This window comes from Prinia subflava, chromosome 3 (assembly GCF_021018805.1).
Source record: "Prinia subflava isolate CZ2003 ecotype Zambia chromosome 3, Cam_Psub_1.2, whole genome shotgun sequence".
NCBI lineage: Eukaryota > Metazoa > Chordata > Aves > Passeriformes > Cisticolidae > Prinia > Prinia subflava.
This window is the reverse complement of record NC_086249.1, coordinates 20,874,334-20,946,422: the sequence shown is the minus strand read 5'-3', so window position 1 is coordinate 20,946,422 and position 72,089 is coordinate 20,874,334. Positions and strand designations below refer to the sequence as shown.

General features: G+C 42.3%; 1 protein-coding gene across 1 annotated transcript; it reads left to right on the top strand.

Moving 5' to 3' along the window:
• The first annotated feature begins 20,519 nt into the window (after nucleotides 1–20,519).
• GUCY2F (guanylate cyclase 2F, retinal) lies at nucleotides 20,520–64,361 on the top strand. Its single transcript, XM_063394338.1, has 18 exons — nucleotides 20,520–21,588; nucleotides 22,505–22,806; nucleotides 24,288–24,642; nucleotides 27,851–27,935; nucleotides 32,291–32,387; nucleotides 32,889–33,023; nucleotides 34,292–34,372; nucleotides 35,367–35,543; nucleotides 36,439–36,595; nucleotides 37,932–38,081; nucleotides 39,943–40,091; nucleotides 41,556–41,719; nucleotides 42,022–42,214; nucleotides 42,297–42,471; nucleotides 47,522–47,620; nucleotides 48,878–48,972; nucleotides 50,018–50,103; nucleotides 59,924–64,361. The coding sequence occupies exons 1-18, from the start codon at nucleotides 20,856–20,858 to the stop codon at nucleotides 60,060–60,062; spliced, it is 3,372 nt and encodes a 1,123-aa protein (XP_063250408.1). The 5' UTR covers nucleotides 20,520–20,855; the 3' UTR covers nucleotides 60,063–64,361.
• The last annotated feature ends 7,728 nt before the right edge of the window (nucleotides 64,362–72,089 follow it).

Sequence of the window (72,089 nt, the reverse complement as noted above, 5' to 3'; positions counted from 1 at the left end):
TCCTCTGCTTTGACATGTGGGAGATGGCCTGAGGCTAGTTACACTGTGACAATAGTCATAGCTATAGAAAAAAGAATCACAGCTTCAACTTCTGTGCCTAGTCCCTTGGCTTCCCTCCTGCATTCCCTCATTGTAGCCCAGGGCTAGTACAGGCTACATGGCAGAGGACAGAGGCACCACACATTTTCCTTGAAGGATCTCTTAGGAGACTGCCTGGGAGATGAGGTAAGTTTTATCCAAGCTTTTCCAAACTCTCAGAAACAAATTCTAAAAGTATTTTTGCCATCACATTGAACAAGGTTTCTTGGGTGGAAAGGATTTTCTTTGAGTTGTTTTGCCCTGTGCTACTCAGTAAAATTACATTAATCACTTTTGAACGGCTCCACCTTTTCCAACATGAGGTCGTATTTCCCGGATGAGATTTGTCATTGCTGAATTATCCTGGAGGAGAGAGCTGTTGAAGGCCTCCAGAAGGATCTACTGGGGAGGGCAATATCAACACACCAAATAATGGATGTCTTGTGTGGGCATGCAAATCTGGCCCCAGAGCTATGCCAGGGTTAATGACAGAAGATTCAGGCTGCAGTTGCGGATGCAACTGCTAGAATGGCCCAGTTCAGATGTCTCATAGCTCTTTTTGACCTCACAGCTTCTTGGAGGGATTTGACAAAAAATCTCTTGGACATTCCTAAGAAATGAGGGATGCTGTGGACACAAATAAAGAATTATCTGGGCAGCTGAACTGGGCTGTGAGGTCACAGTACAACAGAAGCCATGACAAGGGGGTGATCTGTGCAGGATGGATGCTCAGAGATTGCTGTTAGAAGGCATGCTCCCTATGGACACCCTTCTGCCATGTGACCTCCATTTCTTCTGTCCATGACCTGACACATGGAGCCAGGAGAGCAGCAACACAACACTCTTGAGAAAGAGAGAGGCAATAGGAATATCAAGCTTTAGAGTCTCACACATGCCCTGCAAGTGCCCTTTTACAAGTAAAACTCATCACTGAAGGCTGGAGTTGGTCTCTATGTCATGTACTGGGACTGGCAGACAAGAAATTACTTCTGCCTTGGAGGCAGACATCAACTAGCTCTATAAAAGTCAAACCAAATTCCCAAAGTGTGTCACTTCACAGGAGCAATAACCTACCCACTTACTGCTGGCCAGGGCAGCTCCAGGGTAACCAGAGAAGGACAGAGTTGGGCTGCAAGGGACCTTAGAGATCACTTTGTTCCAAACCCTCCTGCCATGGACTGCGACATCTTCCACTACACCAGATTGCTCCAAACTCCATCCAGCCTGACCCTGAACATTTCCAGGGATGGGGCTAGGCAGTCTGTGCCAGTGCCACACCACTCTCATCATAAAGAATTTCTTCCTAATATCTGATTTAAACCTGCACTCTGTCAGTTTTAAGCCATTCTCATTCGTCCTGTCACTCTGTGCCCTTGTCCAAAGTCCGTCTCCAACTCTCCTGTATCCCCCTTCAGGTACTGGAAGGCCACAATAAGATCTCCCTGGAATCTTCCCCTCTCCAGGCTGAACTCCTCTCAGCCTGTCTCCATAGCAGAGGTGCTCCAGCTCTGTGATCAGCCTCATGGCCTCCTCTGGACTCATTCCATCACGTCCACAACTTTCTTCTGTTGGGGGTCCCAGAGCTATACTGCAGGTGGGTTTTCACCAGAGCAGACAAGGAGAATCCTCTCCCTTGACCTGCTATGTCTGTGCTGCTCCTGATGCAGCCCAGGATACAGTTGGTTTTCTAGGCTGAGAGCACACAATTTCAGCTTATATCCTCCTTCCATGCAATATTTATCTGTTGCTTTTTGCCCAAAGGCTACTTTATCAGCTCTCTGTACTACATTTCTTTTAGGATTGCAGGGGCTTGTTACAACCACCACAATACTAATAAAATACCACTGAGTTAAAGGTCCTCCAGATCCACTTTAACGACTTACACACACGAGAAAAAAAATCCCCAAGCAAAATAGGGAATTGTGCCTGCAAACTGCTAATATTGCCTGAAGTGAGTTGACTTGGATGTAACAGTTTCCTAGTGGAGAAAAGAGCTCATAGTGTTTCTTTCCTTCAGCCATATTCATTACAGTGATGGCTCACTCCAACATATGGTGTTACCAAAACCTGCCTTCCTATGGATGTGTGTCTTATGGTTCATCCTCTAAGGCCTTTAAGTGTTCAGGCCTTTCTACAGAATTTGCCTCTGGACAACCAGTAAAGGTTTTCTCCATTGACAATCAGCAGAAAATCTTTAGCTCTAGAATATGTAACTTTCTATCAGAAGTGACTGAGAAAGATTTTGAAGCATATTCAAAGATACTTGGGGAAAAAAGAAGAGGACTGCAAGGTTAGGCAGGCAAAGACACTTACAGAGAGGCAGTCACAAAGGTAGCATGACTGCACTGTGCTCCTTTCCCTATGAAACTAGTCCAAACAACATTTCCATTGCTTTTTATTATGTCCTGCTGTGCACCGCCGTCTTCCATCTGCAAACATCAAAGAGCCACTGCTGTAGTAACCACACATGACATCTGATGCTGAACAGGAGGAGATGAAATCCTCAGTAACAGGGGACCTATTTCTATCTACGCTTCCCAGGCAATAACACTGGAAAAGTGTTTTATAAAATGTGTAACATAATGAGAAGCTGAGAAAACATTTTCCAAAAATTTGTTTCCAGTCCTCTCTAACAATTGCCATCACACCCTGAAATTTTATTCTCATTTCCACACAGAACAAATTAAGCTTTAAATAAGGCCTGTATTATGGCCTGACAATGTTTGCATTGAGACCTCTATCTTCATGGGGTAGGAAAAACAGGCCCATGGCCAAAAATCCAAGACTGGGCAGATGGTGCCGTTTCGTAGCGTTGTCCCTAGACTGCCCCACATCAGTTCCAGGAATCACTGTGCAACCTGCCAGATCACAAGCTGCTGAGCATCATTGTAGAGGGAAATTGCTACAGGGGTGTCAAGGTAGCACAGATGATGTGATGAGCAATCCTTCCTTGGAAAGAAGGTATGTCACACAGGGATGTATTTTGGTCTTGTTGCAGATGAGCTTGCGTGTTACAATCACTTGTGCTATGAACCATCTAGTGCCCCAGGTACTTCTACATCTTTCTTAGCCAAAACCAGGAAATAAGTGTCTCCTTTACTACTGAATTGCAGGAACATTTAATGTAAGTGCCACATTAACAGGATGAACCAGCAGGGAGCCCTTAAAAAGCACAACTGATATATGTGCTGCTTCATCTCAGATCTTGCCTCTAACCGTGGTGAAGGGATGGATTTCATACCCTTTTTATGATGCTCATGGTGTGCTAAAATGGGAAAATTTGATCAAACATATTTCTGTGTATTAGCAGCCTTCTTGAGAAAATTGTTCAAGTCTTTCTCTCCTAAGAGCACATTCTTTCCCTTCGCACTTATTATTACAACTGGACTCACTATCTATGTCCTGACTCAGCCCTCTCCTTTAGCCCGGGAGATGCTCAATGAAACATCAGAAAGTCAGTCCTGTGGCTGGATGAAAGACACTGAACCTGGGCACAAGATTTCCACTGTGTACCTTGGAAGAGGTGGTTGTGCAGCTGCAAACACATCTGTGTAGGCTCTCAAGCTGTAACAGGGCGAAACATTGAAGCAGCAGGTTCATTCTGCTGAAGAGAATATAATTTGTTTCCTGATGGAAACATATGGCCATCATTAATAATAATCATTGGATATGCCAGTTTCTAATTGGGCACAAGACACCTTGGTGTGCAAAATAGGATAAAACTACTTTGGCAGATGATCTAAGGAGACAAAAGTGAGAATTGTGTGGGTTTATTTGGGGATGTGAGAGTGAACTAGAGCCTAGTTTGACTAGTCATCTGCCAATCACACCAAGATGTAATGTTTTATTGCAGCTGAAGAAAGGCTTGCTCACTATTTCTTTCCTACATTTGAACAATACTCTTTTCAAAAGTATGAACTACATTGCAGAGTCAGACTCATAAAGGAAGCCAGTAATTAACAAAATTATTGCTACATCTATTAACCACAGAGTCATCCTTCCAGGTCTTGGCAGCTGCCCATCGGGGTCATCTCTTCCCAGACTGTTTCATTTTGGCAGAATTTTCAGACATTCACTGCTGTGACACAGAATGACACACATTGTCTGGAACGACAGCTCTTAGGACATTGCATTCATCATTCATAAGCTTTTGTCACAACTAAACACTTTTAATTTCTTCATATCATAGTAGTGATTTGGATGATAATTTGGAAACCTGGAATAAAACGCAGGAAAGTTTTTTCTACGTCAAATCGTCCTTTCTCTGACATGTCAAGAACCTGTAGAATAAAGTGTAATGGATAAAGAAAAAGTTAACCTTTCCTAACAGATCTTCTCAGCTTTTAGTAGTGCTTTAAAGACCTCCTGAGCTGGAGTTTGAATATGGGCTACACTTTGTGTGCAGCTACCACAGACATGTGGGGTTTTTTATGCCATCTAGAAGCAGATTTCTGAGCACCAAGTGAAAAAGAAATATGCAGTTCCTGCCTGTTTTAAACCGGACACCATGAGCTTTTTCAGAACTCCTTTCATTGCCAGTGAATAATCTTCCCCTTCTCTGCACCACTTGTGGTGGTACAGATGATGATCTTAAGAGCAGCCTAGGTTAATAAATTCCCCTGCAGATTACCTAACTGGGATTTTGATAACCTTCTTCCCCCCCAAATGACTATTGTTATTTACATCTAGATTTTTGTTTCAGCTTCATCTGACTTGGTGAAAGCTGCTACTGTGCTTTGTTTCCAAGGAAATATTTGGATCAAACATAGCAACGAGAAGCTGCTGTTATTATTGTTTAGCAAATAGCCCAGACCTTTGTTTTCTATCCAAGCATCCCTCAGTCTTTGAAGAGTTTGGAAATCTAATCCCACACTGAATCTTTGCAAACAATGCCTCTCTTTAAAATGGGCCAAGCCGCAAAGCCAAATCCAATCCTGCCGAACCTTCACGTTGCTCAATGCTTGACGTGAGCTCCAATCGCTGCCATCTGTTTCCAGCTCTGTTATCCATTACTGCTGTTATGCTCTGCCTCCTGCTCCCTGTATGCACAGGAAAATGCATCAGACCAAAACTGATGAGGCTTTCTAATATTGCCAATGGTGTTATTGCAGAACTGTATTCATTTTGTACCTTGAGGCTTATTAGAAGCATCTGGAAAGTTATGCTTTGAGGGTGTCAACAAATCCCCTATGGGATTTCACCTTCCTCCTCTTACACAAGCCTGTTTTAAATTTCTTTTGGGCAAACAGCTCCAAAACACTTCTGTTTCATGTCTAGTAAAAATATCACACTAGGTAAACATACCCCATTTATATTCAAAATTTTGCTTGCTAGCTTGTTTTTTTTTGTTTTCAGTTTGTTTTTTTTCTCCCTCCAGAATTGCACAATAAAATTTTAATGATCCTCTGCATATATTATAGACTTATATGGAGATCTATGCTGCTTAGAAGTTAAGCATTAGTGTTTGCTTCATAACAAATTGCTGCAGAGGTTTAGAAAGTCTGCATAACAACTCTCAGCATGGGGCAATGATAGCCAGGAATAGGCACTTATCCTTTGCTCTTTAGAGATATGACCCACTTTTACCAATGTTAAATGGAAAGATATCCTCTCATACAGGAAAAAAGGTAAATTGAAAAACATAATCAGGGCCTGATTCCTACATACACACACATCATTGTTTCTTTCTGCCTTATTGCTTTATGAGTTTCCAGTTTTTGTGGGATTGGGGCTTTTCTGCTGAATTTGAATTTTCTATAATCTTCTGGGATGATGTGCCATCTTCTTGCTGGTTTTCCATCAGTCTCTTTGGACTATGTTGTTTCATGTGTTCTAATAAGCAATATTCACCTCTGGGGCCAAATAATACTGCTCAGGCTGTGTCCAAGACAGCAGTGCCAGGACAGTTATCTCTGTCCCTCTTCCAGCTCTATTTCCTATATCCAGAGTGTGCCATTTTCAAGCTCCCAAGGGAACCTCAATGTCAGTAGTAAGCCTGAGCCACAATCTTTGCCTCCAAAATGACCCAAACCCTCATGCATCACATTCACTTAGCATGGAAGTCTAAGCCAACATTGTGGAGCTCTAGGCTGCTGCTGTTCAGTTTCCTTCATCATGTAGTCAGTTCTTTGTCCTCATTTCCCCCTGAACTAAACCAAGTGATAATTGAGTATAAATAGGCAGGGTTTGACACTGACAATGCAAGCTGAAATCTTGATAGCAATAAACTTTATCCTCCTTCATTACTACACCTCATCTTTGCTTACTCACTGCTGGGTGTCAAGGATTTGTTTCCCTGGAACAATGTATCTTCTTCCCTGGAACAAAGCTTCCTTGTGATGAAATGGATGCTGTAAATAGAGATGTCCACCCAGCTGAAGGGTTCAGCTCCAGGGGTGAGGGTTGGACAAGTTTTGTGCAAAACAGATCCTTTAACACTGTCCTTTCCCCTACTGCAAAAGCTAACTCACAGCAGAGCACAACCCTTTCTGTATTCCTTGCTGGGAGGGAGCTCCTTCAGCATCAGCAAAGATGTCCACTCAGGGGAATTAGTTGCCTTTTTTTCCCATTATCTGTTTTTCTGCCCGACAATGAAATAACAGGGGTTAGCACTAAGCAAACTGTGGGGGAGACATGTATGTTTTACAAGATCTCAGAAATCTAGAATGTTGATAAAGATACATAAAAGCCTTGTGGGAGACCATGCCCTCTGGCCAGGGAATGGAGACAACATTTTGTGGTCTGTTCCTGGAATAGCACAGAACTGGAACATCAGTGGAAAAAGACCTGTATAAACTGTGAGCTGGACACACAAATGCATTTCCATGATTATTTTGACTTGACTACCTCCACCCATAATTCAATGGCTCCTGTTTCCATAGCAATGGAGTATCTCATAATTTTCACATCTTTTTCTTCTCAACAACCATGTGACTTGAGGAGATATTGTCTACACATTACAGACATGACCAGAGGTGTTTTAATCCCCCTCTTTTATCCCTCAGTTTAAGGGATGCATTCATCCCAGTGTCTCCCTGCTCAGGAGGGGGGAATTGCAGATGGAAGATGCTTTATGAGTTGAAGGGATTTTAAGCAGAGTTCTGAGAGACAGAAAATCTTGGCTAGAAGATGTTTGAACATTTCTGGCAGATTTCAAAGTTGAATGCTGAAAGCAATCCTCCCTGCTACACCCCTGATTGCTGAGATACAGCAGTACATACATGCCTGCGTACACTTGGACCTGGAGCCACCATCTCAAGAAAATTTACTTGTAGTGACATCCCTCCATTAGCTCAAGGTAGTATGTGGTAGGATTTCCTTTTAAATCTCTCTTTATGGGCAGCTAAGCTATGTCAGACCCTCAGCTTAGGGCAGTATCTAAACACCAATTACCATCCACATACTGGGCCCTCAGCTTTTAAAGCACTGTATGAAAAAGAAATTAGAAAATTAAAATAACTCCCTCAGTGTTGAACTCCATGCCGTCAAAAACTCAGCAATTAACAGTTCTCCCTGTTTTTTTTCTACAGTGGTTTTGGTAAAATCTGAAGATGATTCTTCTGAAACACAGACAGGCTGCTTCCAGCTGTAATTTGCAGAAAAAACCTGTTATTTGTACCTCTGGTTTGATGAATTTAGTGTTTATCTTGGTATATGAGCACTGTAGCTGGTTACTCCCTGGCAGAACAGCAGGCTGAGCATCCCAATGCACAGGGACCCAGAGGCTTTGCCATGTCCCATCTGCTCTCATCCACAGCTGAGTCATCCCTCTCTGGTTTTCCCATTTGAGGCTGTGCTTTGTAGAATCATAGAATGTTTTGGGTTGGAAGCGACCTAAAAGACCATTTAGTTCCAACCCCTCTGCCCAATGGCAATGACACCTTCCACTAAACCAGGTTGCTCAGACCCCACCCAACCTGGCCCTGAAACCTTCTAGGGATGGGGCACCTGCAGCTTCTCTGGGCATGGTGCTGAGGATAGGTGTGACATAGCCTTTGAGAGACCACTGTTTTTTTAGATGTCAATGGCAGGTCAGGTAGAACACCTTGGGGAGGTCAGAAGGCATTAGGGAAAAAGAGAGGGCTGATTTGTGAGACCATTCAGGTGTAGAAGAGAAGATGGTCTAGGGCAGCAAAGGCCCAGCAGAGCTTGTAATTCCTGCCTAAAGCCTGTCTGACACCATGTGGATATGTGAGACCCAGAAGACATCATATGTCACTATGTCACCTGGGAGTGGAGCTGACTGGGGCTACCCAGCTTCTCCAATGTTTTAGCAGGAACTAAGCTACTTTCCAGCTCCCTGATTGCTCAAATAACACTCACCTACATTGGAGTTCTGTTACCCTGCGAGCATGGAAACACACCCTGGCATCATCTGGAGGGTTTGAATCCCACCAGTGATGCTGGAGGGGACACATCTGCCAACAGGCAGACAGGACCAAGAGCTGGTAGGGGATTTCTTACAGCTAAAAGGCTGTGCTGGGAGAAAAAGAAACTTCAATGGATATTGGGAAAGGAGGGACAAACTCAGTGTCCAAGGCATTTTTGGAGGACCTGGCTTCTCAACCAGTGGCCATGGGTGTCTATCCAAAGAGACCAAGCCCAAGCCAGCCCCAAGACCCACTGCTGGGTGCTGGACCACTCATCTTCCCCAGTTTTGTAGCAGGGGTTTACTTTGCCATCCACAATGTCCTGGCTGCACTGCTCTGAAGAAGATGGACCTTCTTGCCCTCTCCCAGTGCAGCAGGGTCGTGGATCAACCACAGGCTCCACTGCTCCACTCCACGGACACAGAGCTGTGTGCAAGAGACACAGGACACCAGGCAGACTAAACCATCCTCCCCCAGCCAGCAGGTCCCAGCGTCACTCTGATCATGGCTGGGGGCATTTCCGTTCCCGGGAGGGATGAGCTAGGTGTTTTCCAGGCATTATACCTCATTAAGTATTGTTACAGCATTGCTTTGCAGCTGCAGGGTGCTGTGGTGGGGGACTGCAGCTCTGACCTGCTGATTAGCGCCAGGACTGTTGCACACATGGCTCGATGAGACCCAACGATCATCTGAGCAGGGGAAAAACCTCAGTATAACATAAGATCATAAGCTTGGCATTTAGGGAGTCCTCTGAATTGTTTGTCACACTCAGATGTTCACCAAGATGGAAACTTAATTAAAATGAGGTGCTGAGAGAGGTTTGACACTCTTCTCTCCAGAACAGCTCACTGCTTAATTGGAGAAACAAAGAGTGTTCAGTGACTTAGTGGAACATCCAAGGCTTTTTTGGACATGAATATGAGAAGGAAGGCCGAGGAAGTGAAATAAATTTTACCAGCACTTATTTCAGCTTGGTCTATGGATCAAAATCCTGCTAGTGACAGTTTAGTCTGGATGATGGACTGGCAAATCACACTTGCATATGGAAAAATGTGTGACTGGGATAACAGAAAGCCCCTCCCTTGTCATGCTGTCTTGTTTTGCTTGCAAGTGCTTGTACCCTGCAGAAATCTTTTTCCTGGAAAAAAAATCCCTCTCTGACAGACCTGATGCTGATGCATCATGTCTGATTCCCAGGGAGCTGGTTTTGGTGGTATTTGAGCATGAACAGGGGATTAGAGGGGAGCCCAGGGATCAAACTACCCCAGCTGAATTGCTTTCCAGTCTAACCACTTGGAAAATGTGCGGTCTGCCAGCGAAGGAGCGCTCTCTTGTGGGTTATGCAGAGTGTGAGCAGAGCGTGTGTCAGCTATGCTGGCTCGGAGGTGATTAATAAAGAAAATAAAGACTGGGGAAGAAAGGCATGACATAAACCAGCACAGCAGCTAAGTGTAACCAGATGTCAGGTTGTTTTGATCTTCTCCTTGCAAAACCAAGGAAGAAGGAACACAAATAAGCCCCCCTCCAAGTCAGAGCCACTTTAGGCACCCGCTGTGCCGCTGGAGGCCAACTGAGATGAAAGGTAAGGTCCAACATGTCTCATACCTATGGCTGGGGGCTGGGAATTGCAGAAGCATGGACAGCTGGCCACAAAGCACAGACATACTGGGTTTGCTCTAACTTCTCCTGTATTGGGGCTTTGGCAAAACAGCCAACAGCTGAGGATGGCAGCTGGACCAGGCAATTAAAGCTGGATATTCTTCTGCCTATAGTAACGAGAATGTGGTGAACACGAGGAAGAAGAAACACAGATGATAAATAAGAAGAGGAGCCTGTTAATTGATACAAGATGGTTTGTTCAAGGCTGATAGCCATGCTTGTCTTTGCTGAGTGGGTGAAATAATTTGCTTCTGGACTTAGAAAAAGCTTATGAAAAAGCACAATAGCCCGAAACAAGTTGTTTCACCTCCTGTTCTCCACCTCTTAGGACCTGCCTAGGTGTACTGAGAAGAACTCTGTTCACATTGTACACACATAACCATCTCTGCTGCATCTCATGGTACCAGGAGAGTTTAGAAACTAGAATAGAATCACAGAATTGTTAAGCTTAGAAAAGCCCTCAAAGAGCATCAAGTCCAATTGTTAACCTGGCACTGCTAAGCACACCGCGTACTCTAGTGCCACAACTACATGCATTTGAACACTTCCAGGGATCTGACCTCACCACTTCCCTGGGCAGCCTGTTCCAGCACTTGACAACTCTTCCAGGGAAGAATTTTTTCCTAATATCCAGTCTAAACCTTCCTTTGTACAAATTGAAGCCATTTCCTCTTGCCTTTGTAGCTCGTTACTTGGGAAATAGCTACCAGGAAACCCCAGAGAGACAACTAGAGCCTTTCCCAGCCCAGATCCAATACATGCAGCTGAGCTAATGTGTAAAATGCTTATTCTTACAGTTAAGCATATCTTTACATACTTCGCTGTAGTATGCTTACATACTTCACTGTACTGAGATTCCTCCTGGCCCAGGAGAATTTCCCCTTGGCCTTTCCACTCAGAGGGTAATGCTTGGAGGTTGGAATAGGACCAGAACCAGAATCTGATACTGCTGTAGATTAATATCTTCACTCCTCACCAGCTGAAAGCTGATGGAATATTTACATCGATATTTACTTTATATGTTACATAGATACCATATATACAGATGGAATACTGCTGGCGTATTTACACTCCTTCTTGACACCCCTCTTCCCAGTCAACCAGATAGAAAATCATTTGGCAGATCCTCATCTAAACAAGTCTAGTGCTCAGGAAAAGCAGCATAAATTACTCAAGATGGGTAAAGCATGGCTTGCACATATGCCTACAGTCTTAGGGAAGAAGCAGAAGTGACGGGTCTTTGCTGCACCTGCTGCATTATGCATTTGCTATTTCAGTCACCCAGAGTGATGTTGATCCAGGTGCAGGCTCTGTCATGTTTTCTGCTCTTTAAAACACAGGAAAAGGTAATCCAGATTCCAGGGGCTTATTGCATAAGACCACATGGTTTGCTTTTGAGACAGCTGTAGAAGGTAAAGTGATAGAAGAAAGGAGGCAAGGACGGTTTCCCTATTTCAGTGTGATGCTGGCAGTGCTAGTAGGAAAAGACAAGCTCCTCCCCACTGCCTTGGTCCTACTAAATCCATCTGAGAAGGAGGCAGTCCTAGGACCTGGGGAGGTGGTTTCTCACAAGGCTGCTCTGTTTTGCCAACCTTTGAGCACTACAGTCCTCACAAAGACACTCTCGTGGTTTGAAAGGACAAATGAGATCTGCCCTGGAAAGGTTTGGAGTCTGGGCTTATATGCTTGTGAAACCTCTTGATCAGTAATGGACAAAAAGGCCAATGAAGCTGGAACCATGGAAAGTTGGAAACAGCCCATGATACCCATGGACAGTTTAGGACAGGGCTTTTCTGACCCTCCTCTGATAAATCTCCCTGCAGTTCTCTCTACAAATATCTGTAGACATTTGTGCCACTGGATCTGCCCATGACAAGCCTGGTGGTTCCTAAGGCAGCAGTTTTGCTGCTTTCCCAGACCTGGACTCTGCCCTTTTTCTCCCATGGCTCTGAGCATTCCAGATTTCCATTCTGGCTTGCAGAGCTCTCAGCGATGACTGCCTGTGTTCGTGTCTGCTCCTCATGCTCAGCAGCACTGGAGGTATCAGAGCAACACACAGTCAGCCTGAGAGGCTTATCATTAGCAGCTTGGGAGATGTGAGTCGTCAGGGAATTTTAATCAGCAGAGACACTTTCGCGTCCAAAGAGACAAAGATATTATCAATTCCCTTAAATGGGCACCAGAAGAGATGAGCTGCAGCTCTTGGGACTCTTTCTTTCTTCGTCCTGCCTAAAATAAATTGTTTCATGAAATGCAGTGATGCCGTGCTGATCCCCAACTGTTAATGCCCTGGTTTTCAGCCACAGATGTACGCAGAAAGTCAAATTTCTCTGAAGGCTTTTCTTTTCCATGAGGAACATGCTGTTTATTTCTCTCAGTGCTCTGGAAGGCACCCTTCATGATGGCCACCTGGAAAAGCTCCTACCAGGGCACAGCAGGCTGCTGGTACTTAAAAATGCCTGTCTGTCTTCTGGGTCAGTGCTTATTTCTGCCTACAGTTTTGATCTGTTCTCCTCTCCTTCTCTCCGAGGGCATTCCTCACTTGCCCTGCTGTAGCATTCCATGCTGTGCAGCAGCAGCTAATGGGGACTTAGCGAGGTGTTAGCCCGGGTGTGCGTGTTTCAGACGAAGGGATTAATACCTAGGGGCTTGTTTGGGACTCCTGCAGACAGCAGGTTTGAAACATGGCAAGTTTTATCCTTTTTCTTGCTTCTGTCAACATCTTCATTAAATTATAATTCCACTAAAAGAAAAATCACACTGTTAGCATGCAGGAAGACACAAACAATTGATAAATTTCTTTCCTCCTTCTGTGGTTAGTTGAATTGCAGGCATGGCTCTTTGGGTGGCAGTTAGGAATGATTACTTTTATAATCCCAGAAGGCAAAGAAAAAGTGAACCTGGGATGTGTTTTGCTCTGTTATCTCTGGTCTTGCTGAAGAGCTAAAGCATGTGTTTAACAGATGTGTTACTTTAGATGGGCTAACTGAGTTTGAGCAGCACTACAGAATAACCATCTGCAACCATCCACGTGGTTTGAACATCCCCTGGAAATAGTCATGTCAAGGGTTGCCTTTATAAATGACAATTAATAGGCACTAAAAAGTAGATGTACTCTGAAACCAGGTACACTGACCCTCATTAAGCTTTGTCCAGGCTCTGGAAATGATGAAAGTATTTCCTTTAAAGAGGGAGGGTTGTCAGAAAGGCTTTAACTACAGTTTTTTAAAATGCCAGTAATCCTTCAGATTAGCTTTTCTGTCAGTCTGAAATAAGGCCAGTTAAATTCCAGCAAATTGAGCAGGCACTGGTGCAAACCTGTGGACACAGGGGGGATTAGGGGGAAGGCTGGGGCAGAGCACTGGCTTTTCATGAGAGAGGGCTTTGGAAGGAGTGAACAGAACCAGGGTGCGGAAAGGTGGTGACTCTCCTCCCACAATGCAGATCTGTCGTCAGACACCACAAGAGCAGCCCAGAGGAGATATACATACATACATACATATATATATATGTATGTATGTATACACACACACATAAGAAGGATGTAGAGCTGTTGGAGCGAGTCCAGAGGAGGCCATGGAGCTGCTTAGAGGGCTGGAGCACCTCTGCTATGGAGACAGGCTGAGAGAGCTGGGGTTGTTCAACCTGGAGAAGGGATGGCTTTGGGGATCCCTTAGAGCCCCTCCCAGTATATAAGGGGCCTACAAGAGAGCTGGAGAGGGACTTCTGACAGGAACATGGAGTGATAAAACAAGGGGGAATGGCTTCAAACTGATGGAATGCAGGATGAGATTAGATATTGGTAAGACAGTTTTCCCTTGTGAGGGTGGGGAGATACTAGCATGAGTTACCCAGAGAAGCTGTGAAAGTTTTCAAGACCAGGTTGGATGGGGCTTTGAGCAACCTCATCTAGTTGAATGTGTCTCTGTCCATGGCAGGGGAGCTGGAACTAGATGGTCTTAAAGGTCCCTTCCAACTCAAACTACCCTGTGATTCTGGAGGCTGCTGCCTGCTGAGACCTTCCATTTACCCAGGGAAATTTATACCTAGCTCATGCTCCATAGTAATTAATCAGTTAATTCATTGATTTATGGATTTTCTGTAGCTCCTAATTATGGTGAGATATCTGGGTATCATGATAACAGAGAACAAATTTTCTGATAGGCAAGGTGAGAGCTGGAGGAAGGTACAATACCAATACTGGGTGGTCTGTGCTGTGGTTTTGTATTCAAGTTAAAGTCTATCCAGCAGACATTTGAAAGGTCAGATGTTTATATAAGATTGTAAAACTGGGTATTTTCTTCAAGCTGCCAAAAATGTCAGAGGCTGAGAAAGACCTATTGGGATAGAAGATTTCTGGTATAATTTCCTTTATGGGGTTTGTAAAGCCCTCATGCAAAAGAAATGCAACTCAGTGTTGTTTCCTGGCTCTATTTTAGGGACAAATGCCAGTTATCAGATCTGTCAGGATCTGATGGATGTTCCAGTGAGGTAATGTGGTTATGGGAAAGTTTGGAGCGTAGCATAGGGTAAGACATCATGCAAAACATCAGCAATCCACGAGTCCATTGACGCATTTGGAAGTGTTGTTACCATTCACTCTGTGCAGGCTTGGCCAAAACCCATCATTCTTTGTCTACCAGAAGATTTATGGTGATATTTTGTTTTGTATTGTTTTGGTTTTTTTGTTTGTTTTGGGGATTTTTTTTTTGCCATGCTTCATTTAAGCCATTTACTATTTAAATATCTAAGGAATGACAAGCTTCCTGAACTCTACAGGTGCTGGGTGGGTTTGCTGTTCCCCTGACATTTTCTGTTGAGGCCACCAATGAAACTGCAGTTGTCACTGAGTGTGCTGGTGTTGACTGGGGTAGAGCTAACTTCCCAGCAGCTCTTATGGGGCTGTGTTTTGGATTTGTGCTGAATGCAGAGTTGATAATATGGAGATGTTTTTGTTACAGCTGAGCAGGGCTTGCTTTTTGTACTGCCATGTGTATGGGGAAGCTGGGGGTACCTGGGAGGGTTGGAGGAGACACAGGCTGCCCAGATAACCCCAACTGACCAAAGGGATACTCGAGATGGTGTGACATCTCAGTGTATCAAGGGGGGGAAGAAAGAGGAAGGAAGAGACATTCTGAGGATGTTTGCCCAAGTCACCATTATCTGTGATGGGACCCTGCTGTCCTGGACATGGCTGAGCACCTGCCTGCCCATGGGAAGACATCTCCTTCAGCAGATGGTTTTAACTTGCTCATTTAAAGTCCAGATTGGAGTTTTAGCCTCACGTAAAAAACCAAAAATTATGAACAGTAGCCACTTCTTAGGCTGAATCATAGCTGTATTCTAAGAGGTTTGAAAATATCCTCTGGAAGAGGAGTATTCCTCTCTGTACTGCTGTATAATGAGCTTCTGGAAACAAGGCTGTCAAATTAAACACTCAGGTTTTGATGCCGAAATAAATAAATGTATAAATATCTCGTCCAATGTTATGAGACTCTTTCCTGCCAGCTCTAATATTGACTCTGTAAACCTGCAATATCATATATTCCACTAATGCCAGTGCAAGAGACATCAGATTTCACAGGATAAAAAATCTGTTTCCAAGAAAATCAAATCAATCTAGCCATTTTGGAAAAGAAGTGGATTCACTTGAACTTGGCTCTGCAGGGCTCAGCAATGACCTGTTGGTGTTCTGAAGCAAACCAGATAATCTGGAGAAAAAGGGTTTCCAAATACTTGACTGCATCTTGCAAACATGGTAATATGCCACAGCAGGACAATCCTTCCCAAAAATTCCAGTCCCACCAAAACCATGGCATATCAGATACTTCCATGCTGCAGAGTCAAGAAAGTGAGCTAAGGCTGGGTTGACATCACACAAACTCAATGTCATGGAGAGGACAAAGTGGAGAGGAACTTCTAAAGAATGAAAGGATGAAGGTTTACTAATGTCAGACCATGAGGCTGGACTGAAAATAAATTTTGTCCATCAGACTTTATATAACTTCTGTGGTTGTCACAATTCTGATATATAAAGTTAAATGGTGGTGCTGTCTTCCCAAATACCTACAAACTGTCATCCTACTTAAAGGTGATATTGAAGAGAAAATTAGTGTTACACAGTCAACATGTCTGCATTATAGAAATTTTTTTTTTTAAAAGATAAATTGCTATTTTGACATAATACAGTAGATGAGGACTCTCCTTTGTTAGTGTTTTCCAGTAGAGCCTCTGGGGTATTTTTCCCCAGTGCTGTTCAGTAACTCTACCATATTACCTGGAAGAGAGAAAAATCGCTATTCATATAACTTGCAAATTGGTCTGGACCTCTGATTAAATGGAAATATTTGAAAAGCACTTACCAAACCAGATGGGTTTGTAAACACCTGGGAAGAAAAATTTAAACCAGACTTCCAAGGTACATGTTTGCACTAAGAAAAGCAGAGAAGGGCTTAAAAACCATGTTTCTGCAACTGTGTTCATCCAAGCTATAGAATTAAAGTGGAGAAAAATCAAATAGGTGATAAAGGATGCCATGACTCCTATATTCAGCATTAAGGAGTGAGGCTTACTAATTGATACTGTTTTTAATTTAGCCAAAAGAAAGAAAATGAAAAATAAATGTTAAAAGAACATTGCAAGGATGGAGTCCTAAAAGCATGCTCTATGGCAAAGGTCTTAACGAGCTGTTTATTTATTTTGCCCAGAGAATGACTAGGATGTGAGCTAATTATGGTGTGCAAATGTCTACAGGGAGGTAATATTTATTGTGCTTCCTGTTTTGGTTTTTTTTTTCTCAGGCGAAGGCAGAGTGAGAGCCAGTTGCAGGAAGCTGAAGCCAGACACCCTAGATATTAAGTGGGTGTTTTTAATGTTGAGGGTAATTAGCTCTTGGAATAATAGACATAAGAACTCGGCAGATCCTCTAAAGTTGTAGCTTTTAATTAGGGCTCAGAGGATGTGAAGAAAGCCTAATGTGAATGTTGCTGTACCGCTCTCTCTCAATTTTCTCTATAATCAGTTGAGATATGAGACTTTTCTTCAGGGAGAGCAGAGCATGAATCAAACCTTTTCCCTGTCTCTCTCTGCTGACAGTAGAGATTTTCCAGAGAAATCAGCTTTATTCAGTGGCACCCTCTGGTATAATTCATTACAAAACACATTTTGTATCCAGAATGCTGGAAGAGCTCAGAGCAGCGGCAGCTCCTGGGAGGCTGCTTGGCCAGGCTGACGGGGGAGGTCAGACTGAGAGATTAGAGCACCCTCTCCTGCCCTAAAAATTAAAAGCAAAGCGCTACAGCCGTGGCTTAACTGTCCCATGGGAAATGTTGTGTCACTTACACTTCAGTGAGTACCCAAGAGTGCTGGGAATTAATCTGATGGTATGCAAATAACTCAACATCGCAAAGAAATCTTTGCTTTCCAGTGTGGTTGTGGCAGTAATGATAAACTGTAGATGTGAGGGAAAAAAAGCAAGGTTTGGAGATATATAGGCAGGGTTTTAAACGTCAGTGTTTATTTCAGCCAGATGGGTTGCATAAATAGTTGGGGTTTTTTTTGCCTCAGCTGCTTGATTTACCTTGTTTGTTTATTAGTGAAACCAACCAGGCAGTGCCAGGACCTGAGCTTGTTTTGCAGAAGTAGGAGTGTTATCCTTAGTCTTGGATACCTTGAGCATGGGAGAGATGTGTTAGAACCATTTGGAATAACCAGCTTTTCCCGTGGAGGATGGATTAATACCACAATTATTACCTAATGGAAGGAGGGTTGTTACATCCACAAACAAAAGGAGAAGAAAATCGAGACAGTGATAAAGTCCTCAACTCACTTTGCTATGGAAAGGTATGAATTGTTAAGGACACAGTAATTATGCTAATAGACTGTCAAGATTATTTTTTCATCTTTCATTGCTGAGATTTGAATGCTATAAACAAACATCCTCTAGAAAGGAATCACTGGAGTTTTGCAGCTTATCCTGGACACTTTGAGTCTGCTGACCTGAAGTGGAATTAAACTGTGCAGCCCCATTGCTGATACAGAAAGAAACGAGACAGCACTGAGCATATGCATATGGATAGAGATATAGGTATATTTGTATGTGGATAAATCAAATTTATAAGTTCAAATTAAAAAAAAATAAATAAGACTCCCAACTGAAAAAACTTTAATGTTATTTTTTTGAGTAAAACCTGGTGTTAAAACCTAATGCACTGGAAGCATACAAAGCTTGTTCTGAGTTCAGGCTTGACATTAGAGTGTGTCTTAGGCACTTTCCAAATATGAAGCTATTTTGTAATCCCTGATAACTATCTTGAGCTATAACAGCCTTCAGTGAAGCACATGCCCAGGAACCTCCCTGGATCTGGACTGTGCAAGGAAATGAATGAGTGGGAGCAAATGAATGAAAATGAAAAACGAATGAAATTAACAAAGAGAGCTGCTCTCCCCACTGCATCTGAATGACTCTGTGGCTTCCCTCAATCATTAGTCATGAGGAGCTGCTCCTGAACTCAGGCCAGTGAGACGTGTAGCATTTATATGATGTAGTTGAAGTTAATAGTGCTAAAAGGTTGAATTACAAATTACTCCCTCTACACCACAAATGCAGGGCCTCTGACCGCAGCTAAATTATTGCAAGGGTCTTCCTAGCTAGGACAGGCATGGAGACATTTGAGGCTTTTCCAGGGTGATAATTGTGCTGCCAGGTCCAGGGGGAAGGTGCCTGGGAATGGTTTGTTGGAGAGCTCAGGTCTAGGGAGCTGTATGCAGAACCCAGAGAAATAAGCAAGAATCATGAAATAATGGAATAGTTTGTATTGGAAGAAACCTTTAAAGGTCATCTACCAAGAAGGTCATCAACCCCCAAGAAGTCTTTGAAGCAGGCGTAAAAAGCTCTGTGTATGTTATGATGGGTACAAAACAACAACAAAACAAAACAACAACAAAACAAACAAAAACAAACAAACAAAAACAAATAACAAAAAAAAAAAAAAAAAAACAAAAAAAAAAAAAACAAAAAAAAAAAAAAAAAAACAACCACCCAACAAAACACCCAAACAGGGAAAAGGGGAGCATGGCACACCAGCAGAATGATGAAGCCAAAACTCAAAAATTTTGCATACCCCAAACCTAAATAGCTAAAGTAGAGGAGCCATCTCTGCTGTGGTCCAGAGAGATTTAAGAAGCTGTCCTGCAGCATTTGATCCCAGGAGCTAAATCCCACTAATCCAAGGGCAGAGCTTTAAGATGCTATCCCTACAACTACTGTATTAGATTGGAGCACAGTGTGTACTGAGACACTTCAGTGTGGGGCAGACTTGGACCTTGGCAAGATCTTCAAGGAACTAAGGGCTTGGGAGGTTACAGCCCAAGCTGTGAAGCCCTCAGGAGTGGAATGGCCCTCAGCAAAAGGGACACAGGAAGCTTTTGACAAGGCACAGAGGATCCCAGAGCACCCACCCAGCTGGAATGGCCTGTGCACACAAGAATTTGAAGGAAACGGGCACCAAAGCAGGGGAAACTGATGGTGCATTGCTTATCCTTGTGGTGGTACCCACATCCAAGGACAGCCACTGACCCTGGAGAGAGGCTGCTCTGCTGTGGGTGGCACCTTCTGGACATCTCTCTCCATCAGGCAGAAGAGCTGCAGGTGCATTTACAGCACATGCTGCACTGCAGTGCTCTGTGCTGCATGTCCCGGTGCCTGAGTATCCAGGATAAAAATACTTTTCCAGTAATGAACAGGTAAGCTGGAGTAAGGGGCCTGCTATTTTTAGAGCACAGACTTGCTGGGATCAGCAAAGTTTTCTAAGCCATGGGGTGACACTGCAGATGGAGGGGAGCCTGCTATGGCTTTGCTATTTCTGTGCTTGGCTGTGAAGGGGGAGATTGTTATTAAAAAAAACCTCCCAAACAACACTACGGCTTCTAGTATTTAACCAAGAATATTTGAAGTCAAGAGTGTACACAAAGCTTTTGACCTGACAGATATTTAGCAGTTCTTTATCTAAATTCAAATCATAATCCTCCTTTTCCCTCATTTTCTGATTATGTTTATCCACCTTTCAATCTGCCAGATTTAAGAGACTGAGTTGTCCTTGAAAATTTTTTCCAGAAAATTTTAAAATTGTATGCACATACAATTTTAAATTGTATGCACATATCCCCAACTATACTAATATATGTGTCTATTGATGTGTGTGTGTGTGCTTTTGTCTTTGTATGGGCTCTGATTCATATTCACAACCCAGTGAGTGTTTTTGAGGGAAGCTGATGGCCTAGTGCATTTCACCTTTTAATTTTCTTATATGGGTGTTTGTGTGACTTTGAAACTATTTTTCTTAGGAACCAGAAGCACAGTGTATCCATAGGTTGTGCTTACTGCTGCAAACAAAGCAGACTCATTCTTCACTGCCTTGTTTCAGAGTATGTGGCAAAGAATATTAAAATGTTTATGTATGTGTGTATTTAAAGGTTATGGCATGTCTGCCACTGGGTGGACACTTTTCTGTGTGGTGGGGTGGCTTCTGTGGTGCATGTCCACGTGTCTGTGTGTGGGTTTGGCTCCTCAAAGGCTTGTGCCTTGAGAGCTGTTGTGAAGCTTGGGCTGACTCAGCTGTACCTACAATCACCTACACGAACCAATACATACGGCAAAAGGCAAACACAATCTACTTTCCTTCCAGCATCTGGTAATGCTCTGCCTGGCTTCCTGAAGAACTCGGTGCATTTCTACCCACCTGCAAAACAATGTCATTTCTCCTGTGCTGTCCTAACAGCTGGGTGCTGTCGGGGCACATCAGAGTGCATCACTTTAACACTGGAAATTCATTCAAGACATTTTTCCGGGCTCTCTGGTGGCTAGTCTTTGGAATAATCCTATTTTGTTCCCCAGTACATTGCTCTGTCTTTAAAATTGGACTGCTTGGACCCTGGAACTGTGACCCCTTCTTTTCCAAAGCCTTTCCCCATGTAGCTGCCAGGTTAGCTGTGGGACGAATAAGCAGAGACCCTTCACTAGATCTTGGCCACCGGCTGGATTATGTGATCCTGCAAGAAGAATGTGACACACCAAGAGCTCTTCTTAGATTTGTTGACTTTGGAAAGCTTTCCTCAGCTTTTATAGGCCCTCTAAACCCTGGTTTCTGTGAGGTGGCTGCACATTTAGGGGAAAACTGGAATAAAGCTATCTTCTCATGGATGTGCATCAATTATAGGCTGGATTCCACCACCCACCATAATGCATTTGCAAGAACTCTGCCCTCTCCAATCCAAATTTTGCTTACAATAATGAAATATTTTAAGTGGGCTCATATTGGCATCATTGCATCCAGTGAGGATATTTGGATGTACACAGCCAAGGAGTCAGCAACTGCCCTCAGGAACCACGGGCTACCTGTAGTCCTTGTTACATCTGTGCATAAGGGGGAAAAAGGCATTGAAGACACCTGGAACAAGATCAAAGAAGTTAATAACATTAAAAGTAAGTGCTTTGGGTCTCATTCCTTTTTTTTTTTAATTTTTTTTTTCCACAGGATGGGACTGCATTCTTACCCAATGGACATACTTTAGAGAATGAAAACTTAAAGTGATTTAAATAAAGCAGAATTTTCTCTCTGATCTTAATGCAGACAGGGCTTCACATAAAAAAGTGCTGGGCATTTTGTATTTGATGAAGATAGACCAAAATCATCTACTACAACCTGAAAGATTTGGTCCAGCTTGCCTGAAAAAAATAGTATTTCATGATGGTTCTCTGTGCTTGGCTCATGTAAAGAAAAGTTTATAGGAAGGTTTTATACTGATGGTGATTTTTATTGTGGAATATCAAAAACCAGTATCAATATCAAAAACCTTGCTTTGATGCTGTGTCCTATATTTCAGATCTCCCCACCAGACATTGAGCCCATGGCATTTTGCAGGAAAAGGCACAGACTTTGGGACAGTCAAGCATGAACCAGATGTTTAAACACAACAGCATCCAACCTAAAATCTGTATATTTGGTGGCAGGGTGAGCGTCTGGAGGTTGGGCACTGCTTACAGCTGTGTGCTGTCTGTCAACTCAGGGCACATAGAGGGAAAACTCAAGTCTTGGTCAGTGACAACAATGACCACAACTGCTCATTATCTTGACCTGTGCCTCACCTCTGTCAAAACTGCTCTCCATACCTTTTTACAGCTCCAGAAATGGTTAATACTCACAACCTGTTTTATTAGGTGTTACAGACTTCTAGAGGTTGAAAAAAACCGTGTGTGACTCTCAGCTTCCCCAACACACAACATCAGAATCTGACCTGATAGAGTAGTTCAGACAGATCTTTTATTGGGAGGGAAGAGCTATTTTGTTTTGAAAACCCCAAACAGATTACTAACACTCTCCACTGTCCTTGTTTTCCAGTTATACTCCTGTGCATGCACTCTGTTCTCATCGGAGGGCAGGAACAAGCTGACTTACTCACAAAAGCTCTGGAAATGGGACTAGCAGATGGAAGATATGTCTTTGTTCCATATGACACTTTGCTGTACAGTCTTCCCTACCAAAACAACTCATTCAGTGTCTTTGATAATGACAGCAAGCTCCGCGAAGCTTATGATGCTGTGCTGACCATCACACTGGAGTCTAGAGAAAGGACCTTCTATGATGCATTCAGGGAAGCTAAAGAAAGTGGTGAAATAATCAGGGATTTGGAAGCCACACAGGTAAATATTCCTTCTCTTGGGCTTTTCTGGGATCTGTCAATAGGAAACATGAACAATAGTCACAGAAATAGTACAGGGAATAGTCAATCCAGCCTGCCCACTTTCATTTTGAGAAAAATACAGAGAAATTTGAATGTGGTCTGCACCCATCTAGAAAGATGACTTTTCCCAGATGTCTCACAATATAACTCACTCAGTTCAACTGTAGGAACATGATGGGAGTTCAAGAGAAAGGGACTGTGTCTGAGGCTCTCAGATTTGGTTTGCTATGGACTAGCTGCAGTAGACTTGAATTGAAGAGGTCTCTCTTAAGGTGGATGAAATCCATGGGGTTTGTAGGGAATCAAAAAAAGAGGTCCATATGACTGAGAATTTGAGGGAATGAGACAGACTAAAGAAATACTGGATGCTTCTAGAGGGAAATGTTTAAGACCATTGCTGTTGCATTCTTCTCAGCACTATAGTCAAAGTTATTCTTTGTCAGCACAATTATCTAAAAGTCAATGGCAGCCTATTAAAAACAAAATCAGTTTTTACCTTGAGGACATTTACAAGAATTGGAGAATCTTATACTGGTGAAGAGCTAAAGGATTCAGCTGAGCTATTCCTCAAATCTCTCTATGACATTTCAAAAAATTACAAGTACTTTTTGGGCATAATTTAACAGATCTGCACAGATCTACTTTAGAAGGAGAGGAATTATGTCTTGAAAGCCCTAATTTCTTTCCCTTCACTTTAATGAGAGCTCAAGTTAACCATATTGCATATCAGGTTCTTCATTGCAGATATCTACGTCTGATCAATTAATCCCACAAATGTACGATTCTGTGGCTCCCAAAAGCACACCTCATGTTTCTCACAAGTGTATGGCTATAATCTCTCTGCACCTACCATCTGTGAATGATCACGTAATTGCAGAAGTCACCATTTGTGTTAAAGGTTCCTAAATTAGGTCTGGCATGGAAAGGAGCAATTCAAACACAAAAGGCTCTGTTACTGCACAGAACAAGTTTGCCATGGCTTTGCTGTGGGATTTTTGCATCTTCAGGATAAACATTCAGACAGAGAAGACCAATTCTTTGGGCATGACACTTTTCCTGTCTTGGTATGGAGACTCTGACTTTGATCTCCTATTTGTAGAAGACATCTTAGTGTAACGTTTTGAGGCAGGATAAATTTCAGGTGAACGTCAGACTCAGAATCTCGGTTTTCCCCCCCATAATGCAATTTTGTGTGGTTTTAAAAATATATTGAAATTGCATTTTTGGGAATGCACCATAAGAAAAGACAGATATTCAAATCCATGCATATGTTGGGTCTACCTTCAACCTAAGATTCTTCAAACCTATTACTCTGTGAGCCCTAATATTCTGGTGTCTCAGTATTTAGGTTCACAACATAGCCAGGGGGAAATATTGTTGCCACCAATCTCAAACTGAAGGTTACGAGCAGTTTATCCTCAATTTCTCCTGTATTTTTAGGTTTCTCCACTCTTTGGAACAATCTATGATGCCATTTACTTCATGGCAATGGCAATGGACAGTGCATGGAGGAAAGGAGTCAGAGCCTCAGGAGCCAACATAGCTGAGCACACAAAAAACTTCAGCTTCTCTGGATTTAGTCACCAGGTAGAGACAGACAGCTGGGGGAAGGGGCTGAACAACTATGTGATACTGGACACAGACGGTCATGGGAACCAGCTTTTCCCAACCCACCTGCTGGACATGTCTTCAGGCTCTGTGTTGCCCCTAGGCCAGGCCATTCACTTTCCCAATGAAGTTCCACCCAAACCAGACTCCAGCTGTTGGTTTGATCCAGATGTTCTCTGCACTGAAGGTAAGAAAAAAAAAACAAACAAAAAAACACAACCAAAAATAGGGTGAAATGGCACTGAGTTCATGCTTCTCATTTCTTTCCTCTTTTCTTTCACTCCAAGTGAGGAGTGAGAAACTCCCATTAAATTAGAACTCAACAGCCAGAAAAGTCTAAATTCAAGAATCTAATATAAAAATGCCCAGCCATCATGCTGTTTGTAATGGGAATCCTGTGCAGAGGTAGCACCATCAATCCACAATACTCTCTTATTGCTTATTAGGTCACAGAAAAAGAGAATCATAAGAGTTGGAAAAGACGTCTAGGATCATCGAACCCTTAACCTCCCACTGCCACGCCCACCACTAAATATCACATCTAGGCAATTTCTTCAGCAATTCCAGAGCCCTTAATTCCACTGCTCTCCTGGTCCAATAAGGTTGTTACCACTGTCATGTTCTTGAAAGGGTTTTCTGGGTCCAACACTCAACACCTGCCAATATTAATAGTCACCATTTTATAACAGAGGCTCCATCCAGCACTGTGTCCTTCTGGGGGACAGGACACTAAGAGGATTTGCCTTGCAGGCAGGCTAAGAGACTGCACAAGAGCAGATGCTCTCAGCATCCTGCCTGTTAACCCCTGCTTCTTTATCAAGGTAGTAATGAGGAGTGAAGGAACATCAGAGCTCACCTCATCGACAAAAAATGAAAATAATTTGAGTTATTATAGATAACAGAGGTAGCAATCAAAGGCCTAGGAGCAGGAATATCTGTGCTGCTTCCTAGGTCTGTCAGACTGGGCACTGGGTTTACCTATTGTTTTTAATTTGAGGCAACTGTGGTGCAGTTTTAAAGTTCACAGGGAAGCCAAAATTTCAGGTTAGGGTACTTAATGTCCTCTTGGCATATTTACTTATAATATTAAGCATTTACACCTATTGCTCCAGGATGTGACTTAAACAGATGAAACTAACCACATCTACGGAATGTTTCATTCAGCAGCTGAGAAAACCTTTCTTGGCTTAGCCATAACTGAGCTGACACATAAATCAGTATCACTCTATAAAAACTGGAGATGTACTGATCTTATAGCAACTGGCAAGCAGTAGAAGAGATAAGTATAATACTATCATATATCTAATTTTGCACTGCCCCTAGGAACAATGTAGCAATTTAGTATCTCATTGCAGTCTATGGAAAAATCCCACTGATTTTTAGAGAGATGAGATTTTATGTTCATACCTTTACAAAAGCATAAAGCTCCAAGAATCTGTCAATTAAACAGTAATTTATTATGATTGCTAGAATTTCAGAGACTGAACTTTATGGCTAGAATTAAATACAAGCCTCTCTCTAGCTTTTGTATGAAGTTAGGCTTGGAGGGGTGTTGGGTGTGAAGCTGTCAGGTTGCTGTGCTTCCTAGCTCCAGGTTCACCAGGAGCAGGCTGAGCTGGTGTTCCCAGGACACACAAACACACACACACACTGCAGACACAGCCAGTCATGGTCAGAGTAACACACACATGAGAGTTATGTCTTTACAGGCACCACAACCAGTACTGCTGGGACATGGACATCAGAAATGGCCTGGTGCTGCTCTTATGTACCTCATAATTAGGCTCCAAGCTTGTTACCAGACCTCACAACCTCAACTCCTGCAGACTCCCAAATGCATCCTCTGGTAGATGTTCCAAACCTAAATTCCTCTCAAACCCTTCAGCCTCTGCAGGAGCTGACTCCAGACTTGTGGTCTCCCATGGGCTGCAGGCTCCAGGACTTACCTTCACTGTTAGTTAGGTTGATGTTAAGTCTGTAAATATTATACAACTCAGAGAGCACAGCTGCCCAGGAAAAAAATATAGGTGGGGTTAAGAAGGTGGGAATGACTGTACTGATCAAGTCCAGGGTTTGCCTGGAAAAAATGCACAGCATGGTTATGTGAGACTAGCATTGCCATCCTCTCACATACTTGAGCATTCCTGACCCATTCTATCTCTCCCTTTACCCATGTTTACCCTTTCCCCTAGAGATCCTGAAAGAAGTTTCATGTAGTCCCATAGGTCCCTTAAAGCATCCCCTAATGACTTTAACTCAATCCCCTAAATTCCCTAAAGCATGCTGTAAGTTTGCTCCTTCCCATAAGCTCATAATTAGCTTACTTTCACTTCTAGTTAGTTGTGAAGTATAGTATGGGTTGGGGGGGACCTTTCAAGGCCATCTATTCCAATCCCATTAAACCAGAACCCGATTTTGAACACTGCCAGGGGTGGGGCAGCCATAGCTTCCATGGGCAACCTCTTCCTGTGTATGTGTGAGGACAGTCTGGGCCTGGGGCCATAGACTGAAGCAGTGAAACTTCACCTATATTACTCTGTCTTTTCCTGAAACAAATACCAATTTTCAAAAATGCCTTCAGCTTTCACTGGAAAGCTCTAGGTCTCAGTGCTTGCAGATAGGTGCCAGTGTGACATAGAATCATGAACCTTCTGTCAACCCAAATTTCTCCATGTTTCTTTGTGTTTATAGATCTCTGGCTAAAAACAGAATAAAATAAAAAATTAAAAGACAGAAGGGACAAACACAGCAAAGAGTTCCCACTGGAATTTGGCTTATGCAATCATGTCAGCTTCCCTTAGCTCTCTAGTAAACACACTCATTCAGCAAAGTATCTGTCTCCAGTACTTTCTGCTGATGGATGTGTTGAGGAGAACATCAACCTTCAGCTGCTCCTCCTCTTCTTCTCTTTTCAGCATTAGAAATCTGCAGCAAACAATGAAAAAGCCCAGATGGGCCAGTGACTCACCCTAGCTGTCAGTTTGATACTACATGATAAAGATTTTTTCAGCCTTTAAATACCTCAAGAGAAAAGGGCCAAATGTTAAAAAGTTACGAACTTCGCAGGAGCTTCCTCTAAAACTTAATACTTTTCCATGAGTCTATTTCTTTACTTGAAGAGAAAACATTTTTCCACCAATCCAGGGCTCTAAGTCTGGTTTACATAAAAAAAAAAAGTGCATGGAAATAAATAATTAGCATAACTGAAGTCTTATGTATGCCAAGTTAGTATTTGTGTATTCATAAATGAATATTGTATTAAAATTGTCTTCTGGCATTCTCCTGGCTGAATATTTGACTTTTTAATCCAATGGCCTGATATTGATATTTTTAATGTAATTGCCTAAATCAAAACGATTTTCTAATTCACTAATTCTTTTCCCATCTTTGCCCAGGGATTGAGCCTGCAGTGATTTTGTTGGGAGTAATGCTGTTATTTGTCCTGGTGTTGTGTGCTGTTGGCCTGGCTTCTCTCATCAGGTGAGAATTGCAACACGTATTGGAGTTGGTGCCACTTTTGCCTTCTGTGTGAGGCTTGTGCTGAAGCCAGCAGTTCAGACTGTGCGCATGCAGAAGGTCTGATTTTGCTCTTGGCTCTCCAGCCACATATCTCTTCACATTTGTGGTGTGTTGGCCCTGGCAGCATGCCAGACATCTACCAAAGCCACTCCATCTCTCCATTCCTCAGCTGGACAGGGGAGGGAAAATGCAAGAAACGGCTCATGGGTCAGGATGGGGTCAGGAAGAGATCATTCACCAATTATCACAACAGCCAAAATGGACTTGATGTAGGGAAATTAAATTTATTACCAATCCAATCAGAGTAAGATAATCAGAAATAAAATCTTAAAAACACTTTCTCCCATCTCTCCCTTCTTGCCAGGCTTATCTCTCTCCCAAATTCCATACTACCACCCCACCAGTGGCAACAGGGCCAGGGAAAGGGGACTGCAGTCAGTTCATCCCACATTGCCTCTGCTGCTTGTTCCTCCTGAAGTGAAGGACTCCTCACACTCTTCCCTTGCTCCTGTAGTCTGTTGCTGGATGTTTCTGAAGCATTAGGAAGATGGTTATTACTTGGGAAGTGCAAAGGATGACATATAAACGAAAGACAGGAATGTGTTAAGAGAACATGATTGTTGTTGAAACCAATTATTTTTCTTACTCCAGATAATTCTTGCCTGGATTTCTGTGCTAAATATAATCATGCTTCCTATGAAACATGTAAGGCTGACCCTCTGTATTTTCTCCATGTAATAAAGAGAAAGAAAATACCTCTGGAGAGAATTTAGAACAAATATTTAGGATACATCTTTATTATTAAGTTGATTCACTCCCTGTTTTAAACTGGGGTTCAGCTCCCTGGTCATTCCCCTTATATATGTATTGGTCTGGGCATGAGATCTTCAGAGCAAAGGCAGTATTCTTCTGGGGAAGGAATAATTTCCCATAATTACATGTCACATCTGTTTCCCAACTCTATATCCAAGGCAGAAATGTGCCAGAATGGATTGGTTGGTCCAGGACCTATGGATTGCTCTTGGCAAGGTCACTATAGCACCTGGAGTAGCTGGTCCCTAATTATTGATGTCCACATGACCAAACTTAGAGTGAAAACAGACTGAAATTAGAAGGCATTTTTACTGAGCAGCAATGAGTTCAGCAGGGCAGAGTTCCTAGATTGTTTCCTCCAGCTTTGCCTCTCAAATAATTCCCTGATATGTTTTGTCTCCACTTGTGAATCATTCCTCCAAACCCAGATATGAGGCCACCCAGCAAGCAGCACCCCAAACATCTCCCCCACTTTCAGCACACAGCTGCTTCTGATAGAACTGCAGACACTGATGAGGTTGCCTCCATCCACCCACACTTTGAAATCCTGCTCTGTTCCCTGGCCACCAGCCTCTACAATTAAGTAAATAAAAGACAATCTTTCTGCCTACTCTATTTGTATGCTCTTCCTCAAGCACCAGGCTGTGCTTGGGAAGGCTTGGTCATGAGAAAAGATGTATGGCCATCTGCAAGGGAAGAAAAAATCCAGCATGACTCAGACAAAGATTTATATTAAGAAGGGGCATGTCTGGAACTAAATTTAAATCACAGCATGGTCTGAGTTGAAATGTGGAAGCTCTGGTCTTAGCTCTGTCAGAGATCTGCTGCATGACCTTAAATGAGTCACTCCACTCTCTCTGCTTAGCTTTTGGCAGAGGGATGCTTTCCTCCCTGCTTAGAGACAGGATGTGACTTATTAAACAAGTTTTTTCAGATGGACTTGTGAAAGGTACATAAGTGATGAATTTTTTCATGAAGATGAGTTGGGTGGCTTGGGACGGTGTGTTTAGAGAAAGATTATAAAATGTCATCCCAAGTAAACCCTGTGGTTATGTGGCCAAAGATCCCTCTCAGCTTCAAGAAACTGTCTGTGATCTTCTAAAATGTTCAGAATGATACACGGAGAGGAAAAGTGAATTGTGGTGATTTGGGGTTGTTTTATGTGGTGATGTCCTTCTACAGTAGCACTAGCAAAAGTCCTCCTATTGTCCACCTCATCAGGGAAACACAAGAGTGCAGATCAGACATCTGCTGTAGTGTTAACAAAGCTCCTTAAGTGAAAGAAGTGACACTGAGGGCACTGGGGGAGCTTTCTCTTCCATTTTCTGCTCCTCATTGAGGAGTTTTTGACTGTTCAATAGGTACTGCTGCTTTGTGCTCAGCGTTAGACCATGATGTCCATTGAAACAATGGGATCAAAATGATGAGGACATGATGTCCATTGAAACAATGGGATCAAAATATGTCAGGTGTGCCATATTGCTCATCCCATGTAGCTTTTTCCTCTGTACAAACCTGTGACCACAAGGACACATCTTGTCTGTGCTTCATAATGCACCGTGCTACAATATAGACACTCATACAGCATATTTGGACAGTAAATTGTGTCCAGGCAGCTCTTATAAAATAAATACAGTTCAGCTTCAGTCCCTGAGGGAGGCTGGCATGCCTAAATGTGGTTTGTTCATGACCAGACCAGCTGGACTAATAAAAACTTGTTTTTGTCTCTTAATGGAGAATGATTTGGGGTATGACAAACAAAAGCAAGCAAAACAAAATATGCCTTACATACACATCCAATTAATATTTGTAAGCAGATTAAATCCAATTGTCTATTTGTGATAACACCCTTTGAGAAGGATAGTATGTTGATGGATTTCAACATGGATAGCTTTTCTTGCCATCCATGTTGAAATGTGTTGTTCATGACTTGAGATTTGAGTCCAAGCCAAGGCATTATGGTTTGTCCACTGCTTTCACCAATGCCCATCCCCATTTCCACACCATTTTAGACCTTAAAGATCATCTAGTTCCAACAACCTTGCCATGGGTGAGGACACATTCAACTACACCAGGCTGCTCAGAGTCCCATTTAACCTGGCCTTGAACACTTCCATGGGTGGGGTTGCCACAACTTCTCTGGGTAATCTGTGCCAGTGCTTCAGCACCTTCACAGAAAATAGTTGCTTTCTAATACCTAGTCTAAACCTGCACTCTTACAACTGGAAGCCATTCCCCTTGTCCTGTCACTCCATGCCCCTGTCAAAAGTCACTCTCCAGCTCTTTCGTAGCCCCTCTCCTTAGGCACTGGAAGGTGCTCTAGGGAATCCCAAAAGTCTCTTCTCCTGGCTGAGCAGCTCCAGCTCTCTCAGCCTGTCTCCATAGCAGAAGTGCTCCAGCCCCCTGATCATCTTCATGGCCTTCTCTAGACCTGCTCCAACAGGTCCACGACCTTCCTAAGTCAGGGACCCCAAAGCAGGATGCAGCACTGCAGGCAGGATCTAATACTGCAGGGAAGCCGGGTGTGGGGAATTCAGAGGAGGTGTAAACTGGCTGCCTACCTGTAGTGGGTTGACCCTGGCTGGCTGCCAGGTGCCTGCCCAGTTGCTCTATCACTGCCTTTCCCACTGGGACAGTGGGGAGAATAAGATGCAGAATGGCCAGCAGGGTGAGGTAAGGCAGTTTTTTTACAGCAAAAAGAGGGAAACAAGCTGAGATCTGCGCATACGAGAACTAAAGAGGAAAAAGCTCAGTCTTTACTTCCCATCAGCAGCAATGTTCAGACAGTTCTTGGGAAGCAGGGCTTCAACACACGTAATGGTTCCTCTGGAAGGCAAACACTGAAAACTCATGAATGGCCCCCCTTCCTCCTCTCTCCCCAGCTTACATGTCTGAGCTGATGTATATGCTATAGTGTTGCCATGAATTTTCCTGGTTTGCTGAGCGTTCATATTAAAGGAGAAATGTGCAGTTTCTCACGCTCGTGAATGTAAACACAGGACCATGTTTTGTAAACACTGGCACTGTTAGGAACTCCTTCTCCAAGAGAAGGGGAGGTTGAATGACAGCCTCCTTGACCAATGTTGGTGGGGAGGTGGGAATTCCATCCTCCAATCCACAGGCCTCATAGGAAATGTATAAAAGTAGGTTTTTGTAAATAAACCAAGTCTTCCTGCCCTGCATGCTCTGAACCCAGATCTGTCCCCAAGTCTCATTTCTGGTTAGGCCTCGCGGTGATACTATGGAAGATCCCTTCGGCTAATTTGGGTCAGCTGGCCTGGTTGTGTCCTCTCCCAGGATCTTGCCCATTCCCATCCCCTTTGGTGAGGGGAAGGAATGTCAGAGGGCCAGTGCTGCTCAGCAGTAGCCATAATGCTGGTCTGCTACCAACACCCGTTCAGTTACCAATGCAAAACACAGGACTGTAAGGGCTGTGAACTTTACCTCAGTCAGACCTAACACACCACCTAAAACTGACAACCATGACTCTCCAACTCTTACAGGCAGAGTATCTTGAACAACCAGCTTTTCAGGGGTCCAAACAAGATAATACTAACCTTGGATGACCTCGTCTTCATCAACCCAGAACTACATAGAAAGGTGAGTCCCTCTACTCATGAAAGGAATCTGGTGGAACACTCTAGAACAGATTTGCTGTGTGGTATTTTCATATTCATGAAGTTCTGGAAGGGTCATTTCACTTCTTCGTGTAATTTTCTCCTGCATATTAGAAAATTTCCCATATGCTGAGTGCTTCTGAGTCTCAGACTAGATGTCAGAGCTTTTATGATGTAAAAATCATAGCCTTGATTGTGTTTCTTCCAGCTGCCAGGCCTTTCTCCTTGTTCTTGAGGTTGGATGGTGCACTATAGGGCATGTCCAAAAAGACAAACCATCTTACCCTCTAAAACAAAGTGTCTGCATTCAAATATATTGGGAACCATTCCTGGTTCATTCTGGCTCATACCCAGAGCTGGTGATCTGCTGGGGGATGATTCCATGATTTCCTTACCTGGAAATCTGTGCTGCAAGGCAGAGCTGCAGTGGAGGTTTGCACCCAAAGGTGGTACCTGCCTAGCACCCGCTTTCCTTGCCTTCCAGAGGCTGACCTTGGACAGTCTGACTGATGCAAACAGCATAGCAGTCAAGAGCAGAAGCCTGAAATCCATAACCCGCTCCGCTTCCCTGAAAAGCACCGTTGCCACCCATGAAACCTCCAATGTGGCTTTGTATGAGGTAGGTAGGGACCTTATGCAGCCTTCTCTCACTGCTTCCATTCACTGAACTGCTCCAGGGGGAAAAGTATTTTGCTGCAGTACTGTAGGTCCCAGGATGGAGATAGTTTGAACAGACCCTAAGTATGAAAATAAGTTACTCCCAAGTATGGACTTAGCAGTGTTTAAGGTGACTCTGTGCCAACCCTCACCCTGACACTTGGATTCATGTGGGATGGGAATATTCAGCATACATACGTAACACTGCCAGTCTGGTCCTGTCAGAAAAGGTGGTGGCACCATGAAGAGCCTTTCTTACAAGTCAGTCTTGATTTGGTGACATCTCTAATTAGGAACTTTCTTATGAGACAGGATCCAAATACACAGAGGGAAGCTCAAATTCCTCTTTGTGGCAATAGGCCTGTATGGAGCTTAAGCAGAGGCAGTGGCCAAGAAAACTCATCCCATCCACCAGCTCTTTCCTGAAAATGCAGCTTTTTGAAAAAATGGCAAGATAACTTTTTCTGAAGAGGAGCAAAATAAATTTGATCAATTATTAACGGTAGAGAAAGCTCTGGCCAGAGTTATTTTCCTTTTTAATCAATTTATTGCTGTTTATCAGATACTAAGACACCTTCCAGGCATGAAGTTGGGATCCAGGTGGAGATCCTGCCTCACCCCTTTTTATGAGGATATTCTGTGGATATATATATGCTGTGGATATTCTTATCTGGGTTCAGCATATAAATAATCTGATGTCAAGAACATTAAAAATCCCCAGTCACTTTCAAAGTCAAGGATCTGAAATCCAGATCTGGATCCCAACATTAACTGTTCCCCAGAGATTTGCTCTGTCAGTCACCCACCTGTATTGAGGTCAGGGCACTGGAGCTTCTCTCTTAAGAGGAAAGGTTGAGGCAGTTGGGCCTGTTCAGCCTCAAGCAGAGACAACTGAGGGAGCACCTCACTGATGTCTACAAATATCTGAAGAGAGGGTGTCAAAAGGACAGAGCCAGGCTTTTCTCAGTGGACAAAAGGCAGAAACTGATGCACAGGAAGTTACACCTGAACATGAGGAAGAACCTTGTTGTGCAGGTGACCAAGCACTCAAACAGATTGTCCAGGGATGATATGAAGTCTCCCTCACTGGAGATATTCAAGAATTGCCTGGACCCAATCCTGTGCAATGTGCTTTAGGATGACCTTTCTTAAGCAGGGAGGTAGGACTAGATGGCCCATCGCTGTTTTCTTCTGACCTTAACTGTTCTCTGATTCTGTGATTGTGGACAGGGAGACAGGGTGTGGCTGAAAAAATTTGAGACGGGAGCAGTTCACAATCTGCGGCAAAGCTCCACCAGCATCTTAAGGAAGGTAGGAACAGGGGATGGTGACGAGTGGAGGGAAGGGTTCTCAGGGGAGGTTTTTGGCTTTAGGGTGTGTTTGTTGTCCTTGTCTCGTGTTTATCTGTTAAATCATGCACTGTGGTTGTCAATGAGTCTTGTCTGGTGAAACGTGGTAGAGTGGACCATGCACGACTGCATCTGTCAAATTTACCATAGATCCATATCTCAGTCAGCAGCTTGTAAAACGCCACCCTAGACCTGCCACTTCCAAGCTGGTGCAGTGTTAAATGTACAACAAATCCTTCAAGTGATCTTGCCTGCAAAGGCAGAGTGGTCTGGGAAACTCATCCCTGCACAGTGTGAGGCACTGGTAGATATTTTCACGTATTATATATTGACAGTGTGACATAGACACTGTTGTGCATTTCTCTGGGATTTGCTTTGTGTTTCCACCTAAAATGCCTCTCAGATGCTTAAGTTTGGTGTTCACTTTTATTGTTACAAATGACAAGAAAACATACTTGTTTTCCAAGTTCAAGGCCATTAGTTGTTGACAGCTATTGCTAACATAGCAGTGGCATTTTTATGCATGTAAAAGCAACAGATTTACCAGGGCATGTCTCCAAAAACACCAGTGATGGATGACTTTGGACTCGCTAGGTATGGTATTGCTTTCCAGTTCAGAGCAATATCCACATGCTGAACTCAATCTACCCCAGCAAAGCCATTCTGGCCTAGAGAAAGATTCAATCCAGTTTGTCTAAACAAAATACAAACTTCTGTTTAGTTTGGTTTTGCTATCTTGCTTTCTTTGTCTTAATGGATAGACAAAGGAAAATAAACCTTGAAAAGAGTGTTGAGAAGTCAAAACTAGGCACCAAAGAAGTTGTTTGCATTCCCATCCTTCTGTGGAGGGCTGTTTGGGAGTACAAGTGTGAAAAGGGCATCTAGTGATGCCCAAGAAGCTACTGAGCAGATGTCTGGCTGACCTGGTCTCACTGTGGTTCACTGTCTTGTTTCAGATGCAAGATCTGCGTCATGAAAATGTGAATCTGTTCCTGGGTTTTTTCTCTGACTGTGGCATCTTTGCCATAGTGACAGAGTACTGCTCTCGAGGCAGCCTGGAGGACTTGCTGAGAAATGAGGATATGAAGCTGGACTGGATGTTCAAGTCCTCTCTTGTGATGGATCTAATTAAAGTAAATCCATTGGTCCTGCTAAGGCATGATCTGAATGGGACTTTTATGATGATGAAGCTATTTCAATCAGAATGTTGGGGTTTTTGTAATAACACAGGGAAAACAAATCTGGATGTAATTGTATGAGTCTTTAAAGGAGACCTCTTATTCTTATTTTGTTGTCATCTGAGAGAAGCACCCTTTGGGGCAATAGAGCTACAACCACACAGCAGGACAAGAGGCTAAAACTACGCATCAGGCTGCAACTGATCACCTAGAACAACAAAATTTTGTGACAAATTCATTCTTTGCAAAGGCCCTTTCTTGTCATAAACCAGAAATGCATCCACCATAGAACCAAACAGTATCCATCCCCTGCCACAGGATGGCTGCAATATGGTCCCTTTGGCACCATTCACACTTCCAGTCATGTCCCATGTTCTCATGTCTTAATGGTGAAATACTAATCTGGGATAAGTGGATTCCAGAATCATTCTTGCAGTCTGTGATTCACTTTCTGAACCTCCTTGAGGGAGATGGATAGGGGCATCCAGCTCTTCATGACTTCCTTTGACCTAACTAATTTGGTAACAGTTGTGTCCACTTTCTTTTCCTTGCCTAAAAGCAGAACTTCTTGGTGCAGTGAGATGTAGGGCTACAGAGGGAGGCATCTGACTCTTCCTAAAGTTGTCAGACCTTTCCAGTATTACTTTAGGGTCCAGACAAACCTATTCTGTGTTCCTAATTAATTTCTAAACTTCTCCCATAGTTTATTGTTTTGATCATTACTGCATTTGACATAGAGTCAATGCTGCTTTTGATGCCATCTGAGGTGACAAATAGGCTTGACATCTCTGAGTGCTGATGGATAAGATAATTCTTAAGGTTCAGCATGGATTTTGTTCTGTGTTCATAGGGAATCAGATATCTGCATCACCGAGATTTTGCCCATGGACGTCTCAAGTCTCGTAACTGTGTTGTGGATGGCCGGTTTGTCCTGAAGATCACTGACTATGGTTATAACGAGATCTTAGAGGCACAGAAATGCCCCTATATTCAGCCATCCCCAGAAGGTAGGTGTGATGAGGGATTTTTTTTTTTTTATATATTTATCCATTGATTTAACAGATGTTTGTCCTAATACAATTTCAGGCCAGTGACCACACAAGGATTTTCCATGCTCAATCTCACTACATCTAGTTTCTTCCATATCATGCATTGTTATAAGAAAGGTTTTTTCAGGCTTCTTGAAAACAAAGCAAGTAGCAGAGTGACATGGTAAAGAAAACATATTTTATTGTAAGCAGTGACAGAACTTCAGCATGTTGCTCTTGGAGAAGGACTGAATTGTCCCTGAAATCTTATCAGTACTGAATTTCTGTGACCAGTGGAATGGCTTCACATCCTTAGATCCAACCCTACAGAGTTTGATGTTAGCCCAAATGCAAAAACACTTTTTTTAACAAGCCATGTAAACCACAATATTATGTAGGTCTCTTTGAAATAGGTTCTCTACATGCCAATCACCAAAGGCTGCTATGTGAGATTCTCACCACTTAAGAATAGCCCTCATGGGACCAGGTTTGGAGACTTTGACAGGATTCCTTTCACTTGGCCATTGCTTTGGGGTTCCTCTGGTGTCCCAATTCATTCTAGAAACCTGTTTTCAAGTAGTATGTAGGGTTTTGATCCCTCCATCATGGGATTTGATGTCTACACCTTTCCAGTGTCTCAGATAGGGCAGTTGTCAGACAGAAGACTTTCTTCTCTTCCCTTACAGAAGATAAATACATTTGCAGTGGCAGAAATGTTCTGTATCCCCTTAACTCAGAATGCACAGTTACCAGGGTAACAATATCTCAGTTTGAAGATTCATTTCTTGATGAGGCTGGATATGTTTTCAACCGTGTCATTTGTCACTTGAACTATTGGATTATAAAGTCTACATGTCAGATTGTCACAAACTGCTTTTACAGGAACTATTTTCTTCTAAAAAGAACTACAGAAAATATGTTGTTAATTGTTGCTTTGTAAAAGAGCAACAACTGTAACAAGAAATTCAAGATTAGGTGCCAACATTTTGTCTCAAGAACATTAAATTTAAAAAAAGGTGTTAAAACTTCTGGCAGTGGAGAGATGGCTTCCTGTGTTGAAGTTCATGGCTGGTGTTATGCAATACAAATTGTTGGTATGGCTTTTTTTTGTAATAGAGTAAAACTTGGAAAAATCTTTTTATTTTTTGTCAGCACATTTAGTATTTCTAACACACCACAAGAAGTAAGACTTGATTCAGTAAATAAAGTATTTTCCAATCTTTCCTTAAATTACTGAAATAAGGTATTCATTTAAGCACTTACTTTGTAATAGTCTCTTCATGTGTAAGAAATGTGATGCTCTGTAATTTTTTAGAATTGCTCTGGACAGCTCCTGAGTTACTGAGGGACCCAGATATGTGCAGAAAAGGCACGGTCAAAGGGGATGTTTACAGCTTTGCAATCATCCTACAAGAAGTGGTTGCTCGCGGTCCACCTTACTGCACATCAGAACTCTCAGCTGAAGGTAGGCAATTACTGCATTATATTTTTAAGGCTTTGTGCAGAGGTCTCATAAAAGGTCTAGCCAAGTCCCCTTATTAATAAGGCAATAATGTATTAGTCTCACAGCCTTCCTCAGTGGCAGAAGTTTGTTTTCAATAAAGCATTCATAATAAACATCAAAATGTGTAGTTCTCATCACAACCTTGGTACATGTCTCATCACTGCTTTCACTGGGATCAGGGTTCTGGGTGCTCCCCAGGATGCTTCAGGTCTCTGCAGCACCTCCAGATCCCTGTCCAAACTCCGACTTTTCATCACAGTATGGGGTGAAATCTGATGGTAGAATTTCCCACAGTTTAGAAACTCCTTTGCTTTCCACTCATCATCCCTTTTTTGTGCATTGTGGCAGCTGAAGTTTTTGACCTGGACCCCTTGCCAGCATCCTATTTTTTTCCATCTACCCATCTATTTTTTCCTTAATCCTTCCTTTCCTTTTCACAGAGGCTTTCTCTCCAACAGAGGTCAAAGTGATGCATCATTTTGCTTATGTATATTTGAAACAGCAAACAGGTGAACTCCTTGTGAGCTGCTTTTGGTGAAACCATGTTGTGCATCCATCGGTAGAACAAACTCACTGAGGTCAGGGTCATGTCACAAGCACTTCAACAGGGAGGCACTGACAACAATCTAAAACCAGCTGATTACCGTGACAGCCCATTCTCAACACATTTTAAGCTCGACAATCATCAGGAGGGGTATGACAATTCAGTATCTGCCAGTTCAGCTGGAAAAATGGGGCCATGACCATTTTGTGCCTGAAACTGCTGTCTCAATGCAATGACAATGATGATTATGATGTATCCCACTCTGTAAATCAGAGCTGGACCTATGATGTAGACTATGATGCAATTAGCAGGTTTCCCCAACCTCGTCCCCCTGCAGAACCTCCAGCAAATGCTGAACACAGTTCAGTCCTGTTTTTGAACCTGATAAAGTGATGAATTTTTACTCATTGTGGCTCAATCCTAAGGAGCTTTCACTTGCGTGAACTTTAAAACAATCTGGGGAAGGCATTTCCCCTTGGCTGCCCTAGAAATATTGGGGCCAGATGTTTTCATTAGTTCATTTGGCAGAGTCGGGGGGGATGAGCCAAAAATCTTCAAAATAAGCTTTCAATGCTGAAAAGCTTTGGGTACTCACAGCAATAGCAGGACTCCTGGCAGAGAAAGCTGACTGCTCTGCACTGAGCAAAATAAGATTTCAAATACAATAACTTTGGTGGGTGTCAAAGGACTGACTTCTCAGGGCTTGAAAATCCAAGGCCAGCTCCTTACAAGCTTCATTTCTAGAAAGAGAGCTCTAGACAGGGAGTCATTTCCCAGACATTGTTTTGAACTCAACATCTCTTCCTTAACATACTTTCCACAGTCGCCACTCCCAGCAACCTCCCACGTTCTGGTTCTCAGTGAACGCTGAAGCATCAGAGGCTGGTATCCTTCCTGTCTGGGCTCAGCCATAACCCTCTGCTGTCTTAGAAGACTGCAAGTCCTAGTGGAGAGAGTCAAAGGCAATTTCATTAAGTACAAGCCTGCAGGCTCACACATCCATCTGTCTCACATCCTTCCCCCATCTAGCCACTTTATTACTCATAACCTGGTTCTCCAGGGACAAGAAGACAGATGAATCTTCTTTAAATCCTTCAAGGGACTCCTGACAGAGAAAAGCAGAAACCTCCAGCTTAATTTGGCACAGATACTGGATGCTGAGGACTAAGAGTGACAGCTGAAGAAGCAAGCCAGGGACACATGAAAAGGTCCATGTTCTTTGCCCCTATCAAGGCCCTCCATTTTATGATGTGCTTCCCATTCCTCTCTTTGCCACAGAAATTATAAAGAAAGTAAAGAAGCCCCCTCCCCTGTGCCGCCCAAACATAGCTCCTGAGGCAGCCCCCTTTGCATGCATCCAGGTAATGAAGCACTGCTGGGCTGAAGCCCCTGAACGACGCCCAACCTTTGAGGAGGTATTTCATAAGGTCAGTAAATAAAGAAGCTGGTGTGTTTGTTCTTGGCAGCGAATAGTTTTGTTGTTTGAGGTTGGTTTTTTTGTTTGTTTGTTTGGTTGGTTTTTTTGTTTTTTGGGGTTGTTTTGTTTTGTTTTTTGGTTGGTTTTTTTTGGGGGGGGGTTGTTTGTTTGTTTGTTTGTTTTTTCTTTAACTTAGTTATTAAAGAATGAAGAAGTTGCAGAGCCCTAGACTTGTTCTGACTTAGGGGTGATGGAGTAGCCTGGACATGGGTTTGATGTCTTCACATTTGCACAAATGGCCTCATGGAGATGAAAGATTTGTAAATTTTGCACCTTCAGATTTTATTTTTTTAATCTTCTAAAGTGTTTAATTGGTGACTATAAGGAAAATTTGCCAAAGACTGTTAAAGACAGAGATACAACATTTGGCATAGGAGTTCTCTCAATTCCAGATTGGTGGAAGCTTGGAAAATATCTCCAGGAAATATGACTGTACCTGAGGCCTGTTTCAACAGGCTTCCCAGATATCTGTTACTGGCCAGTCTCATGGACAGGTATTGGCAAAATAACTCCTCTTTCTGACCAAGCAATGTAGTTCCTGTGTCCTTATAAGGTCACAGAATCATAGACTCATTAAGGTAGGAAAAGACTTTAAGATCATCAGTCATCAACCCTGTACCACTGCCATGTGCACTGTTAAACCATGTCCTCAAGTGCCACATCCACATGTTTCTTGAGCACTTCCAGGGATGGTGACTCCACCATTATCCCGATCAGTCTGTTCCAAACAGGCTTTACAAACCCTTTCTGTGAAAAAAAGTCTCAATATTCAATCTAAACCTTCCCTCACACAACTTCAGGGCATTTCCTCAAACCAGGTAAACAAATATCCATAATTTTTACCTTTTGGTCCTATGAAGCTGTGAATAATTTTTGAACCTGGTGACTCTGCTGTTCAGTCTAAGTAGCCTCTAAAGACACAGATTATCTGGGAGTTCCAGTGGCTTGACTTCAGGTCAGGAGGAGAAAGCACAGCTCAATAAAGAACTGGGAATGGAGGTGGCAGTACACATGCATGTCATGCAAAGATGGATTTAAGTCCAGTAAACCATAAAATGGTTGTAAGTGTTGCTAACACCCTGAACTTTGTGCCTCTGAATGCAAAATTTTGCAAGTTACCCTAAAGATTGTTCATGGGATATATGAGGTTGCAAACCTGCAGCCTGACAAGACTCTTTAACAATGTACGTGTTGACAATTACTGTAAGGTTGTGTTTCATCTAACTCTCACTGGTTGATGCAAATTCACCTTCTAATTCACCTTTTCCTTTATCTTTGAACTCCTGCCACTGAAAAAGCCAGCCTTTAACACTGACACTTCAGAAGAAATGCTTGCTTTTTGCTCCTTTCCAAACTCAGAGAGCTACAGTGGTCTAAAGAGACAGACAAATAACTCTCCGGTTTGATTTTCCAGTTCAAAATCATCAACAAAGGGAAAAAGACCAATATAATTGACTCAATGCTCAGGATGCTTGAGCAGTACTCAAGCAACCTGGAAGATTTAATCAGCGAGCGAACTGAAGAGCTAGAGGTTGAAAAACAGAAGACGGAAAAACTGCTGTCACAAATGCTTCCACCGTAAGTACTGGTACTTTAGGTGGTAGAAAATACCCAGGAAACCAAACCAAAACCCCCCCAAAACAAACCCATAGATAGTCTGGCAAAAACTCTTCCCCAGAAGCAAGACCATTGTAGACCTGACCATCAGTTTTGACAAGCACCTTCAAATCAAAGGAAGAAACTCCAGTCAATGCTGGTTACAGCCATATAGAACTTTCTATTTAGTGGAAGATCTGAACACAGAAAAACAAATCTGTGCTCTTCAGCATGCACTACAAAAGGATTTGTTCCCTGCCATCTTTTTTGTGTTGCTATTTCAGATCAGTGGCAGAAGCCCTCAAGACTGGTGGCACTGTGGAACCAGAGTATTTTGACCAGGTGACCATCTACTTCAATGACATTGTGGGCTTCACATCCATTTCAGCCCTCAGTGAACCCATCGAAGTGGTTGACCTTCTGAATGACCTTTACTCTCTGTTTGATGCTGTTCTTGGAAACCATGATGTTTACAAGGTCAGAAGTAATTTTATTCTGTGTTTCCTTTCCATCTTTTTCAATTGTTATATTTATTTCTTAACATAATGGTATTTGCTAGGTGGAGACAATTGGTGATGCCTACATGGTTGCTTCAGGGCTCCCAAAACGGAATGGAAACAAGCACGCAGCTGAAATAGCCAACATGTCCTTGGACATCCTCAGCTCCGTGGGAACATTCAAAATGAGGCACATGCCAGACATTCCCCTCAGGATACGAATTGGGCTGCACACAGGTAGGCAGCAGCACCCGCCAGCACCTGAACATCGGAGACCTCCTTCTCAACTGCATTTCCAACTCTGAATGCACTTTCATGCCTGCCCTCCAAAAAACACCCTTACAAGACACTAAAATCTTCCACATCAACAAGAGAGTTAAAATGGGAAAAAAAACCCAAAAAAAACCCAACAACCACCAGAGAGGGTTTGTGGAGGAAAGTGGCTTAGTAGCATTTAAGGAGAGATTTTGTATTTTGTCCCAGCCAGAAACTACACCTGGCATGTTAGTCACAAGGGTTTCATTTATGGATAGCTCTTTAATGTGCCATAGGACCTTCAGAGGTGGGATATTGAGACACCCAGTGATGTCTTTGCAACTCTGTTCTGAAATGAAAAAGCACAGAAACACTGACACATAAAGTGAAAGAATAAAAAGGTTGGAGAGATTTATTACAGGTAGGATATACTGGAAGAAAAATGTGATACAGCTCTTGAGAAAAATCTATGTTATAAAGAAGTTATTATCTCTGATGTAGAAGTCATAATGTATTCAGTCAACAGAAAAGTTGCTTGTTTAAAATTAAAGGAGGGAGTTCCTTTTATATATATATATGTACAAAATGTAATTAAACTCCAAAGTGAAACAAAAAAAAATCCCAAAACAGTGTAACTACACTTATATAGTGACAGTATTTTAAATGTAGGAAAATACATCTACTATTATCATGAATCAGTATTTGTATAACATATATGAACCTTCATAATTTTATACATTTTTTAGTCAACCATTAATACATTTTTCCCAGCTGTTTGTCACCAGATTTCCTGCCTCTTCCTCTGAAGTACCAGGTGTTGCCCACAGTGGGAAGCCAAACAATGACTAAGAATGCCCAGGAGTCTGACCTAATATTATATGGGGTTTTTATCCTTCTGCTTATCTGATAATATCCACACTTTTGCAACTTCAGCACACAAGCATTTTGCAGATGTCAATATCCTGATCCCTGAGCTTGGGTGACAGAAGCAGAGTAAAGGAAGTGTCTCAGTAAGAATACCCCAAGAACAGAGCTGTGACTTTAGCAGAGTTAAAATCAATATTATGAATCCTAGACCTCATAAGATCCTCTTTTGGAATTATCTCTAAAACACATCTCCCTACTGTTTTCTTTGAAGTTTGTGATTCTTAGTTGACCTTTCACAGAAGTGTAAAGCATTAGGGAATGATTGCAGGAGCACTGTGTGTTTTACACTCTGTCAGAAATTTGATGAGATTATGGCTGCAGATTGTCTTCCCCAGAGTAGGAGTCTCTGGAGCACCAGCAGCATATTTTCAACATGGAAAGAGAGTAATTTGCTGTGCAACATCTGCTGCTGCCTGTTGACAGCAGTTCTGCGATGTATCTCCCATGCAGTTGGCCAAAAAATACATTCCTAGGTGATGTCTGCAGGGGGTAGTAATATTTTTTGTTTGTTTTTATGAACTCTGGATATCTGGAAAGCAGAATTGCTATGAACTGTTGTATTGGGTGTGAGAGGAAGATGGGGGGAGGACTCTGCAGCTCTTGTTTTGCACAGATCTGGCAGCGTGATACTGTCACGGGAGCAGCCACAAACACATGTTCCAAAGCAAACCAGCTCTCTGAGCCACGGAGCTGACAGCAGAGTTTGATTAACCCTAGACCCACTTTCTCCTGAGGAAAGATGCATGAAGAGGGAATGATTAGCATCATGAAAGCCTTGGGGAAGCTCTTGAGGGAGAGGAGAACCTGGCTGACACTTTCACTGGACTGGAAAGAATGGAGAAAGGGTGTGACCCCCAGTCATGTACTTCAGCTGCTCTCTGGAAACTGGTGTCAAGAAGAGCTCATGATACCCTCTCAGAAAAAGCAGTAAATGCATTTTGGGCATAGGCTGCCCATGTCTTTTCAACCCTGAGGGAAAGCTGCACCTCTGGGGACTTCTCATGGCTCATGCCCATGGTTTGCTTGTGGCAATGCATGGGTAAGGCAAAGAGGACAGGACGACCAGTGTTTGGTCTGCATTTTCTCCCCTGCTTTAAACACATCCTGGAATCTTGGCTGTCCTCTCTTGACTTCACTGCAGCTCCAGCTTAACTCAGCTGACTCAGCTGTTTCCCTGCTATCCATGCCGGGGCTGGAGCAGGACAGTCAGCGAGAGCAGTGGTGAGAAGATAATCTTTTCCAGGGAGGCTGAAGATGATTTGTGTATCAGTCCGGCTCTCTGGCAGTCAGCCCTGCACTTTGATCTTGACTCTTAAGCTCTGCAGCACTGCTGATGGTCCCTGCAGAGTCTTAGCCAGAGCCTCTCATTAACTGACCCTTGCAAGCCCTGGCAAAGAGACACTTCAAAGCAAACCTATGAACCTGTGTAATTAAACAACTAGGCCATAATGTCCTCATCACAGGGTGTCTGGTTTCCTCTGAAACTTGTAACTGTGGGAGATTTACCACTGGAAGTTTTTCTTAGCCTTCTGTTGAAGCTGTTTGGAAAAGGAGGAACATACACAGGAGGTAAAGGCAGTGAGCAAATTAAGCCTTAGATGCTTTCAACACAGAGAATGTGTAATATTGGGAATGCGTATATCGTAGGGTTGGTTTCGAGCTGAGAACTTTCTGCAATGGGAGAGGCTTAAAAGCAGTATTCTCACCCTAAAAATCTTGTCTCTCCTATGTTGTGAGCTTTGCAGAAACAGCTGCGTGACTGAGTAGGGAAGCTGAATTCAGGTACTCACATGGATGTGTTTCCAGGACTTATAGAGAGCCTGCACTCATTTTGAGCTCGTGTAAATGAACCCTTTAAAGCTGTTCATGTGCAGGAGTGGAGAAGCTCTTACAGCTCAGTTGACCACATTGACTTGGTCTCCACTGATTGCAGTAGAAGCTCATCTGCCTTTATTTATGCTTCTTAAAATGGAATCACAGAATCATAGCATACTCTGAGTTGCAAGGGACTCACATGGATCATGGAGTCCAACTCTCAGTTCCCATACACGGATCAACCCCATAACCCTGGTGTTATTAGCACCATGCTCTAACCAATGGAGCTCAAATTGATTGGTTTGTTTTTGGTTTTTTCAATATTCAAAATTTGTTTTTTCTACGGGAAACAACTTTTTGTGTCCTTGCAAGGCCTCTTACAGAAGGAGCTTTGGTCCTTAGTGAGATTTCGGACTGCTGCTGTCATATTATCACCACAAAAAGAAGAGAGGCAGTGTTTTGTGAGATAGTATCTTCTCAGGGAAGCCTCTTACTGAAGCATGAATAACAAGTCTCCCACAAGACCTTTTTTTTGTGTATATGTCACATTAGCATGCACACAATAAAGACCAGTTAGGGAACCATAAGGTCCTTGGCCAAGACTATTGACCGTGCCTTTACAGTTGTGTATAGATGTGCCTATAGATGAAAACCTGAATTAAACTTCCTCTAGTGGATCTAGTTCCTCTTCTGAAAAGCTTGAAACAAATTAGAGTGTACTGATAAGAATGGGAATTAACTTGTAAGAGATTCTGAGGTACAGCGTTTTGTCTGAGGTACACTGACAGCTGAAAAGAAACCCCCTTAAAACAAAGGTTTTCATGATCTCCAGCAGTCTGTGCCTGCTGGAGTTTAATCCAGTTTGATCCATGCTGCTGAAGTCCTTGTAATATTTTCTGTATGAACCATTCTTCCTCTCTCTTTTTAAAAAACCTTGTATCAAGCAATGCTTCATCAGACAGGAGTTAATATCTGTCTTACCTCTGAGTTTGCATCCTCATGGAGTATTTTAAAATCCAGCAAATTTGGGCAGCAACAACTTTTCAGAGGTCCCAGAAAGTGGGGTTCTTGTGAAGTTCCCCATAGCTTTCAGCTATGGAGTTTCATTTCCTTAAGATAGATCTGAAAAATGTACTAAAGATCATATTTTAAAGAAAGGCTAAAATCAGCATAAAATTGTATCAGTAGTAAATTAAGTAACCGATCACTTCTAAATTAGGCTACAACTGCTACTATGTATATTATTACTGTTTTAAAACCAACGTTTTAACCTATAACTTTTTTATAGTATGAAAACCTAATCTAGGGCATCATTTCAGGTAGTGTTGATGATGTATAATGTTCACATCTCTTGTAATCCTGCATGGAAAAAGATTTCCTAGATATCAGTTATACTAAATCTTAACTCAGAAGGATCATGACGTTGAAAAGGCAGGCAAAGCCTGAAAAGGCATATCTCATAAATCCATCTGATGGAAAACACAAAGAGTCCTGCCTTTTGTCTGCAGGAAGCCCTATATCTTTTCACATTGCTTTTTATTTTTATTTTTGCACTTATTTTGCAGGCCCTAATATTTTTCTATTGCGGCCAGTGGAATTTGGCATTTCCTTTTTCACAATGCTGTCTAAACATTACCTAAGCCAAATACCCCAGATGAAAATTGTCTGTGCTATTTGGCTTTCACACATTTTATCTCCCAGTCTGTGCATCTTCAAGTGGATCCTGCACACATACCTCTCCCTGACAACTTGGCAACAAGTTTTGGAAGCTGCTTAGGAAGTGAATGGATCTTGTACAAAGAAGGAGAAAGAGGAAAAAAACCATGTCTCAGCTAGACAGGCCACTAATAGTGTCTTCTTTTTCCAAGGAGGGGACACAGGGTGGTCCAGAGTGCTTGCCAGCACCTCTGGACTCCCAAGGCTGATTTTTAATTCTGTTTCTGTGGGTTACAGGGCATGTCACAGGACCTGAGCTTTAGTTTTCTCACATGGAAGAAGACCTTTTTAAACTGAGATTATGATAGTTCTTGAGTCTCCATGACCTCTGAAGAAATGTCCCCCAGATTATGGTGAACCGAAGGCCTACCACACACAACCTTTTCTCAGAAACACCGGCATGAAATCCAGAGCAATGCTTAACTTTTAACAGCTTTGTAGCAAGCACCAAGGCCAATGAGATCTTCAGGAAACCCTCTGCAATGTTCCCAATAGGTTTTTTGAGTACCAGAGGAGAAGATGAGGTTTGTTTGTCAGTGAGCCATCCCGGTAACGCAGCTGCCGTGTCTTTCAGGGCCCTGCGTGGCAGGCGTGGTGGGGCTGACCATGCCCCGGTACTGCCTCTTTGGAGACACGGTGAACACGGCCTCACGAATGGAGTCCACGGGCCTGCGTGAGTATTTGGGACAGTCAAGGAAAGGGGAAAGTCAATGACAGAGCTCAAAGCAGCCTGAAAGAGAGAGAACCAGTCTTGCCATTGTAGGTCAGCCTTTAGGACCCTGCCTTCCAGCTGCAGTCCTCTGACTCCAATCCCATCAACCAAGATCAACATGAATCTTGACCTACTTTCCTCCAGTGTGGTTTGGACCTTGCTGCTGTTCAGTGCTAAGAACCCTTAATTCAGAGCTGTTCTTGCTCAGTAAAATGCATTTTCCTTTCATGAGCAGTACAAAGCAAGGGTTGAAGCACATGTGGGCACTGCTTCCATCATACCCATAGAAAGTCCCACTGAGACTGGAGACAGCAGGAGCACTGCAGGTACAAGAACATTGTTACACATTAACAGAAATGCATAGAGATAAATTGGAAAATTAGCTCATCGTTGCGTGATCCTCCTCTACATACTCAAACTGATGTTTTTCTTTCTTACTATTACAAAAAAAAAATCAGCTCATACTCCATCCTTCAAAGGGGAAGGCAATGTGATTGACAAAATTGAAATAAAAGCTCAAAAAAATTTCCCTATTTTGGGGGGAAATGTTTTAGAACTATTTCCTGGCTTTTTCCCACAAGTAGAACAATAATAAATTTCAGTGAGTTCCAGCAGTGGCTGTAAAACAATCTGGGGAAGATGAGAATTCAATAAAGTTCTCCACCTTTGCCCTTTTTGTTCATAGACTAAATGGCAGCTCTGGGTGGAATAAATTCCTAAAAGTCCAGACATATCTACATGCATAGCCACATTTTCTTTATGTTCCCTTGCAAACTTCATCTCTCTGCTCTTCATCCCAGCTTTCAAATTATGTTGGGTGTCTGGAGCAGGACAGTTGGCTATTTTTCATTTCTTTCTCATCCCCTTGTTATACTGTGGCAATAGATAAAAAAGCAATCTAGCTGACAGTGTTACTGGAAAACAACTTACCATCTTTATGAAGAGATGGACTTCTACACTGAGTGTGTTTGGTATCCTTCTCCAGGAAGCCCCCAGAGTAGATCTCCTTTCCCCCTGTGCTCTTTACAGCCCTCCCTGGAAGGGTCCATCAGTCAGCATTAAACTCTACACAAAGGAGCACTGCACAGCTACACCAGCCACACACTTGAATTGGAGCACTCCTGCCTTGGAGCACTTTTCCTTGTCAGGATGAGGCAGTGGGGACCTCACAGCATGTGTGCAGTACAACGATCCAGCTGCTTTGCTTTCTCTTCCCAGCTTACAGAATCCATGTCAGCCAAAGTACAGTGGATATACTTCGGAATCTGAATGAAGGCTATGAAATCATACCCAGGGGAAAAACAGAACTAAGGGTAAGAAGGCCAGGGCTGTGTGAATCACTTCACAGGGGAGTCATTTTGCTTAAGAAATTTTCATGTTAAGATGAAAATGGCCTTCATACACTGATCTTCAGCTGAATCCTTCCACAATTGCCCCTTTCATTTGTTTCAATACGTTAGGTAGTTATTGAAGGACTGTGGGATCAAGCAATCAGCTGTGTGTGCTGGACATAAGTATTTATATAGTAGTCTATTTAGTCCACCCTTGACAGAAGCTTCTATTTTCAATGTCCAAACAAGACAGTCCTAAATAATTCAAACATCATTTCTACCCTTTCATAGTCAATAGGCAGAAGTAGGAGCTTTGCTTGCCTTAAGTACCTAGAATAAAATGTCTGAATATGGCCTCAGGTGCCTCAACAATCTTGCATGACAAGTGGAATCACCCAAGATCATATGTCTGCAAGTGGAGATCTGGGGTAAATATTCCAGGTTTAGTCAATGGAATGAAACCTTTACATAGTTAGTGGAGATAAATCGGCCCCTTAGGAAATTATTAACCTGAAGTACTTTCAGGGTCTGGTTTATGTGAAGATAAATGTCAGTTTTCCTCCCCTTCTTTATTAAAGGGTGATTGACTCTCATATAGGTGCCTACAGTTCATCAGATGCGTCACACTTTAAAAGCTAAATCATCAGTGGTGGGAGAGGAAGTTATTATTCTGATACTCAGTTCAGAATGAGTTGTAAAATCTCTCAATTAATAATGCTAGTGCTGCCAAATAAGATGATTAGTGATCCTGTAGTTTCCAATTTCTGTTCAGCTGTGTAGTTTCAATGACCCAGATCAATGAGGGTAATTTGTAAATGACAGTTGGAACAAGGATAATGAATATCCTCTTTCAGGAAAATGAAACTCAAATAATCCCTGAGCTGTTCTGAAGGACAGCCCAAGGCTTCCAGGCATGGTCTGCCTCTGGATATGTATGAAGCCAGAGAAACCTAGTGAGGAAAATTACATATCAAGCAGAGGCCAGTCAGAAAGCTGCTTTTTGTTTGGATTTTTTGTTTTATTTCAGGGTAAAGGAGTAGAAGAAACATATTGGCTGGTTGGGAAAAAAGGCTTCCAGAAGCCCTTACCTAAACCTCCCGAAATAAAGCCAGGGTAAGTGTGACTCCATCACTTCATCACTTCATGTCCAAGACATTCATGAAAAGGTCTCTTTTGGAGCTCACAGGCTGAATATCTGTCTGTCCATGTTATCTCTTTGGGAGGTCTATATCATGTTCCTTAGGTGACTTACATGTTCATGCATAGTACTGGGACTCAGAAGTGATGCAGTTCCTTTAGCACCTCTCCTTATTCACAGTTCCCAGAAAGTGACATGGAAACTTCCTGCTTCTCCCCTATACTCCCCTGGAGACTGAACACCAGGGAGTTCCTCTCTGAATCGCCTTCCTTCTCTGTGTGCACATAGGAGACACACAGGTAGGGGAACTTTCAGGTCTTGGTATCATCAGTGTATGGGAGACACTCAAGATTTTTCTCCCCTTCCATCAACCTAATTCAATGTATAAACACACTTCTTCCCTTTCATTCTAAGAGAAGAGTAAGAAAGCTTTGTGTTACAAATTTATGGCATTGTTATGTAATTGAAGATTTAATGATGTTGCCTCCGTACAGATGGTGGTGAGCAAAGATTGAGCACTCGAAATTCATTAAGTCGTTTTCTAGCTTTGCAATGCCTGACTTTGCAAACAGAGTACTCCCTGTACTGTACTCAGCTGTCACCTGCTGTATGCCTGGAAAGGATGTTGTGGTCAGGACATAAAAACCAGAAGTCAGATTTGTTTGACAAGAACAGCGTGGTCACCCACATTAAAAGCAGTCAGCCTTGACTCCCTTTATAAAAAATAAAGAGAAATACTTGCCAAAGGGTCTGATTCGATTGGCCCTTGCAAGATGCCTGTTTTGTTGAGATCCTAAAATAACTACCTTAGAGATTGATGTCTGACAGCAAACAAGGTCTGTTTAAATGTAGCTCTGACTTCTCCTGATCAATATTGTTCTATGTATGTCCTCATTTCCTCTTAGTAAAGAAAAAAATTCCCCATTTCCCCACAAACTCAGGATTGGAGGGTCTTGAGCATCCATGTGTAACCTCTGAAGAGTCCACCCATAACACTGCAGAGACAGAGGTGATCTACTCTTCTCCCAAGGCCCAGATCTTCATTGTTCTTTTGCAGTGTCTCTGTCCCCACAGGTCACGCAGTGGTTGAGCGATTTTGACAGTAATCAGAGGAAAAAAGTAAAGTTACACAAAACCGTATTTATCCTAGAGAGGGGGCAAAATGAAACTTACACCCCAAAGAAATCAAATGTCAAGTTACAGAATGAAGTAACTGAATGTTGAAGCAAAGCAAATATTTGGAGAATTGCCTCATGCATAGGCCGTGCTGTTACCAGATTGGTATCAGACATTATGTCCTGTTTTCCAGCCTTATCTTGATGATTCATGCTTTGGCACAAAGTCAAGAGGCTGAAAGTTGTTTCTCTTTAGTTGGCCAATACAGTGGTTTCAAGTCATGGCCTCGGACAATTCCATAGGGATTTCCTCATTTGTAGGCTTTTGAGCTGAAGAAGGAAATACTGAATAAATTCCTCTTCTACTAATTTTTTCACTCTGTCCTGAGGCAGAGGCAATACTTCTCTTGGGTATTTCCTTACCACGAGATCTATGAGCACTTGTTTTCGTCTCATGCTTTATATTGTGACTTGGGTAGCCTAAACATCTACAGGTGGGCAGTTGTGGTGGCCATGCTGAGAGGTGTTTCCTACTAAGTGAAAGTTAGTACGTCGTGCTTTGTCTTATGTCCATGCTGTGGAATTGCAAACCTGTGGGCCATGGGTTTAAGGGTCAAATCCTACAGATGAAAGTTTTTGAAGCTCCTATTCAAAGAGTAAGTCCTTCTTTCTTGGTTGGGTCAAATCCCAGTTTCACCTGGTTTTCATGGGAGCTTTGGGCTAACATTGCATGACAGAACAGCACAGGACAGTTCTACAGCCTCTTTAGACCTTCCCTTGCTTCAAGGCAGACTTCTACACATACACCTGGTACTGCCTCAGGAAATAATGGCAGATTGGACATAGAGGTGTAACAAAATTAAGAGACAGCAAAACCAAGCATGCCAAGCAGTCAAGCAGCAGACTAGCTGTAGGATAGACATTCTTTTGAGATTTCAGTCAGTTAGGTTTAAAGAAAGGGTGTGAAGTTTCTTTGAAGGTACACCAGGTGATTATCTGGGAGGCTGAATTATCAGACAAGGAAAAAGCATGAAGTTGCGCGTATATAAACATGGGATATTTGGAGTTGGCATCCTGTGATGCTTTGGGACGGGCAGCATCTTTAGAACTCCAGTGGAGCACTCATCTTGTCCAAAAAAAAGCAGAAAAGATATGATGTTATACAAAACTACCAGCCACAGCCCTTACCTGGACTAAATCTCAAATGTATTTTGGAAAGCACTGAAAAAATATCTAACACTAGGCAAAATGCAATGGCTAATGAAATTCAGAAAGAAAAAAGACAAAACAAAACAAAACAAACCCCACCAAAACAAACAAATGAAACCACCAAACCAGAACAAAACCTAGAGCCAGGATGATTTTCATTTGCCATTCCAAGGAGATGAGTGACGAGCTTCTCACAAATTTCCAACTTTTACCTTTTCTCTGGTACTGAATACAGTGATTGAAAGCATCACAAGTCCTCTATCCCAGCAGGTAGTTTTATTCAGAAATTTTCCCTTTAAATTACTTATGAAAAGTTAACTGGAGGAAAAAAATTAATACAATTCAGCAAAGATACAAATTGTCAATCTTCTTAAAGGCTTTTAACCATTAACCCAATGCTCAGCTAAAGAGCATATGAGAGTTTTTGATTTTTGACAAACCCAGATCCCTTACCTTGTATGAATTCATCATTAAGTCTTAACTCCAGAAGGGTTGATAAGTCTTCTAGCCCACTACCACTCACAGCGCTAAGTGCAACCTGATGTGTGACATCACTGAAAACTGAAGACGCAGCCAGGAACAGGGAGAGTTTTGGGGCTCTCTCATTCTCACATGCGTGAGGATCAGCCCTGGAGGAAGCACTGAGATCCTTGTTTGAAGATAAATGGATGAGAAACAGTGAAGGATGCTCAAAGAATCCATCTCCCAACCCCAAGTGAGAAACCCCTTTTTATGAGCCAGGAAAAAGACACTCATTAGGACAAAATGTCTTTTTCTTCTCCCCAGTTCAAGGTTGTCATTGCTTTGTCTGTGTTGGAGCACCCTGGTAGGATGGATCCATAGAGAGTCTCTAGTGTTGCTGCTGATGTGTCTTTCTGAAGAGAAAAGTGAAAGCATTTCCACTTGGGCTTATATTTGAAGCCTGTTAAATGCACTTTTAAATCAAAAATAAAAGAGCTTGTGGACCAAACAGCTGTGAAAAACTCTTGTTGTCCTCCCATAGCTGGAATTATACAACAGCATAAAAATATTTCCTAAATAAATTTTATGTAACATTTAACATGAGCTGTTCAGGGAAATCAAAGCATCCTCTGTCTCATAGGCTTGTGATCATGCAATGTCAGGACAGGTGAGTTTTGTTTCACACTCAGTCCCTTCTTTTCAAATTATTTCTGACCACCTAACACAACAGCAAAATGAAGACAAAGAAGTTTTCTGATCATGGCTGTGGCATAATGACCATGAGACAGAAGACTTTTTCTCTGAAATCTGATGAAGGATGAGAAAGGGAATGGAAGTTGATGACTCATCTCCCTTTCAACAAGACTGTTTGACTTGTGATGTGATTGCATCAGCTTTTATATTTAAATAAGCTCTTCCTGAGCAAGCTGAAGTTTCTGAAATAATTGACTGGAATATTACAGAATTTGTGCTAATAGAAAGAAACCCTAAATGCAGTGTTCAGAAAGGAAACAAAGTCAGAACTTCACAGACTTTCTCCTGTTGGTTTTGCAAAAAAGGTGATGGGAAGAGAGGACCTTGGAAAAATAACAGCTGTCTCCAAAAACAGGGGTTCTGCCCAAGGCTGGGATGGATAATACAGAACCAGACCTCTCCAGTTGCTCAGGCATTTATGAGTTCAGGAGATGTGCAAATTCTGTTTACATTGGATTTTTCTTTTTGCTGTTGTGCAGTGGATGAAAGTCAAGTCACTGCCAAACAATTGTTTGAGACTTGTGTGACCAGTGTCTGGAGGTGGACCTCAAGCAGCCTAATACCATATTGGATCACCAAATACTCTGGTCAGGCCTTCACCTTCTGTGGGTCACAACCTGCTGCACTGTTGTGCAGACACAGGCAGCAACCTCCTCCACTTCCCTGTGGGTGAAGTCCTGTTGGGTGGACTCAAACCCAAACCCCTGATGCTCACCCTGTGTGGCTGAATTTTGTTCCTGCTCCCATAAAGGGTCTGGACACAAGATTCTTTTTCTTCCTCCAAGGGGCAGGATTTAATCTTACTAAAAGTTCTTTACCTCGATCTGATCTGGCCACCTTGTGTGTCTTTACGAGCCAATGCAGAGAAACAGACATTCTTTGGTGCTGATCTTCTGCTTTGGGATAAACTCCTGCTGTGGTCCAGCAACACCAGCTTCCCTCCACTGGCTCAGACTAGAACTCAAGGTATTTTGTTGAGATGGAGACATCTCTTCTACAGACAAAAAAAAACCCCAAAAAACCAAACCAAAACAAAAAAAAAACCACCAAAAACAAACAGGGATCTAAATCTCATCTCATTGTAGACTCCTAGAAGTCATTCATCATTGAACCCATCAGGATTATATCCTCCTGGCTTACCTGTCGTTGGGACCCAGCCCTAAGCACCCCATCACTCATGAGGGGGATCAATGTTTCTAAAAAGAAGAAACATGCTCCCAGAGCTGCAGATTTAGATAAGGCATGGGAGGACAACTTGTCTAGGCATTTCCATTTGTAGAGCAGAGCTGGCCAAAGACCTCAAACTTGACTCCAGTCTCCCTCAGGAAAGGCTGTTAAATTTGTGTTCAGCACTGAGAGACAACTGGCTTTCTCTAGGGACTGTTAAATAGGATTTCCACCAGGTAATGTGCCCACAGCTTAGCAAGCTGGGACCTTCTGAAAGCAACATTCCCAGAACATTAAAAGGCACTGAAGCAGGAACTGAACTAACCAAATGCAAGGTCTTCACTCCTGTTTCTTTCCACTCCTCCCTTTAATGAATGTGGAGAAGGATCAGTGGATTAATGGAACCATTCTCCCAGGATTCATCTTATTAAATAGATTCTGGAAACAGCCTTGATAAAGATATAGTTTGTACTCCTCAATCAACAAAGTCATTCATCTTGTCCTGGCACAAGTGTCTAAGAGTGCCAAGAGCTCTCTGGACACTTAAAATTTAATTAGCTGACCTCATCCTTTGCAGTAAGTTGAGAGGTACAAGAGAAGAAGTAATAAAGCCAGAACCAGGACCCATATTTGTTTTCATTTCTCTCACCAGAAGACACTTACCTTTCCCTCAGTCTCCATTACAGTCTGTTCTTTATTTCAGATGAAACTGAACTGGTTCTTTCTCTAATGGCCTACCTGTTCACTGCAGGTATAGAGCTCATGGGTTACTCCCGGAAGAGATTGCAGAGTTCAAAAGGAGGAAAGCTGAAAAACTCCTTGGCAAAAGGGCCTAGATCTGAGGTAGTAGCTGTAGGACAGTCTCCATGTAGCTCTGCTCTTCTTTAGTGTCTGCTTGTTGTTATTTGTCTGCACTTTACTGGTTTTAATGGCTTTTTTTTCCCCTTTCCTTTTTTTTTTTTCCCTTATATATATATATATATATATATATATATATAAAATATGTGTTGTAAGAGCCAGAGGAGAGAGATGTGGGGACGATAGGCAGCTCTTTTCCAAAATGCTGTTTATTGCAGCAGTCCTGGCTCATGGGTGACAGAGCCCAGCCTAAAAGCTGCCAGCTACAGCTTATAGGCAAGCCCAAAGCCACCTTGGTTCTGGTTACAATACAATATAGTTTCCTTTGCTAAACATCTTAATACATAGAAACCAATCATCATCATACACAACACTTTTGCATTTACCTATAGCCTATCATAACTACTCATATTACCATATTATGTTACAGTTTAAGCTCCAAGTTTTTTTCTGTTTTCTTGCAGTGGAAAATTCTTAGACTTTGTTTCTACTTGGCAAAAACATGGTTTTTGTTTGCCTATGGTATTTTTTGCTTTTCTAAGACTTATTTCTGCTTGGTAAAAACGTCTTTGTTTGTAGTTAACATATCCTTTGCTCTAGCCACAAAACCTCTTTCCAATTCCACCTAACCTTTGCTTTCTTAGTTGTCCAGTAACAACTGGCTCAGCAATTCTTACTTTACAGATCCTTTATTCTTCTGTATCAAAACTTGCTTTAATTTCTATTCTGTTCTTAAGTTCCACATTCAAAGAGCCTTCTGCTAAACTTACATATCTGCAAAACTTTCTTGTTAAACTTTTATATTTCCCAACAATGTGTTATTTTTTCTAACACATCTCATTCAAGAGGTGCTTGAAGACAGCAAAGCTGTAGCCTTGTTGGATGATTTCCTAGTGAATTTATGCCCTAGTACCCTATTAATTGGTGAAATACATGGAGTATTACTGTGTTTATCTGCAGCATATTATCAATCCACTCTATGTTGATGTTCACAGTGCCAGGAAGAGCCCAGTACATGGTAAACACAGAGGAAAACTGGAGCTCAAGCCTGGAAAAATCCAAATTGCCTACTGTTGTTTTTGTGTAATGTAGATCTCCTGCCTAGTGTAATTCCATACCTCATGACAGAAACAGGATGCAGCTTTGATATTTATCATTATCATTATTGCTTCTGGGTACAAGAGATAATAGATTTATGGTTTGGGTGGAATTTGGAAGCCACATGGAATATGACAACATGACCTGATCACTTGATGTTAACACTTAGGTGTTATCAGAGCAAGGCTGGCATAGAGGTATGCACAGCCACACTTGCACAGGTGTGGTGTCCCCTGAAAATGATATATGAGTGGGGAATTTTAATAATATTTCTAAAAACAGAGGTAATGCTTCTGCTCAATTCCTCTGGACTAAAGTGTATTTCATTTCTGCTTCCCTAAAAAAGGAGGGGTGGATGAAAGCTCAGAGTGCCTAGATACTGGCTGGTTACAAAGCCCTAAGATACGCCATATCAGGCTGACAGATTGCTATGAAGACTAAAGCTTCATCCAATTTTCTCGCAAGGATAAAACCCAGCAGGTAACTCTTGGCCATGCTCCTTTTCCCCAAACACATCTTTTAAAGATTCAGGGTGTGTTACCAGGCTGGTTTTTCTCTCTTAACTGATATTCAGATTCTTGTCTGAAGTTCTTTCTATGGAGGACCTAAGGGCAAAAAATCCTCATTAAAAAAATAAACAAAATTGTTTGACTACGGGACACAATCTGAAGAGACCCACATAAGCAGCACCATATGTGAACACACACTGCTAAATACAAGTTCTGAGGCACAGAGGCACCCTGCTGATTCACACCTAAGAGTACCAGCTAATCCTCAAAGGCCAGAGACGAAGAGGATCCCACACTTGGTTTAGCCCTGCTTGACAAAACCTGCACATATACTGATATATAGGTATTTAGTACATATATCACCCACAGACATAGACATCCTCACTGAAGCAGGCTGATCAGCAGTATATTATGGAGAACACAAGGTCCTCATTAGCCAGCTTGCCTTAATCCATTGGAAATAGTGGAAAAATCAGTAAGACACTCATACCTGGATCTCTTAGATGGTCCTAGTGTGGTCCTTCTTGTGTGCAGGAACCTTTCAATGGAGGCAATTAAGGCCAAAACAGCCACTTATTCCCACATGCCTGCTTGGTGGTTTAGTGATGTTTCCTGCTAATATGTCTTAGATGCTTCTGATGAAAGGAACTATGCTGCAAATAATCGTGTTTTTCCTTGATGGCAATAAAGGAACATTATACAAGGATCTCAGATGTAGTGATCTATAGTCCACTCACCCAATTGATGGTCCTATTAGTCTGGGGTGTTAAAATGCTAACAGTCCCACAGGGTTCTTGCTGCAGTACAATAGAGATCCCCATCTTTAAGTAATGATATATTTTGGAGTATTCGTCTGGCTTGGAGTCTAGAGAAAGGTCAAGACTCTGCTTCTCCTGCTCAGGAGTCAATCCTTTAACCTTGAAAGAGTGGCTGTGGACTCTGCTATCCTTGGTATATTCTTGTTTTCAAAGAGAAGTGATGGTTCTGACTGGATCTTGATAAAAACACTCAGCAAAGTATGAGGAACACCAGAGTGCACCTCCAGTTACTTGAAGATAAACCTCTGGGCTATGTCATTAGTGACCCTTATCTTTTGCTCCGTGGTAGGGTCTGTGACCTTAACATGGACCTTCTAACCTGCTCATGCAGGTGGGTTTCAGCCCAGAGAACCATGGCTGTCACAGATACTTGTGTAAAGCTGGCAGATGAAAAAACAGCTGAAGATAATGTGGGATAAACCATGGCATCAAATGCTGCTGGACAATATCCTCAGGCAGATGAATCTTGTCCATAGCATCTTACAATACTTCTGAAAAGGAGAAAGGGATTTCTCTCTTTAACTTCAAAACACAGAAGAGAACTGTGTCACAGAGAGGTCAGTGACTCCCTAGGATCCATGGATAGGTCTCAGTTTGTAGATGAGATTTGGACCCCATGCAAGTCAGTCAGAATTCATTGTGGAGTTCTCTGGGGTGAGATTTCACCCCAGTTTGATTAGCAGTGGCTGTATTTATGGAGGGACCCACTGTATGTGAATCTTAGTACAATCTGTTCTGCTCTCTGCTGACTTTCAGATGTGTAAGCATACAGGTGGTGTATCCTGCATGGACAAAAGCACCAGCCTGGGATTACCCAAAAGTACCAAGGTTCCATTTTTCAAGTTAATTTTTCTGCTTATTTTGTTTTGTTTTGTTTTTTGTTCCTCAAGTATTTAAGTATTTGACTCTCCTTGCATTCTGACCCCTCATCCTATGACCTCAGCTTAGTGACAGAAGATCCCTCGACATACTTTTCTTGTTCAGGAAATACAGTAAATACCCAAATAATTGCAGCTTGCTGACCAAACCATTGGCTAGCAAGGTCCAGCTGACCAGCAGATAAGATCATATAATCATAGGATAGCTTGGGTTGGAAGGGACCTTTCAAGGTCATTAAGTCCACTCCACCTTGCAATGAGCACTCTCATCATAAAAATTTTCTTCCTTATATCTAGTCTAAATCTATCCTGTTTTAGTTTTAAAATATTACCCTTTGCATTATTTCTATGGGACACCTGCTTCACGTAGTTGGTTAATAACACGTATTTCTATTCTAAAGTAATTGCATGTTCATTGCACACAATGAAGGTGTGTGCAGTTTAAACTATACATTTATGTATATACAACTATTTATTAACTATTTCTTTCTAATCTCTGTATAATAGCAATGTTGTTATAAGTAGGGATTAGCATTTAGCTCTTTTTTGTTTACAACGTCTGGAATGATATTTTCTTCTATTATACACAGTAAATCTTATTCCATATGATGCTTTATCCATGACAGGGCAGTTGTAGATTTGAGACCTTCCTAAAGCCCTGTCATTTTGGTGAGCTTGTGTCCTCTTACAAGTCCTTGATGTTTATTTTGTCTCTGGGAACCCCATTATGTTATAATGAATTTGCACCCACCAACAGATGGTGGCCCAGAACCTGGGCTTGAGGAACACTTGAAGTATTGCAGCAAAAGAGCCACTTCAGCGCCACCATTTAACATTTCTGCTTTGGCTGACACAAAATGATGCTAAATGAAAAGCCATGCCTTGGTGAACAGAGTTGCTAACTCCTCTTTTCTTCTCTATTTTGCAGCCACAAGTGGCCAGATGTACTGACCAGGAAATTGAAATCTGTCCTGAGGGACACAAAGAGGACACTAAGAAAAGCGAACTTTAAAGAGCTGGGAAGCATGAAGGAGGCTGGAATAAGTTTTGGAGAGGATGAAATCTGAGAAGAACTCAGCAAAGAACTAGTAAGATCAGGAGAGACACCTTGAAGCCAATTCAACAGAGCTCCCACTTCTCCATTTAGTTCACAGCCAGCCCAAAGCAGTATAATTAATGGAGCCTCTTAGCTCTCGCAGAGGGTGAACCTGAGCAGGCAGATGAATCCTGACCATCATCTCTTCTGAAACTGGGCACCAGCTTAGAGCTGTGTATGTGTGTGTTTTGGGGAGGGGTGCACAGGGGAGGAAAGTGAGGGTGATAATGATCGCAGTTCCTGCTCTTCATGAGCAACATCACAAGGATAAACTCACAGAATATTTTAGCTAGGTCTGCATTAACAAGTCCAGCTGTTCTTAGGCCTGGATTCAAACAATAATGCCAAGTGCTAAGAGCTTCAACTGTTTTACATTAAGTAGTTGTTTTCCTGTTGTTATTGTGGGAAGGTCTGGTTTCATGAAAATGAGTGCAATTGAGAAGAAGATGTTTTGGACAACAACAAAAAAGAATATTTTTAATCCCCCACAGAAATTTTGAATCAAAATGTTCTGTTCTTCTGTGTCAACTTAAGCTGAAATATTTTCTTTCAAATTGACATTTCAACTGCAAATACCAATTTAATGCTATTTTCAAAATGAAATAACAGTTTTGAATTGAAACAGTTTGGTATGAATCAATATTTGTTTCAAACACCAAAATGAGATTCTGCTCAAAATGTCAAAATATGTCATATTCGCAAATCCAGATCAAAATTGCAAGAACTTATTTTTGCTTTATACACACACATATACATGTTATATAAAACATTTTATGCTTTTCATCCCAAAGCAGGATGAAAATAGAATGCCAAGATATTGCAAAACTGAGATGCAGTTCTGTTAGCTGAGTAGCACAAATGAAATATGAATTTTTTTTCCTGCAAACTATGGCTGAGGGAATGAAGAGAGCATCATTAAGGCAGTGCAAAGCCTAAAACCCATCACTCTTTTTCCCTTCCAATCTCCAAGTGGTCTCTAAGGCACTTGTCTATAAAGTAAGCCTCCCTATGGGTAAAAAGCTTTCAGTAAAGGGTCAAAATTTGGCCTCTAGGCACTTCCACCAGAGCACACCTCCTCAAAGTCAAATAATTTTGGTGTTGGGCCCTTCTGCTTCCAAGTTTTTTACTCCTGTTCAACACCTAGCTCCTAACAACCTCTTGGGAATTGTTCTCTCTTCTGCAAGGCTGAAGAGAAGAGTGGGTATGGTAATTTAATCAGTATTACCACCAGAAGGTGTTAACTGAGAACACTGAGATCTTTCTCAAGCTCATTTGAACTCTTCTCATCAGACCAATCAAAACAGATTTTTACCATTCAGATAATAAATAAGAATTCACAAACCCTCAGCAAACCTTCATTGAATATTGAAAATATCTGTATGAAACAAGGTGAGTCTGACTTCACAGAGTTAAGGAACACAGTGTTTTTCACAACTAATCCACTGTATGAAGTATAAAACATGCACTGTCAAAGTAAGATCTGTTTGAAGTATAAACATTTAAAAAGCAAAACCAGAAGGGAGATTCATTAATGCTCTTTAATATGAGCTTTTACTCTGTGGCACCTGGTTTTGTAAAAGAAGATTTTGCCTTTTTAGTGGTGAGTTAATATTCCATGTGGGAGAAGTTGGCCCGTGGAGGACATGTGTCAAAAGGCTCATACAACACTCAAGCTGTGAAACAGGGATTAGGAAAGTCTTCACTTTCTGCCCTGAGCTCACCTTCTGTTTGAAAATTCATTCAGAAAAAAAGTCCCATGGAAGAGACATGGGGCAGGTAATTCTGACACTATGCACCTTGAAGTACATTTTCAGAGGGGAATGTTATCTGTATTGGTCTGTGCAAACATGGGTTTAAAATCAGACAACTTCACATAATTCATGTCTTTTCCATTATTTTCCCATATTAAAAAATCATCTATCATTGCTATCCTGTTACATAGCAGAGTGAGTTATATCAACCTGAATTTTCCACGAAAATGGTTCAAACAAGATTTCAACCCACACTTCTGCACACAGTTTTGAATTCTTTCTTCAGCCTGCAGTCTTCTAAAATAAACAACATTACTTGAATTCCTTTTCAAAATTAAGATAATAAATCTGTGGGAAAGGGTAGCAGAGAAGCGAAGTTCTAGTCACTGACGACTTTAGTAATCCCAGGATAATTCTTTATTCTCTTTGAAGCCCGTGGTAATTTTTCCTCTTATTTTCAACAGGAAGAGGCCAAGAACTCATCCCTGAGTGTGATTATCTCTGCTGTTAGAAATATATAAAACATATTTATATTTTCCTGGTATTGTTCTGGTTAGATAGATTTAGGTTCACTCATGAGATTTCTTCCCATACAAACTATGATTAGTGTATCATACTTTTTTTTTTTTTAAATTATTATTACTTCGCTCCTAAAACTAGTGTTAGGATGTTGTAATAAGGAGGATGTGGGCTGGAAGCAGCAAATGGAAATTCTTGTAACTCCACATCAGACATCTCGGGTGATTGTGGACAAGGCAGTTGGTGGATTCTTGGACAGGGAAGCACACATTTTAGTAACCATTATAAAAAAGAACCTACCACATGATTGCTAGATGTTTTACCACTAATGTTATAGAGTGAATTTTAATGTAATCATGCAAACCCACTGAGAGCTGTAGATTATGTATTTACATACAATAAAGAGTATCTGAATATAGTTTGTATTTCATACAGTATTTTTAGCAGTCCATTTATAGCATATGACAATAAAGATCCTTGAAGATCAATCCCTCCACCCGAAAATCTCCTTCTGGTTTGTATATTGACCTTCAGCTGACTTAGCTTAATTTTCATCTCCCTGTGAAGATAAGGCACCTATGGACACACCTTTCACATATTCACTGGATTATACAGTAACTTAAAAGCAGGTCTCAAGATACACAAGCCAGTGGCAGGACAGTGAGGCAGAGAAGATGTGATATGCAAAAGAATTCAAGGAAGATACTGAGCGGCCACAGCATGGGTGAGTGCCCAAGCAGCTGCAATGGCCCAAGTCTGGGAAAATTTCCCATGGCAGAGCATGTTAATGTGGGGAGGGGTCAATACCACTCCCCACAGCACATTTCTCATTAAAAAAAAAGTGAAGATGCTCCTCTGGGGTTTGGAAATACAGCCATGTGAATGCAGGAGTAGAGCTGAGGATAATTCTATGCTTCTGTGATTCCATCCTCACACCAGCAATGAATCTGTCAAATAGAGGCATGGGAGACATCACATCAGCTGGCTTCTTTAAACCCACACAATGGACATGGTCTGGCAAGGACCTGTGCACAGGCAGACTCTCTTTCCCTACCACTCACACACAGTGTGTGAATTGGACGGAGGCATCACTGATGCAGGTGGGCTAAGGATTACCTGCTGCTGTAGCCACACATCCTTTCATTCCCCTTCAGCCATGCCTGGAAGCCCTAGAGTGGCACTCATCACCAGCCTCATCTCTGTTAAAAATAACGGCTTGAATCATACTGTGGAATTACATCACAGAATCATTTAGGTCAGAAAAGGCCTCTAAGGTCATCAAATCCACCCATTAACCCAACACTGCCAAGCCCACCACTGAACCATGTCCCCAGGAGCCACATCTGCATGTCTTTTAAACACCTCCAGGGATGGTGACTCCACCACTTCATTGTTCCAATGCGTGACAACCCTTTCAGTGAAGCAATATTTCCTAATACCCTATATCTGAACCTCTCCTAGTGCAACTTGAGGCCATTTCCTCTCGTCCTATTGCTTTTTATCTGGGAGAAAAGGCTGACCCCCAGCCAGATCTACAACCTCCTTTGAAGCAGTTGTAAAGAGTGATCAGCATAAAAGAACACATGGGAGAAGGCAGAGAAACTACAGCTCACCACTACAAACTGAAGTTGTGTGAAATGGTGGTGTTAGAGAAAGCTCTTACGGGTAAAACCCAGCCTGATGAAGAGCCATAGGAATGCCAGGTCAGCTGTAGGATACAGAGAGTTTTATGTACAGGGAGGCTGGGTTAGCACATGGAGTTGAAACAGACCTCCCAAAATGCAGAGAGCCATTGCACTAAGGATTCTTTCCAGACCCTGGACGATTGCAATCCTCTCCTGCAGCTGCAGCGTGAGCAGGAACACACAGTGCTCCTAGGCCAGCAACTACTGAGACAGGTGAGCAAGGGGACCTTTTCTGCATTCATCCCACACCAGGGTACTCCTCCAGCCTTCCTAAAATGACCACAGGAGAGAGTTCTCTGAAGCAATTGAAACAGAATCCATGTTCTGTGCAGTGCAAGAAGCACATAATGCTTTTCCTCTGATGCTCGTTACTTTACAGCTGTTGGAATTAAATTTCATTCACAGAATTTCTTACCATCCTTCCCAAGCCTGACTTCATGATATTTGCAGATGTCAGCATCCCATGGTTCTCCTTCTTTCCCTGAGCATCCCTAAATTCTGCTGAACAGCACAGGACTCAGTGGAGGGACTGCAAGGACCACCCACAAAAATTTTCACATGATGTATCCTGATAATGCAATTCTCTGCTTTGCGTCCTGACTCCACACCTGTCCTGACCCATGACATTTCCCCTTCACTTTGTCATTACTTGGTGCAAAGTGTCATCCTTTCCCCTGCACAGGACCTGTTTAGTCAAGAAAATTTTATCAGATTGTTCTCTTTTATTGACTGCTTCCACTGACACATTACCATTCTTTTATTCAAAAGAATTAACCATCCTTTTGCCATTTTCTGTTCTCAACTTGGGGCTGTCCAAGAGCCAGACTTGATAATACAGACTTCAGACACAGCTGAAAAAAACAACAGATGAGGAAAGTAAAAATAACCTGATGGGAAGGTGTTGATGGCAAGTTTTTCTGTTTCACTTCCCTCTGGACACAGACAAAGCACATCAATATGAGTGTCACCTTTGCTGCCCGTCCCACTGCAACAGGGCATCCAAAGATAATGCTGGAACACTGTGTCCAGCCAGTACCTCTTACACTGGTGTGAGTCCTGAAAGCTGCAGTGCTGAAGGCATTTATCCTCACCTCATTTTCACTGATCTAGGTGTCTGAAACATGTTGATTAACATATATAGAGAAGCTCAGGAAAAACTGATCCAGAGCCAAGGACCAATGCTGAAATATGTTATATCCACATAGGCCTGATGCCCAGATGAAAACTGCAAAACCATGCAACCATGTAATCCCAGTTGGTCTTGAACAGAAGGCATTTATTAAGTGCTGGAGCCTTTTTATTCTCTATTGTTGTTAAAATTTGTCAAATTGAAAACATTCTGCAGTTTTCAAGTGGCAAGTGGTCTGGTTTTCAGAGTTTGTTTGCCAGACACCTCAGCTGCCCATCTGCTGGGCTATTGCAGCCACTGATTCCAAAGCAACCCTGGAGGCAGACGTCTCAGCTCCAATCTCTACATACAATTTCCGCCTTTGTTTTATTTATTTATTTTTTATTCAAAAGCTGGAACTGAAATAGCATTTCAAAATATTGAAATCCTGCAGGAAACCAGTTGACCTTTCTCCACACTAGTCAGAAAAAAGTGTGCTGGAAGAGTAGGCAGCAAAAAGACCCTGCAGGAATAAATGTCCGGCCTCCAGATCTTTTCTCACCAGAAGAAATGCACTGTCCAAACATCTCACAATAATATCTGATGGCAGATGTGCTGCAATTAACTGCTTTAATGCATTTTGTGTCTCAGGGCTGTTTGCAATAAAAAAAGCATGACAGGGGCACAGCATTCCTTTCCATTCCTTGTTTTGAGCTGTCTGTGATATCTTGGCACTGTGTCCCGAGAACAAAATGTGGAAATAAAGCTTTTGTTTAACCTACTTGTGTGGGCTCCCTGAGGAGGTGACTGCCTGCCCAGCCAAATCTGTAACTCTTAGCTCCCTAGACACTATCAGCAAATAGAAAGCACTGGAGGTTGTTATCCAAATACAGTGCCAAAGTTTATTCATGGATTCTAAGTGGATTCAAAATTTATTCAAAGTTTATTCATTTATTCATGTCATCAGGGTTTCTCTGCCTGACTGCACCTGTCAGAACTGCAACACAGTCAGGACAAAAGGCAAATACAACCTGATACTCATGGTGGGTCCAAGACTTCACTCCAATCTGCAGGGTGACCCAGGGAGCTCCATTTCTGAAGCTATGGAGGGATCAGCCTGAAAAATTCCTCTCAATCCCTGTACCTTTGACCTTGTGTTTCATACTGGGGTGGGTACAGACTGACCAACACTGGTGTGTGTGGAGAGGAATCACCCACTAGAAAGTGGGCAGGTGGAAAGGAACTAAGTGAAGAATTTCCCCAGACGGAGAGTCCTCTAGCTCTGGTGGGACAGAAGTTTTCATATCCTGTGAGATCTCCACCAAATCATTCCCCATATCTGGAATAATGGGAGGCTAAGTATTGAGAAGGACCAGCCTTGCGCTGTCTGTCTAGATTTCAGTAAAGTGTTTGGCACTGTTTCCCAGAGGATTTCCCTGGAGAAACTGCTCATGGCTTGGACAGGTGCACTCTTCTCTGTGTGGAAAACTGGCTGGATGACCGAGCCCAGAGTGTGGTGGGGAATGGAGTTCAATCCAGTTGGTCACAGGTGGAGTTTCCCAAGGCTCAATATTGTGGCCAGTCCTGCTTAATATCTATACCAATGTTCTGGACAAGGGGATGGAGGGCACCCTCAGTAAACTCACAGATGACACCAAGTTGGGTGGGAGTGCTGGAGGGCAGGGAGGATCTGGACAGGCTGCATCAGTGGGCTGAGGCCAATTGTTTGAGGTTCAAATAGGCCAAGTGCTGGGTCCTGAATTTTGGTTGCAGCAACTCCAGGCAGTGCTAAAGGCTGGGGAAAGAGTGGTTGAAAAACTGCCCAGCAGAAAAGGATCTGGAGGGGCTGTGGCCACATCCCTGGGGAGCCTGTGACTATGGACATCATAACTACGTTGCCTAATGCCACAGGGACCCAGAGACACAGTGTGCCCATCCCTGCTCATAGCTTCAAACCAAATTGTATGCCAAATGTGTAATCAGGATCATCATCTATAGAAATTCTTGCAGACCTCAATGGCTCCAAGGACTGAAGGCTGTTCTCCCTTCCCCTAAGGGGAAATGTGTACTTTCACTTGGAAGCACTGTGTGATGAATTAAGGTGTTGATGGGAAGTTTTTCTGTTTTACTTCCCTCTGGACACAGACAAAGCCCATCAATGTAAGTATCACCTTTGCTGCCCTTCCCACTGCAACAGGGCATCTAAAGAGACAATGCTGGAACACTGTGTTCAGCCAGTACCTCTTACATTTGTGGGAGCCCTGAAAGCTGCAGTGCTGAATGCATTTATCCTCACTATCTCATGCCCAGGTACTGGAGTTTTCTAGAGGTTGTGAAGGGCAGCATGGCAAATTCTTCTGCTCTTTGCAGATGCAAGGGAAAACAAGTGGAAATATGATGTTGAATCCTTGCTGAACTAAAAAAAAACCCCAAAAAACAAAAAACAAACAAACTCACCAAGGGTGAAGGAGTACTGAGATTTGCTCAGTGGGTTAGTGCATGGTGTTAGAAATGCCAAGGCTGTGGATTTGATCCTTGAGTTGTGGATGACTCAGTGACTTTGTGGATCCTTTCCAACTCTGAATATTTTGTGATTCTGTGAGTATATATTTCCCAAGTTTTTGCCATTCTCTCTGTGGCCTCCTGCTATCCCAGATTGTCACCATGTAGGGAAAGGAACATCCATGCTGCAGCCGTTATCTTTTTTGCTGTCCCTTATTTGCTATAAGAACTGGTCCTGGAAAAACCTTTTGCTCTTGATATTGTACAGCTCACCCAGTTTCTGCAGAGTTTATTTATAGAGAGGAAAAGACCTTGCTGGTCTCTCAAGCTGGAGCAAATATTTCACTATAACTCCTGTTATTGTCATTCTGAACTATTTTAACTGAACTAAAATTTAACAGAATCACAGGAAAATCTTCAGCATTAAAAAGACCAACCACAGCCAATGAGGACAGTTAACAACTGCTCACATCTGTAACATTCAGAGTCAAGGTTCAATTCAGATGTAAGCATTTTATGCTGCATCTGTCAATGCATTTGTGCCTACATGTACATGTATATATACATATGTGTACATATAAATGTATTTGCACGCTTCCAACTAATCAGCATCCGTTCACCACCAGAGGGCAGGCAGAGAATATGAAAATTAATTGTCCTGTGCTTCCCTGCACGTGTCAACGAACAAATTCCTCAGTGGGCAGAAGGATATCACCAACGTTTTCTTTGACCATCTCCAATGACTTTCTTGAAATCAGAGAATGATAGAATAGTTTGGGTTGGAAGGCACCATTCAACTCATCTAGTCCACTCCTCCTGCAATCAGTGGGGACACATTCAACTGAATCTGGTGGCTCAGAGCCCTGTCCAGCCTGGGCTTGAATATTTCCAGAGGTGAGGCATCCTGTGACAGTGTTTCACCACCCTCACTGTAAAAAACCTCTTCCTGCTATCTATACCAGCCACCTTTTAGTTTAAAACCATTACCACTTGTTCTATCACAACAGGCCCTGTTAAAATGTTTTTGTCCTGAATCTCAACACTTTCAACTACCTCCTATTTCACAGTGTGATAGCTAGTTTTTATTTTGTTTGTTTGTCTGAGATCTGAATCTAGCAATGTTGATATGAACCAGTGTGTTCACTGTCACAGTCCTGAGTCCTAGGAGCTTTTGGAAAGGTGCAATGAGCAAAGAAGAGCTTCTCTTTCCACTCATGCTACGGAGAGGATAAAAATTCATAAGTCATGATGCCAGAAAATAATTCCTTAAAAGCAGATACCTCCAACCACGAGATGTTTATGATATGGCACAGACAGGCCTTCTAGATATTATGGGTCATGAGATCCATAAGGATCATTGTTTAAAACCCAGTGCCTTTAACCTGAAGAGGAAAAGGCGTGGACAATCTTATCCAGAAATTTCATCCCAGTTTCATAACAAAGATATTTAGAGTTGTGTTCAAGGAGATGAAAATTTATGGGGGTACAGATTCAGGGCAGGAATCCTGTTCAGTGCTTTGCTCAATTTGTCAGACCCTCAAAACAACAACAGAATGGCAGAATCACTTATAATGTTTGTAGCACATCCTGTAATACCATTCCCAAGTGGTTCCCTCGAGGAAACCTGGAAAGTATTTTAAGGGATTGCTATATCCAGCCTGGACTGAAAAGTTGGGATTTACACCAGCAGGATGTATACTCACAACCATCAGAATAAACCAGTTTTCTGTTTCCTGATGACAAGAGGGATTCATTTCCCTTAATTCTGAATCCATGTCTGCAGCAGTCACGCACCAGTCCCTTCATCTTCACTAGAGAAAGTCAGAGCTTGTGGAGGTGACTCATCTGCTGGACAATTAGATGAATCATGAGCAAGACAGGCTTTCATTTCCCTCCCTGAGCTGTGGAGGATATCAAGACTGGTGGCTCATTTGATAGGTCCCAACCTTGCAGCTGTCTACATTTGATGAATATAGCTTATCTTTTTCATCTATGACATCATTCTGGGATTACAAATTTTTATGAGAAAAAGGAGAGCAGGAGTTTACTCAGCCCTTCAGTGCCATAACTACTTCCACCTGGGCTTTGCGGGGGGCAGGTGATACATGTTTGAGCATAACTGTGCTTCTGTGTTCCCCATATTTCACCATTCAATGCACTAAAGTTTCAGGAATTGTAGTCCATGCACTGGTTTCAAAGTTTTGTCTGAGGTGCACCCCTGTTCTGAATCTGGAAGGAGATGCTCAGAAGCAAATTATGCTTACAGTGTTTTAAAAAAATCAAACAGATAGATGAGCAGGATTTTTTCCTTCAGACTGTTGCCTTATGTCTGCTTTCTCTCTCCACTGAAATAACTTCCCCTGTGTCTCCCAATGTATCCTTTGTTTCATCATTTGGTTTAGAGGGGTTGTTAGATGGTACAGGTACCTTTTTCCTCCAGCAGTATGTTCCACCTAAAACACTTCACACAGGAGCTCTCACAATGTAAGGTTGTAGTTCAGCAAGAACCCTGAAGGAATTAAGGGTTTCAATATTTTTTTCTTTATTAAAAAAAAAAAAAAAAAAAAAAAAAAAAAAAAAAAAAAAAAAAAAAAAAAAAAAAAAGTCCAAAATACATCATTGGGGATGGGAGCTGGATTATTCAAGACAAGCCAACACACTGAGCAGTAAGCAAAGACGTTTTGGAAATAACCCAGAGTCCCACTGTGGGCTATAAAAAACCCCCCATGATTTCAGTAAGTGATGACGTGGTGATGGATTGGGGGACTGTGGGAAAGATCAAACGGTATAAGAAACATGACAAAAATAGAGCATTTCTAGCTCATTTCTCTCTCTCTTTGATTCTAACCTTCCCTTTTTCAGCATCTGCCTAAAAAAAAGTTTAGAAGGAGCAAAACACAGTGTAGATCATATTCTCCAGTAACTGTTGTGAAATACTTTTCTGCAAGAGCTGAAAATTACCTGTATCATGATCACCTCCAAGGCTTTACAGCTATAATGCCAGTAATCCATTCACTATAGCTTCACTGCAGTAGAACACCACGTACCCAAAAAAAAAATGGTAAAGAGGTGGAAAGAAGAGGCAACAAAGAAGGAAAATCCATTATTTAAATGGTGGTTGATAAAGAAGAGTTATTTTTGTAAGGTCTGATTCAACAGTAGGGACTGAAAATGCTGGGGAGAGAGACCAACTTTCTTCATTCCACCAACCAAAAGTAAACAAGAAGAAGGAGGAAGAATGGATGTTACTACACACTTTAAATTAAGCAGGAGATTTAGAGGGAAACATGATCTTTAGCCCTATTAGCACAGAAGACAGAGCAAATTGTTCCTCATCTTGTTCTGCACCACCTGATTCATCGATCCTTCTGCTATTGCAGTGGTAGAGCAGAGATATAGGAAATATTTGCAAGAGAAACCACATCAATCTAATTTGGCTTGTATTTCAAGACAAATCAGATTTGTCACGTGCAGCACAGTTTCCGGAACCTGTTGATAAAGCTTTGAGATGTTTCAATCACAGGCTAGAAGATGTGCCTGGAGAAGTTAGCAGAGGGTTAAGGTACCAGAGACACTTCAAAAATCAGTGTAGGATGCAGGCTGCCTTCAACCATTGGAGCAGGGCAAGTGCAAGGTAGCAAGTCTCTGACCTTATTTCTGTCTTCTTGAGATGTTCAGCAATTGGCTTTGCTTGCAAGCTATAGCTCAAAGTCTCACTGAAGAATAGTGCATGTATAACGACCAGACGGTTTGGAAAATAAAGCCAGAGTAGCCTAGAGGTTGTTTTGGCTCCCCATGATACAAACACAAATTCCATTTCACCATTTTAACTACCCCAAAACTATGACACTCTCTGCAGCTCCTGTCATACCAGTTTACTCATCTGGGAGTCTTTCCCACGTGGTTTCCCTCTCTTTTTTCTCTTACTGCCTCACTGCCATGAGCCCCAGCAGAGCCCCCTAAAAGCATTGTTTTCTCCCCAAGTTATTTGTGTCACCTTCTCTCAGACGACTCTGCAGAAGACCCTTACCACCAAAGTCACCCTATCTATATCCTGTGGCAATACCTGCCTGTGCTGGGAGTCTCCACCATATCTGCCACTCCAAGTGATGTACAACATCTCTCAAGGCTTCCATGAATGTCTTTCTGCACCATTATGTGCGTTTTGCTTTCTTGCTTAATCTTCTGGCCTTCAATTGTCTGCCTAGGCTTCAAGCAGTGTTTGAGGACCCTGACACCCAAGAGCAATCAGATGAGCCAGGAGTTTGTCCATCCTTTAAATCACTGCATCATTACATGATGAGCTAACTCCTTCGTAGCTAGCCACATCTGGTTTGGTAAGTGTGGAGTGTCCCACGGGAACTGGACATGCAGATTTATCCTGCCATGTGGACCCGAGGAAGGTTATGGTTGGCACCAAAGGGGACTGATAC

Bases quoted from the DNA above. Each gene is read 5' to 3' on its own strand.
- GUCY2F (XM_063394338.1), top strand. From the start codon at position 20,856: ATGTCATTTCTCCTGTGCTGTCCTAACAGCTGGGTGCTGTCGGGGCAC. The intron at 27,936-32,290 runs GTGAGAATTGCA...CAACTCTTACAG, and splicing joins GGCCTGGCTTCTCTCATCAG to GCAGAGTATCTTGAACAACC. The intron at 42,472-47,521 runs GTAGGCAGCAGC...CGTGTCTTTCAG, and splicing joins ACGAATTGGGCTGCACACAG to GGCCCTGCGTGGCAGGCGTG.